At 36.3% G+C, this 65,921-nt stretch overlaps 6 protein-coding genes across 12 annotated transcripts in view; 1 reads left to right on the top strand and 5 right to left on the bottom strand.

Moving 5' to 3' along the window:
• Nucleotides 1–9,779: 9,779 nt before the first annotated feature.
• LOC113724748 (cysteine proteinase inhibitor 6-like) lies at nt 9,780–17,019 on the bottom strand. Its single transcript, XM_027247614.2, has 4 exons — nt 16,639–17,019; nt 13,526–13,745; nt 11,969–12,114; nt 9,780–10,274 (listed from the first exon to the last, which is right to left on the bottom strand). Exons 1-4 carry the CDS (start codon nt 16,921–16,923, stop codon nt 10,137–10,139), a joined length of 789 nt encoding a protein of 262 aa, XP_027103415.1. The 5' UTR covers nt 16,924–17,019; the 3' UTR covers nt 9,780–10,136.
• Nucleotides 17,020–21,211: 4,192 nt separating this feature from the next.
• On the bottom strand, nt 21,212–24,908 carry LOC113724746 (uncharacterized). The gene is made up of 2 exons (XM_027247613.2): nt 24,105–24,908; nt 21,212–22,153 (listed from the first exon to the last, which is right to left on the bottom strand). The coding sequence occupies exons 1-2, from the start codon at nt 24,632–24,634 to the stop codon at nt 21,526–21,528; spliced, it is 1,158 nt and encodes a 385-aa protein (XP_027103414.1). The 5' UTR covers nt 24,635–24,908; the 3' UTR covers nt 21,212–21,525.
• A 767-nt stretch (nt 24,909–25,675) lies between these two features.
• Nucleotides 25,676–31,855, bottom strand: LOC113724744 (RNA polymerase sigma factor sigA). 5 transcript variants are annotated; one of them, XM_072073104.1, is made up of 10 exons: nt 31,536–31,855; nt 30,140–30,996; nt 29,313–29,511; nt 29,081–29,173; nt 27,980–28,135; nt 27,725–27,778; nt 27,561–27,638; nt 27,373–27,435; nt 26,410–26,522; nt 25,676–26,132 (listed from the first exon to the last, which is right to left on the bottom strand). In XM_072073104.1, exons 2-10 carry the CDS (start codon nt 30,811–30,813, stop codon nt 26,024–26,026), a joined length of 1,539 nt encoding a protein of 512 aa, XP_071929205.1. In that variant the 5' UTR covers nt 30,814–30,996; nt 31,536–31,855; the 3' UTR covers nt 25,676–26,023. The 5 variants fall into 5 exon arrangements, with proteins under 5 accessions (XP_071929205.1, XP_071929207.1, XP_071929206.1 ...); XM_072073106.1 differs by having other exon boundaries at nt 30,140–30,985; XM_072073105.1 differs by having other exon boundaries at nt 31,549–31,855.
• A 3,554-nt stretch (nt 31,856–35,409) lies between these two features.
• Nucleotides 35,410–51,763, bottom strand: LOC113724743 (dual specificity protein kinase YAK1 homolog). 2 transcript variants are annotated; one of them, XR_011827875.1, is made up of 18 exons: nt 51,044–51,763; nt 49,770–49,969; nt 46,820–46,973; nt 46,611–46,720; nt 46,426–46,495; nt 46,246–46,328; nt 46,086–46,164; nt 45,965–46,005; nt 44,976–45,098; nt 41,698–41,848; nt 40,706–40,820; nt 40,514–40,596; nt 39,893–39,967; nt 39,378–39,455; nt 38,428–39,268; nt 37,422–37,586; nt 35,868–36,136; nt 35,410–35,654 (listed from the first exon to the last, which is right to left on the bottom strand). XR_011827875.1 is itself a non-coding variant. In XM_027247607.2 (18 exons), exons 1-18 carry the CDS (start codon nt 51,257–51,259, stop codon nt 35,578–35,580), a joined length of 2,889 nt encoding a protein of 962 aa, XP_027103408.1. In that variant the 5' UTR covers nt 51,260–51,763; the 3' UTR covers nt 35,410–35,577. The 2 variants fall into 2 exon arrangements, 1 of the variants encoding a protein (XP_027103408.1); XM_027247607.2 differs by having other exon boundaries at nt 38,469–39,268.
• Nucleotides 51,764–58,222: 6,459 nt separating this feature from the next.
• LOC113724742 (protein BOLA4, chloroplastic/mitochondrial-like) lies at nt 58,223–60,357 on the top strand. Its single transcript, XM_027247606.2, has 3 exons — nt 58,223–58,624; nt 59,782–59,849; nt 60,016–60,357. The coding sequence occupies exons 1-3, from the start codon at nt 58,352–58,354 to the stop codon at nt 60,167–60,169; spliced, it is 495 nt and encodes a 164-aa protein (XP_027103407.1). The 5' UTR covers nt 58,223–58,351; the 3' UTR covers nt 60,170–60,357.
• A 364-nt stretch (nt 60,358–60,721) lies between these two features.
• LOC140003981 (DNA polymerase alpha-associated DNA helicase A-like) overlaps nt 60,722–65,921 on the bottom strand; it is a 9,735-nt gene continuing 4,535 nt past the window's right edge. Inside the window, exons 5-7 of one of the 2 annotated variants that reach the window (XM_072073102.1) lie at nt 65,283–65,451; nt 61,302–61,459; nt 60,722–61,200 (exon numbers count right to left, since the gene is read on the bottom strand). In XM_072073102.1, the coding sequence (XP_071929203.1) occupies nt 60,958–61,200; nt 61,302–61,459; nt 65,283–65,451 (570 nt within the window). In that variant the 3' untranslated portion in view covers nt 60,722–60,957. Of the gene's footprint in view, nt 61,201–61,301; nt 61,460–64,352; nt 64,435–65,282; nt 65,452–65,921 lie in introns of those variants that run through there. The other variant, XM_072073103.1, reaches the window with a different exon arrangement.

Genomic DNA, 65,921 nt, shown 5'->3' with positions numbered 1-65,921 from the left:
ATGGAAGCCTTTTTAACCAAGCAGCAGCAGTAAGGTTCTCTTCATTTTGTGGCTGAGCTATCTCCAAAGTATTCAATATTCTCTTGAAATCATCAACATTAGTTGCCGATACAATAGCCCAAAACAATTCTCTCAATTCACTGTCTTTGAGTTTTGCCTTAAAATTCTCAAACAGATGCTCAAACAGTTTTGCCTGTAAAAAATGAAGGTATAAGGGACTACATTGCCCCTTCCATTATGAGTAATCAGCTCCTTCAAAATCAAGTCTAGCTGTTATAGTTTTCTGCTTCAACAATGGCAATGGTTATGGGAAATATATTATCATTCCCATCCCCTTTAAGTGCTACTAACAGCTGACCTCCAAAGGGACCCTTCAAAAAGCAACCATCTAAGCCAATGATTGGTCTACAACCTGCAAGAAAACCTTTTTTAAGAGCACCTGAGTCATAGAACAGCCTTTGAAATGTTGCATTTTGCTCAATAGACCTCCTGTCTATTTGTATTGCTATATTACTATCTAAATTTGACTGTCTAACCGTGGCAGAATAATCCTACAGCCGTTCATATTGCTCCAAATTACAACTTTTGATTGCCTCCTTGGCTTTCCTCTTAGCCTTATATGTTTTTTTACTGCTTATATTAACCATGAATTTTCTTCTGGCATAATTAATAATGCCATCCAAGTTACAATTAGGGTCATCTCGAATCTTCTTTTGAAACTTTCTACTCGGATAAGTTGAGGTTGCATGCTTGTTAATGTACTATCTACCGCAATGGTGCTCTCCCTTTAGTGTTTTGATCTAAAAAGTATCAGTCTCATTAACTCTACTTGCATGAATCTTTCAAAAACATCCTTTTACACATTTGACAGTTATCCTCCAACTGTCATTGTTGACATATAAAACTTCACATCCCTCTCTAATGTTCCATTCTACGAGTGCTTCTCTAAATTTTATAAAATGAGTGAATTTCTTCCCAACCTTTAATTCAAATTTTGGCTTGTTAAACTCCACTGCGGCATTGAAATATAAGTAGTCAGACCTATTTTCATCACCAGAATATAGGAAGTATTCATCTGCAGTCATAGGTTCATTCCATTGTTCAGTGTCAAGGCCAATAGGTTGGTCTTCTCCATGCTGATACTGTGCTGTGGACTCCTCACCTTCTGATTCCTGATGTTTTTGCTACTACTCATTCAAGTCATCAGTTTGCTGATTTGTTTGATGTACAGTTGAACCAGCAGTTGCAACGATGTCCTCATCTTCTACAAATTCTAAGCCCTCTCTTAACCAATCCGGATCAGATTCTTCGTTTTCATCACTATGGTGCTGTTCTCTATTGACTTGATTTGGTTCTCTGTAAGAATTATCTTGCTGCTCTTCTCTATTGACTGTGGCTGCTTCTCTATCAAAGTTACCGTGCTTTTCACATTCTACTGCACTTTGGTTCATTGAAGAAGCCTCTTGCTGGTTGTCGATAGCATCTATTCTGGTATTATGTTGAAATAATTTCCTTACAGATTTTCTTGCTGTTCTCTTCACTGGTTGCACCACAGTTTGTTTCTTCTTCACGAGAGTTTTACCACCCTTTCTGCTATTTTTCTTAGTTGTTTCGAAGGAATTTTGTGTGCCATCATTAGCTTCTACATCAGTTGTGCCATCTAAGTTATTTTCTTGCCCTCTTGTATCACCAACATATGGTTCAAAATCAGTCAAATCAAAAGAATTTTGTGAAACTCCCGCACGATTTCTAGTCAGATCTGAATTGATTTCTGAAGAACTTTTATTATACGGTAAAGCAAGTGGATCATCTGATACGAAAGTCACTAACCTCGTGAAGAAATTTGTAAGAGATTAGATTCAGAATTGACAAACAGGTACCAAACTTGGAGCAGAAGACCTCAACCCGTTAATCACGTGGTTAACGAATCTTGGTATAAATGTAATAGACACCACAATCTAGTGCGATTCTAGATTGATAAGTCACGAACACTTAAAAAAAACTCTAAGTTGTTCAAGAAGTCTTGGAGAAAACCAAGAAAACTCTTGAATCTGATTATATTATTGAATGAAAAAACATGACCCTAGGTAGGCTATTATAGCCTTACAAGTAAGAAACCTAATGCGAAACGGAAAAGGCTAAAACATGACAAACCTCTCTATATTTTAGGAGAACTAGAATTGGCTCTCAAGGCATGCAAGCTGGCCGAATTATTTCTCAATTTGAAATGACTAAACATGACTCCAAATCAACTAAATAACCACTAAACATTACTATGGATCCGAGAGCAAGTGCTCGTCTAGGTTTTAGGTGTCACTCGTGATTCTCCTTCACTTGAACAACATGAACAACTTTCAAACCTTCATGCTCAAGTCCCTCAATAACTTTGGGGACAATTTTTTGACTTTGCACCTCTTGGACAAGCCCTTAAAGCTCCTCTTACAGTCTCTTAGCTCGAGCTCGTGTAACCGGTCCTATAGGAACTCGAATCTTGTCCGATGGCATATCTTGATTTGTATCACCATCATTCGTCACTTTTTCGAATAAGAGCTTGCTATCTAGTGAGACAATTTTGATAGGGATCTGACCTGCCTCTACATAAATATGCATATAGGGAAGCCCTTCATAACAAGTAGTCAACAATTCTATATCGACGTCATCATTTATTAGGATAACACCTATATCCACATCATGGTCTGAAATGGAATACCAAAATTTTGCACATGCCACTTGTTTTTCAATTTTAGAGTACAGGTTCAACAATGAATATGCTGATAATTCATCAGGGTCGAATTTGTGAAACACTCTCACTAAATCACTTGTATACCTAATAATCACTTGTATACTAAATCACTTGTATCACTTGTATAAATCGTCCACCATAGTGCATGTGGATATCCATTGTCTTAAAATAATCTGACATGGTCCACAACCTAAATTATTTAATCAACACTTCAGAATTCAAATATAGATTAATAAACTATATTAAACTACATCACACTTTCAAATTATAACAACAATTAGTTAGACCCAACACATATTATTTAATTAACACTTTAGATTATATAGTGAAATCTAATTTAGTAGTTAAATCCAGACCTGACACATATTATTTCCTCCTGACATCAACCACATATTCCAAAAAAGACCCACATACTCCAAAAAAGCTAAAAAAGTTAAGAACTTTACATTTTTAAACCCCATTTTTCTCTGATAAATCACCTACATATGGACCACCAATTATAAAAATGACAGAAATCGTATATTTAAATCCCAATATATAATGGAAAAGGAATAAACAAATTGAAAAAAGAATACAAATCCTAAACATCAAATGGACTGAATATTGAATAATAAGTTCTGATTCTTACATAGAAATGTCAAACAAGCTTCACGATCAAATACAGCCACCAATTAAACATTCCGTTCTTCGCAATCGGATGCAGCCACGCCGTTTTCAACTCAGATCCACGATATTTCAGCAACAATTTATTAGTCAAATCTCTTGTTTAGGATTTCTTCTTACACAGGATGAACGAGAGAGAGTCAGTTCTTGATTCTCTCTCCTTCTCTATTATAAATGAGGGTATTTTGGGTATTAGACCTGCTGCCGGTAAATTAGCCGGTTCAGAAGATAATTTTCATTTTTATTATGAAATTTATGGTATTTATGTGGAGGTTTGTAAATGATAGGGGGTAAGGTGTTTTTTTCACGAAATCATAAGAGGGTTCCTTATATTTTACCCTTTTGAAAATAATTTGCTTCATTTTTAGAATGTGAGGAATTAACTTACTTCGTTTTAAAAGTGATTGATAGAAAAAGTTTTTTTTGTTTCCAAATGTAAAGGACAAAACCGGTTATTTTTTTCAAAAAACTATGGCAGTGAATTTAAAATAAATAAAAAATAAAGGTAATAAACTAAAAAAAACCATGTGTAATTTACTTTTAGGGTAAGTTATATTTCTCTCCTATAGTTTTTGCTAAAGTTAAGGACCTCCCCACTTGATTTCAAAATTACATAGACCTCCCTTATCAATGTTTTATATCCACCAACATTTATAGTAGTTTTTATTTTACATTTTTACTCATTACGTTTCTTGTTCATGTCATTTATATTAGACAAGTCAAAACAAAATTAGTTTCCTTGGAAAAGGAAGAAGTAGTAGAATCAGAGAGTTTATTCATGAAAGTTGGAGACCATGCATATTAGTAACTTTATTTTAAAGTTTTTACTCTTACTTATCAAAATAACCAAATATGAACACTTGTTTACTTATAAAATAAATCGGCTGTGTACATTCTAAAATAAATTGGATTAAATAAAATGAGGTGTAGTGACAATACATTTATCAAAGCAACTCTTTTATTTTCCGTTGTTTTTCTTTTATAATTTTTTTTCAGTAGGGAGATGTAAGACTTAAAAAATGGGGCAACTCTTTATTATTATTATTTTTTAACAATATGAAAAGGGTAGGACTTAATAAGAGAAGAGGTGGAAAGTGAATTTGATCCGACGACTTCTAATTTCTGGAGTCTAATATTCCCTCAGCCTAGAGGTGTCAAATAAAATCATTTAATTAATTTTACCCATACCCGCCCATTAATAACTGGATATGGGTACATTAAATTTTTATATATGGATATAAATGAGTTACCCAATTATACCTATTTATTAAATGGGTTTAATTGGGTAACCCATCTAACCCATTTAACCCATTTAACTTACATTCCCAAACCCTTTGTATTTCCCATTTTCACCGTCAATCTTCTTCTCCTCCTCCCCACCAGCAAGCCCACTGCTTCCCTCCCCCCTCCTTCCTCCAGTGTTTGTTTCCCCCATCTCTTCTCCCCGTCTTTGTATTTTGCCCCTTCCATGTCCGATTTCTGAGCTCATATGGGCATTGTTCGAAAAGTAGTTCTGCTGTCTCGTGAGGTGTGAGTGGTGTAATAGGATGACAGACACTAGTGGGACTGACAGAGACATTCCAATGGTTATTATCCTGCAGACGGAATGAATGGTGACACACAAGCGATGCAGCCAACTATTTTGCCTTGATTAACGGCCAAAAAAAGGTTCGCTTGTGTTATCTCTTTCGTTCGGATCTCCAGAATTAGAATTCAAAATAGTGCCTAATTAGAATTCTTGGTTGCATTGCATGTCTGCTAAATATAGCGCTGCCTTGTGGTCCAAAATGATGGCAGTCAAGAATTTGAAGTAGTTAAGCTTAACTTTGGAAGGCTAATAATGGTATAATTAATTTTAGGATTATCTAATTAAGTTCAGTTTTGCAGATTGCTGAATCTAATTAAATATTGCACCGTAGTATGTTACCATTCTTAAGTTTTTGGACATCTTGGACTGGTTAAATGATTGTTTTGCTTACCTTTGTTTGCAGATTGCATGAGATCTTATTTAGTAGAAAGCTCTGTAGATTTATGGCTGGACCAAATTGACAATACTTGGTAAAAAAAAGAAGGCAATAATTGTTAAGTGTGCTTGTCTAGTACAAACAATCACTGTATTGGTTCTACCACTATCGTGATTGTGATCAATATATAGGTGCATTTGCCTGTTATTTTCATCTGTGTCTGCAATGCATACGTGATATAATATATAAGTCCTAGCTCTGTTATTTTTGCTCATCATGTTGGCGGGGCCATATGATAAAAAGTTTTTCCACAGCTACACTTAATACTTCCAATCTCAGTTGAAGACTAGTGAAAACATGTAGTTCTTGGGATCAATGTTGCAGAAATATTAGATGAGGTGTACAAAATTGGAAGGTTGGGAGTCTTAGACAGAAAAATATCAGATAAGGTGTACAAAGTTGGTAGTATAGCTAACAGAAATGCTATCCCATCATGATCCAATAGATGAGTTGTCAGAGCACATTCAGGAACAATGTTCTTATACAAGCCATGAACCTACCAATACAGATGAGTTGATCCAAGGTTCTTCTAAGCGTTCGAGACAGCTCACGTCATTGATTTGGAAGGAATTTGAAATATTATGTGTTGAGCCAGATGGCTCACAAAGAGCACAATGTAAATGGTGCAAGCGTGATTATGCATGCGGTGGAACAACCGGAACAAGCAACTTATGGCGTCATCTTTCAAATTGTAATAAGCGTGAACAATCTGATTTTGAAGAACGGTCTCCAATTGACCAAGGAATTTATCGGGAAAAGATGGGAATTGCTATTGTGAAGCATAACCATCCTTATAGACTGGTGGAGCAAGAAGGAATTCGAGACTTGTGTATATACTTAAATTCAGATGCTTTACCCATTTCGAGAAACACGATAAAGGCTGATATTGAAAAGATGTACAAAAGAGAAAAAGAGAGAGTAAAGACAGAATTAAATTCAATTTCAAGTCGAATTTGCCTTACTGCAGACTTGTGGACATCTATTGCAACAGATGGGTATTTGGCATTGACGGCTCATTTCGTAGATGAAGATTGGATTTTACAAAAGAGGGTTCTAAATTTTCACCACATGCCACCACCACATGGTGGTCCAATATTAGCTGAAAAAGTCATAGATTTATTGAGAGATTGGGCTGTTGAAAAAAAAGTTTTTACTATCACATTGGATAACGCATCTTACAATGATGGTATGGTGAATCTGTTGAAGCAGCATTTGAGGCTAAGAAATACACTATTTTGTGAGGGTGAATTTTTTCATGTAAGATGCAGTGCACATGTGCTAAATTTGATTGTCCAAGATGGTGTCAAAGTTATTTCCAAACCAGTCTCAAAGATCCGAGAGTGTGTAAAATATATCAGAGCTAGTGAATCAAGAAAGTTGAAATTTGCAGAGTGTATTGTTCAAGTTTCTCTGCCATACAATAAGAGGGTGCATCAAGATGTCCCAACCAGATGGAACTCTACATTTGTGATGCTGGATAGTGCACTTGAATTTAAGCTTGCCTTTCATCAGTTGCACGTGGTTGATCGCAACTTCAGCAGATTTTACCCAACTGAAGAAGAATGGCTTAAGGTGCAGAAATTTACAACACTGTTGAGGCCTTTTTATGACCTGACCACCCTTTTTTCGGGGACTAATTATCCAACTGCAAATTTGTATTTTCATGGTGTCTGGAAAATTCAAAAAGTTATCACGGAAGAGGTCAATAATTTAGACATTGAAGTGAGTGAAATGGCCAAGCAAATGAAACGAAAATTTGAGAAGTATTGGGAATGTTATAGCTTGATTTTGAGTTTTGCCATCATTTTGGATCCGCGTTTTAAAATGGATTATGTGGTGTATGCTTTTAAGAAGCTAGATCCTTTTGATTATGAAGAACGTGCTAATGAAGTTCGGGATAAATTTTATTTACTATTTGAGGAGTACGAGAATACTTTTGATGGTGATTTGCTAGATGGATCAATAGCAGGCTGCTCTGGTGGTGATTTGGGCAATGACAATGATGATTTTGCTGAATTTGAGAGTCAACAACATGCAAACAAGAGGAATAAGTCACAAGTAGACTCTTATTTGGATGATACTCGACTCCTTTCAACTCAAGAATTGGATGTTCTCAATTTTTGGAAAGAAAACAAAAATCGATACCCTATTCTTTCTTTGATGGCACGGGATATTTTAAGTATTCCTATCACTACAGTGGCCTCGGAATCAGCTTTCAGTATTGGTGGTAGAATTGTGGGTAAATATCGTACTTCGCTCCTATCAGAAAATGTGGAGGCCTTGTTATGTACTAGGGACTGGTTATATGGAGTAACAGGTTTGTTATACTTAACCTTTCAGTGCACATGATCTTGTATTTTACTTTTTTGGTCACTTATTGAATTTACTTTTGATTTCAGCTTCTGAAGATAATGAAGATAAAGAAAGACTGAGTATTGACTTTGCACCTTTAGTTGCTAAACTTACTAACCTTCATATTTAGGTAAGCTGTATTCTCATGATCATGGAGATTGTTAGTAATGTGGTGAAAAGAATTTTATCTTTCTGTCTAGATGAAATTTAAGTAGCAAAAAACAGAACTTTGAATTTGGTTTTGGTTTTGGTTGCCAGGAATCTTCTCTATTTTGTGTTGAGCCAGCAGCAAACTTTTAGGTTGCTATCTTTTTACTGTCAAGTGGATATTTGTATTGTCACTGGCACTCCTTCAAGCTGCTTACTTCATCCCGTCTTCTAATCAGAATCCTAGTCATATTGAGCTGGCTGCGCAAAGGTTTGAAGAATAATACTGAGTTCAGTTTATCAAGAGAACACATGAGCAGGCATGGTATAGAAACTTATGGCAAATAATTTGCTCTAATAGTACCACCGTCTGCATTTGGATTTTGCAGAGACCAGGCCCTGAGAGTCAACTTCTCTCGTGCATCTCGCTGTCCTGTGGCAATGAAAACCATTCTGGCTGCAGTTTTTTCTTAAAGAGTTTCTTTTGACTTTATCATATTTACATTTTCAGTTTCTTGTATATCTTGTATAATCTAACCTACCTGTGATTACTCATAGTACTGTTGAGTAATTTACATATATTGACTTCAGGTTGATATTTGTATGCTAAATGAAGTGATTGCTAGTCTTCATAAGGATTTTTAACTATTTTTTATGTTAAGTATTTTTGTTTTATTTATTATATTTATTTGTTGGTTTTATCTTATCGCTTTATTTCCTTGTAATTTATTAATTTGATCATTTTTTAGCATCATCAATTTATGACAAATTTTAGCTTCCTTTCGTACCTTTTCAAATGAAATTTTAAAATGCTAGGGGTTCAAAGTTTTGGATTAAATTTTTTTGTTAACTTTCATATTATTTAGTCCAAATTTTTAGATTCTCATTGTTCAATTATTAAATAATATGTAATTTTGCAACATGGCACGCGGAAGGAAAAAAATTGATAATTAGACTTATTTGGCATAATAAGTAAATATTTAAAATTAATGATGGGTGTAAAATGATATAAATTGATAATTTAGTTTACAAAATGAATTTATATGAGCTTGTAAAAAATTAGAATAAATGGGTTATAAATGGATAATTGGGTTACCCAATTCATTTTTTGACTTACCCATTTATACCCATCTAATTAAATGGATATAAATGGGTTGACTCATTTATACCCATTACCCATTTTACCCAACCCAAACCCGCCCAAATCACCCATTTTGCCACCTCTACCTCAGCCAAAGCAACACATATGTCCCATATAACGGAATCAAGATATCAATATTTAGTAGTAAAGTTTAACCAAAAAAAAAAAAAAAGTTTTGTGGACCTGCATATGAAAATTCATACATTTAATTAAAAATAAAAGATAAAATTGATGAAAGCCCTACTTTTATGGCTATACGTATAATTAGGTGCTAATTAACTTTTTACAATTATAACGTTTGAAGAAAAGAAAGAACTAGCACCAAAAACCTCATCTCTTTTTTTTTTTTGGAAAATAAGCACTTATACCATTGCAAGGGTAGTTTGGGAACATTGAATAGAGTTTAAAATAAGAATAGTTAATTTATCTGAATGATAGGCGAAGTTTTTGTTGCTATCTAACAAACAAGAGCGGAGGTCCCTATTATTCTGAAATCAAAGATGAGTCAGTTAATATGATTTACCCTCAATTTCATATCATAAAGATACACTTAATTTATAACATAGGCATTCGCACCAGGAGTACAACCTACAATATAATGCGGATGGTTCCTCTCAGGACTTTGACTAGAGAGTTGGACATTTCCGCAAGTATTTGAAATAATTATTATAACACGTGATCTAAAAAGATGATTAGCAAGATAAGCAGGTAATTGAAGAAGCATGTTAGCATTACAATTACAAATACTTTTCCAAAATAATCACAGATCCAAACATACCTAAATCAATGAAGAGGAGCTCTGATTTGGTTACAGTGAAACATTCCGCAGATTGGTAACCCACCGTTTGCAGGACACAAAAACATAAGCCCTCTAGATCAAATCCAGAAGAAGCATTCTTATTAAACATAGGCACTTTATATGACAAGCAAGCAAGCGAAGGCAAAAGCATCCTCACTTAGAATTGCTTAATACAGTTAAGAAAAACATATCGGCCACTTCAGACGTCTGACAACAACCATGCAGCGATCCTAAAAGTACCAAGGTCATGCCTAACCTAGATACGAATCAAGACTGTAGCGGTTCCATGTGATTCAAGTGGAAATAACCTTCACTATTCCTGTTAACCTCAACCTTGAATTTCTCCTCTCTCCCCCCCCTTCTGACCTTAAGATGCAGATCAAACCTAGCAGATTCTTCAGCAACCTGTTGAGGGAAACGGCATGCATTAAAAACTTAACTAATCAGAAATGAAACACAATCACGAATGAACCTTAAGCAGTAAGGAGGCTAAACGGCCAGCAAATGAACCTGCATTAGCAAGAGCATAGTTGACAAACTTGATTAAAAGACAGAAAGATCAACACCTTCATGAAGAAATGCAGATGAGATATTTTTTGAACCACAATTTGAAATTGTAAATTACTAAGGTTGAGGCACCGGGACCTTGAGGTCTTGGGTTCAAATTCCCCCTTCCTCTTCCCCACTTCTCAAGTCCCACCCCACCCAACCCCCCCCCCCCTTCCTATGAAAAAATTAAAAAAAAAAAACTGAATCGAGACATATTTTCAATGTCACTATCCATGCATTTACGAGACACTAGTCATTTTAACATTACCTTACCAGAAGTGCTTTAAAAAGTACTGTTCCTAAAAAAAAAAGCAATTTTTCTTGACTTTTTATTACAATTAAAAAGGCTAACTTAGAGAGACATGATTACCAATCAAATGCCATGAGTGACAGACTAATGATAATTAGTCACCACATGTTACAGAAAAGATTGACCGCACGACTGCTAGGGTTCATTACTGAAACATCTTTAAGGGGGGCAAAGATGTTTTTGCAGCCAAAAAGATCCAAAACAAAATATAGGAAAACAAATAATCAGATGAATATCCATCATTTTCCTCTCTTACAGCAAAGCAAAGACAACAAACAGAAAGGAAGAAACTGCAACATGAACAGAAATGCCAATTTAGGGGACCCATTGTAAATTCGTTATCAATCACCAGCAGCTAGCACAGCTTAGATACCACAACTTGCTCCATCAAGATAACCAACATGCAAAGCCAGCACCCTATAAAGACAATCCATTTAATGCATCCCGCCCTACATAATTTATAGGACCTCCTAACAAGAATGCCAACAACAATTTTTATCTTCAGGATAACTCAAACCATAGCCAGCCAGACAAGCAATCTGACTGATGAAGGCTGTGATACTGGTCATACCAGTACTTAACAGTCTGCTTCCAATAGTAAAGTTAACCCCCCGCTGCAGGGTAAGCAGGTAAAAAAATCAGCAAGATATATTACATTAATTGGTTGTCCCAAAGAAGAGCAGGGTGAAGAATTAACATCTAAACAAAGGAAATGTAATTCACTAGAAAATTCAATAGCAGATATCTGCAGACAATACCTGAGAAAAGGGAAATGAAAAGAGATAAATAAAGAACACTTTCCAAAACCAGGCATTCCTAAATGCTACAGCACACTCAAAGAAAAGAATGCCAAAGAGTGCTCTCTTCAATACTCATAAGAGGAAAGATGCTGCAGAGTCCAAGCAACTCGCAGTATCAAGTCATCCTGATATCCCATGTATAAATCACTAAATACAAGAAAAAGGGTACTATAAAATATCACAATTCCATATCAAAAGACTTCCAGAAATAACCTACTAGCAAAAGCAATGTCGGACATGATGTTGCACAAATCCTATTAGAGAGGTATTTAAATATCTGCAAGCACCTTTGAATAAACCAGATTCATATTAATCATCTCACTTCTTTGGGAGGAAATTGGACAGCATACAACAAATTCAGCAAACCAATGTTCGAAAGAAAAAGACTCACTGTGATAAAAAAATTAAAAATAATCATCCACCAGATGTCAGGAAGATACCTCAGCATTTGCATGAAGTATCTCAAGAAGCTCATAAGCAAAAAGCGAGTTAGATCTCTGCTGGATGGTTGCAAGCGCATGGTTTGCAGCATCTTGGACAATCGGATCATGTGCTGGCACTGATTGCCATCCCAAGCCATGGCCATCTGAGTTATAGACCAAGTCATATAAAGTCAGATAACAAGCACTTCCATATAGGTTTAAAACCTAGAATATGAACGTCTCCCATGAACATAAATACATCTTCAATCTACACCTTTTTAAGCAATGGGGCAAAATTGCCAAAGCCAAACCTCTGAACAGGAGAAAACCCTAATGTAACACAAGGCCAACAATCAAAAGGAAGGAAGCTTAATACACTTCAATTACCATAATTCATCCAGAATATGCACCAAAAACAAAGAATCAATTACTGGCATGGCGCTAGAAGGACACCTAGATCTTTAATTTCTTACTCCTATTCACTGTAATCATCACTCCGTACCTGACTTCTCCCAAATTAGTTATGGCAGCCTAGTGTGAAAGGCATGAACTCATCCAGCCAAAATGCTTTGCCATGTCAAGTAAGCAAATAATACGAAAGTGATTGCAGTGCTGTGCTTAACAGCAACAAGTTGAAATAGGTTTTCTCAACTTGCTGGTTAACTTGACTACAAACCAAAAACGCAGGTTTACCTCCGTTAGGTCCATGGAATCTAGCTTAGTAAGGTTGTTTCTAGGAAAATTGAGTTTTCAACAGGGCTAAAAATGCTAATAACTAATTATGCCTCGCAAAATAGACTTTTTGCACTGCTCTTTCGAACTTGAGTTGCCTAGAGATTTCATGTTTCTTTTCACACCACTTCCTCACTGTTTCACATGATGGATCATCCTCCTCCTTTTTTTCCCATTTGTTTTTTTGTTTTTTATTTGCATAACTTTCTCCCAAACATGGCCACACTCCACGCAATGTAAGTAGTTCCTCCTGAGTTCATTACATTCCTCAAGTTTATCTCAGCCCACCGATACGATGTAATTCAAACAAAAAGAGGATTTAAAAGCTTTAGGATTGCACATTAAAATAGTCTGAGGTAGTGTTTTAGCACTGAAAGAAATGAACTAAAACCTCTCTCTCTCTTCCCTATCCCTTCCTAACTCCCCAAAAAATACTTCATTGGCAACATGTGCATGTGTCTCAAATCTGTAATTTGTTATTGTTTCTATTATTCTTCTGTTTCCGCATTTCCCTAATCTGTAACCAGAGCATTTGTATCTCATCCATCTTCTTTTGTTGGTTTTCCTTTTTATACCATATCAGAGGAGCTTACTACTTTTGAAGCCCATTTACAAGTCCAACCCTCAACAGGCTACAGTTATTTCCACATAACTGTCTATTTGACGAGCCAACAAACAAACACCCCAAAACACAGCACTGAGTAAAGGAACAGCTCGAGTAAAAGTGTGTTAAAGTCTAAATGACAAACATACCCCAGGCCATGAACACTCTTAATCAACTTACCTCTAGAAAGGTTTTAAGATCATAAAGAAGTGAACAAACAACGAAAAAAGAACTCAAACCTTTCTTGATGCCAAGATCAGAGGGAGTAAAAGAGGGAATGTCCTCAACATGCTTGAATTCTTGCAGTTCTTTAAAGTTTAACCAAGGTTTCACCCACACCTTAGCTTCATACAGCTTTTTCTTTCCAGCATCAATGACCTCAAGAGTAAGATGGTGCAGTGTCCCAGCAACAACTTGTTCTCGTGCTTCAACCACCCTCACCAACTCAAACAATGCATTCTGTCAAACAATTTAAAGGAGTCATAGGCATGTGCAAAGATTCTATGCATGAGCAATAAAAACCTGGTTATTAATCTGCCTTCACACTCGTTAAACACCCATGCTAAAAATAACATAAAGATTTTGAAAATATCACAGAAAAACTGAAAAAAGAAAGTCAGCATTCACTTTTAACTACAAATATTGCTAAACCCATCTTATATGCTAGACCTCTTAAAGTATGACTTGCACCTAGAATAATGGTACAAAAAAAAATAATCAACCTGCTACTACTAAAACAATCTTAGCAAGTAGCATACACAACCAAAAGTAGTGTACCCTGTGTCCTTGAATAATAAAATTTCGCACATCTTGGGAGATCTTACATATGAAGCTTTTCTTCACCAGCCATTTAGCTAAGTAAAAAGTAAATAGAGAACTGACAAGTTGGACATGAAATTGGATTTAACATCCAAAGCTAAAAGTGACAACAGGACACATAAAGAATGTCCCAATAATATTTAAAAAATGCAAAACAAAAGAGTGGATAAAAAATCATGCAGCAACCCAAAAAGAAAGGTTAAAGAATACTCTGTTGCAAGCCATTTTTTGTCTTCCTGTTGAGGCAAAGGAGGGCTCGGCACCATTAAATTCCCAGCAAGAATGAAAAGACAGTTCACTTGTATAGACTGTGTGGTGTTACTGATTACTGATTGACAACCCCAGCTAGAACTCCTGACATGAAATTTTGACTAGTTTTTCATCTTCTTCAAGTGAACCCAAAACAGCTCATGCAGAGATGTTGTGGCTAAATTAGAAGACAATTGGTATGCCACTCACAGCACCAAGTCATTAAAAAGTTCCCCCTCCAACAACCACACGAGTTATGGTTACCCATTGAACAGTTTAAGCAAGATATGGGCAATAAGATGCATATGCAGAAAGGCAATTGGGTATTGGACGGGTTGCAAGTAACTTACAACAATACTACAATGACGAAACAGCGAAAATGAGCAACCAATTAAAGGAATAGAACTCTTATGGCTCAATGTTAAAACTATAGCAAATACAATTAGGAAACAGGGTAGAAATAAACGGAATTGCCCAAAGACTAAGTATGTATGGAGATGTTTTCTGCCTTATTTGAATGGAATATCAGAGAGTTAGGCTTTGATTTCCATCCCAAATGCAAGGAGCTACATTTGTCCCACCTTGTGTTTGCTGATGATTTGTTCCTTATCCCTGCTGCTACACCTAAATCTTTTGAGGTAACGAAGAGGACTGTGCAGGAGTTTGGAATTATGTCTGGTCTTTTACCTAACATGCAGAAATGTCAGATCTTTATAGGTGGTTTAGATGTGCTGGCAGCTAATTCTCTGTGTAATGTGATGCAAATGCCAGGGGGTGTGCTGCCTGTAGTCGGCCTCAGTGACCCAACAGTGCCGAGTGGAAGGGCCATTGCTCAACGGATAAAAGATACCTTTAATTAGTTCCAGATTATCTTATAAAAACTGCCAAACAATCTTTATAAAATTGGAGCAAAAAATTAAGAGCTGGGCAAACAAAATATTGATCTATGGTGATTGTTTACAATCGATCCAATCTGTTCTGTCTGGAATATATCTGCACTGGTGTAGCGTGTTTTATCTTGCCAAAATTAGTGATCCGTAAAATTAACAGTATTTTGGCTTCTTTTTTATGGGCTGATGAAGTGAAACAAATGTATGGGGCTCGAGTTTGCTGAAATGAAGTTTGTACTCCAAAGAAAGGAGGAGGTTTGGGTTTATACAATATCGAACTGTGGAACAAAAGCCTGATAATGAAGCTGATCTGGAATATTAGCAACAAGAAGGATGCATTATGGGTTAGATGAGCGCAAAGAATTCTTTTGAAGAACCAATCCTTGGGTAGTAAATATTCTGAATGATGCATCATGGGTTTAGAGGAAAATTTTTAAGATCTGGAATCTAGCTCAACGTTTTATTCCTCATATTGTTGGCAATGGTACCAGGACTAGTTTCTGGTATGATGCTTTGGAACCCTCTTGGGCTTTCGTACAAATGTTTCACTGAAATCTCTCACACAGCTTCTGTTGTAGACCCTCTACTTTGGTGTCTGAGATCATAGTAGCCTATAGGTATAAAGGAAACAGCAGAGGTAAGGAAATTAAAGGATGCTAGTCCTCAAGGTTTGGTCCCCTTAACTGAGTTTAAAGATCAGGTTGTGTGGGGCTTTCAATGTCAAGTCTGCCACGAAAACCCTATGTGAATCAAGGGACAAAGTGGTGTGAACAAACTTGGGATGGGGAAAAGGGTATGTTCAAAGATATGCATTTATACTGTGGCTTCTTTGCAAGAGGAAACTATCTACTATGGACAGGCTTCGAAATTGGGGTATAGTTATGCCATCTAGCCTATGTGTGTTCAGTGGAGGAGAGGAGGAAAATATGGAGCACTTGTTTTTTAACTGTTGCAGACTTGCAGGATTAGACGAGTGCGGACTAAGGTCGAATATGTGTGACTTTTAGAGGATCATACTAGGGGGATGAGGATCATACTCGGGGTCGAATATGTCTGGGCCATTGGTGTCAAACGTTTTTTCATCTTTTGCAAAGCAGTTGAAGAGATTGTGTTTAGCTGCTACGGTGTATCACATATATACGGAGATTAAGAAATGCCGTCATTTTTTTGGTCTCGTGGATGTGTTTCGATTTCTGGTCTCATGGAGCCAATTTTTGGTCAGGCTTTCCGAACTGGGCTCTGGTTCTTGAGTCGGGGTTAGATTGGGAATGTCTTGGATAATAGAATAGGAGAATAGTGGTGTGTTGTGTGGGTGCTGCCCTTGTGTACAATCCCAATTGCTCTGAAAACTCACTACGTATGGTATGTAACTATGTAAAGACAGTAAAGTTTACCTCTTTCTTGTTGTGTTCCTGGATAGCAAATCGAGCAAGGGCGTCAATCTCAGAGTTATTCTGCTGCGATGATGGAGAAGTAGAATCGTGTAATCCTCCGACAGTTGCCATCCGAATCAGTTGATCTGCGAATTCTTCCTCTTCTTCACCGCAAAACCCTAAGTTGTGCTGTTGTTCTTGTTGACGACAATGAACCTCGGATAGGGAAAGCAGACGCTCACCCAAAGCAAGCAGAGTGCTGCAGAGGACAATTATGGCAATGCTGGCGAGTTGTCTCCTCTTCATTAAAATTAAAATTTTGAAATTTCACACCACCGCAATAAGTTCATCTGTCCTCCTGTTTTTTCTCTTACTTCCTGGTAGCGATACCCATGACCCATCCGCCGCACCGCCCCAAATTTTGCCATTACAACAAGGATAATTTCAGAAACCTCCTTGAGGTTTTCAACAATTTCACTGACCTCCCTTGAGTCTGTAAAATTAAACTAAACTCTCCTAAGGTTAAGTTTTCGGTAACAAAATCGGTCCAAATCATAAAATGTACCATTACATTTAGCAGAGAGATAAACTTTTTATTTCAAAAATGCCCTCTATGCTTGTGTACAAGTTGTATTGTAAGGAAATGAAAAACGTATTAATAAAAGTGAGGAGGGTAAACACATATAAAGGCAACAAGAAGCATTATAATGGATCTCATTTTCACTTAAATAAGCAAATTTTGAGAGGGGGGGGTGGAATAGTGATTTTGTATAGATTTCTTAAGTTGAAGGTGAAGTATAGGTGTAGAAACTATGATCTTGCCGAGCTATAAGGAAAAATCATAAAATTTACCCACATCCTTTAGCACCAATAGCAAATATTGCAAGTGCAATCGCAAGGTAATTGTGAAAAAAAAATCCAGACAAATTGTTGTTTGGCGTATTAGTTTCTAAGGGTGAATAAATATTTGGTGTATCAATTGGTACCATTTTGTAATTGCAGGTCACTGTTCACATTAAAAAAATTCCAGCAGATATTTTCATTAATTAATTATTAAGTGATAATTAGTACTCTAATTATCAATTGTCGGATATTAAATTTCAATAAGACACAATATCTTAGGGTATACGAGTAATTTTTCCCTATGCGATGCAACCAATTGGACTCACAATGCTGCCAAGGGATGTTAGTGTTATTTTATAAACCTCAACGTTAATTTTTTTTAAAAAAATTTTTATCAATGATTCAACCCATTATCAATTTGATGAAATTGGTACAGACTAAGGAGATTATTAAAATTAAAAAAAAAAACCTGAAAGGTATCCAATATGGTCCGTGAAAGCATAAATTTCCCTCCTCTATTCTCAACAGCTATGGAAGAAAATTACATTTTTTTTATTTGCAAGCTTGTCACTAATGATTGGGCAACCAAAACACTTGAAAAGTTAGAAAATTAGTGATTTGGCAAATTATTTGTCCCAATCTACATCAAGGGGCCAAATAGTGAAACAAAAACTTTGAAAGTGTAATTTAAGGAAAAATCGTTCAAAACGTCCATCACATTTTGTAAAATGATTTTTTTCGTCCCTCACTTTTAAAAGTGTAATTTTACATCATTTACAAATTTATATTGGTCAAATTTGGTCCCTACCTAGGTTTCCGACTATTTTTTTGTCGAAATTCATCACGTGACTTGCATGTGATTATTTTTTAGGGGTAAAATTGTCAAATCAAAATTTACATAATCCATCTATAATCCCTTACATTTCACAAAATAAATTTTTCATCCCTCGCATTTCACAAAATAAATTTTTTCATCTCTCATTGACCATGTACACAAATATATATTTTTTTTAAATTTATGTATATATCTATTTGATTTCACCTAAACAATATGAATAGTATGTAATATATCTCTATTTTATTTCACTTAAACAGACTAATTATAGTTGTACACATGCTATTCAACAGATATATACATGAGTTTAAATCTAATAATTTTTTTTAAACCCATATATTTATATTTGATTTCACCATGTAAATTTATTTAATATTTGCAACCTTTTCTATTTTTGTAATAATTCATTTATTAAGTTGCATAATAAGACCATCTAATTAATCAATGTTAATTCGAATTTTATAGTCATGCTAACAAATTGCAATTTAAATCTGAAATTTTTACTTGCTACCTTTAAGATTAATAGTTGAATTTCTTACCTTATGATTATCTTAAAATTTAAAAGTGCCAATCACTTACTTCATTTGGTCATACTTTTCCTTTGTTTATTTTTTCTGTCCAAATTTAATTCGATATAAATGCTTGATAATGTTTAGAATTAAATATTTTCTTTGTTTTCAATTTTTGAGTAAAAGGAATGAACATGAGTAAAAAACTAATAAATTTTTTTAAACCCCTATATATATCTATTTTAATTTCACTTGAACAGTGTTCAGGTGAAATGTTCAAGTGAAATTAAATAGAGAATACTATTCATATTGTTCAGGTGAAATCAAATAGATATATATTAATTTTAAAAAAAAGTTATTCGTACACATGATCAATGAGGAATGAAAAGTTTTATTTTTTAAAATATGAGGGACGAAGTAATTCATTTTGTGAAATGTGAGTAACTATGGATCGGATTATGTAAACTTTGATTTGACAATTTTGCCCTTAAAAAATGATTACAAGCAAGGCACATGGTGGATTTCGATTAAAAACTAGTCAAAAACCTAGATAGGGACCAAATTTAACCAATGTGAATTTGTAATGGATGTAAAAATATACTTTTAAAAGTGAGGGACGCAAAAAGTCATTTTGTAAAATGTGAAGGATGTTTTGAACGATTTTCCCTGTTGTGTAAGCCTTTTATTGAACAAACTGTACATTAGTAAATTTAGCGAGGATACAGCTAAATTTGCATGTTGTTTGAGTTTAAGTCAAAGGGTTAAGGAAGTAGGTTTTCCATCAAGAAGCTAGAAAACAATCATCTTATAAATGAAGGAAATAGATGTGGAAAAAAAAAGAGAATAAATTACCTTTTACCCCCTATAATTTAACATTTTACCACACAATCCCTATGGTTTTAAAAACCTACATGTAATCTACTCATAATTTGGGTTAAAGTGGCACGATTTATTTTTTCATTAAAACTAACGGTCAATTGTAAAAAGTCAAAGTCACCCTAATAATTTGTCAAATTCACCATACCGCTACTTTTTCTTTTCTTTTCTTTTCTTTCTCTCAATTTTTTTTTGGAAGAGAAGAGAAAATTTTTAAAACCTATACTTTGACCTACAAAATTTTAATTTTTTTTTCAAATACAAAAGAGTCAGAAGATAAATAAAAAAATAAATAAGAAACAAAAAAAAATATCATTATAGGTTTTTAAATCAAAATTTTTAATGATCTTTTCTAGTTCTTATTTATCTATTTTTGTTTCAATTTCTTCTCTTTTATGTTTGGAGGAAAAATAAGAACTAATGAAACAGTAAATTTGTTAATTTAGTATTTTGATTTTGATTTTGATTTTGTCCAATTCACCATTAGTTTTAATAAAAAAAATTAACGATAATACATGAACTCAAATTATAAAGGGGTTATATATAGATTTTTAAACCATAAGAGGATTATGTGGTAAAGTACCAAAAAGGTAAGGAGATAAAAAGTAATTTATCCAAAAAAGAGAGAGCAACTTCAGATAACATTTGATTGGTGAATTCAGCATCCACTACTCATAAAGCTTTTGGATTGCCATTTTTCTAAAAAAAATGAAAATAAAAAAGTATTTTGTGAACAGATTTTTATTTTACATTTATCAAATCGTTACATTCTATTTTTCTTAAAAAACTTTAGAAAAATGACAATTCAAACAGATAATTATCATAGATTCTTTATTCAAATCTCTTCTATGTTATCCAAGAGCATTGCTTCGGGATTTAAGTCAAGATGTTCTTGGTTTTTTGGTTCAAAAGAATTAAGTCAAGGCCAACCCCTTTATCTCCATCAATCCCACTCTCACCATTTAATCCCGTTTTCGCCACCTCTATCCCCTTTACCCTATTCCTAATCTTTCTCCTCCCTTCTAACTTAACCAGCCACAAGCGTCCCACTAACCCTTCCCAGCCAACCGTTAGCTCTCCATATTCCCTCCTTCCCTTTCTCTTATCGCTGATCTCCACTCTCTACAATAGCAGATCTACCACATTTTTTTACTGTTAGCTCCCTCCTTCCCTCCCTCTTATCGCTGATCCCACCCTTCACCATAGCAAATTTAGATCTACCACACTTTTTTTTAACCTTGAAACCTACTTTAGGTACACTAGTCATTACCTTTGTACAAAATCCGTACTAATCCGTACTAATCCGTACTAATCACTTGATGCCGTCCTAAGGGGGAAGGGGCTCTAAAATTGCAGTGCAAACACTTTAAGAGCGAATGATTATGCCAGCACAATTTTCGAGCATTTATTATTTTTAGTGTTTTTAATCTGCTTTTGTTAGCGTCAATACTGCACTACGCAATTATCAGTGATATTTGTATAAATAATTGATCCGTTCTAAAGCAATGGTTACCAGCTGTGACTCTGCCCCTTGACATCACTAATTCGATATCCTACTTATCTTGCAAACCAGCGCTTTCTACAAGCGGAGAAAGCCGCGGCCATGCTGATCACATCACAGTTCCTTTCAACTTCAAATGAAAAAGGAAAAAAAACAATCAAAGCGATACAATATTAAACTACCATTTAATACAACTTTTCTATCGTCCTACAGCACTCCATCGGAATCAAATACCTAAAACCGGTTCAATATATTCCGAGCAATGGTCATCAGCAAGCGCTTCTCTAGATGCGATGACCCTTTTACCAGCATAACTCCTCTTCATTAAGGACCGGGTGGCCAGTTCATCTCGTATTTAAATCTAACTCTCCCCCACCATGCCACTCACTCTGCATGGCTGCATCTCCGTTCTCTGTTTCCTCGTCATTCAGGAAGTCATCCGATGGCTCCTTTTCATCTTTCTGTCCATTGTTACCCCATCCATTAATCAACTCCTCCGTATTAGCAGCCTGGTCCTGCTCGGTCATACTGGTACTTTGAGATACAAGAGCACTCGCCCGTATAGGAGCTCGAACCATCATGTCAGCATGAGCCTGTGATTCTGCCCGAGCTTGCTCAGCTTGCACCATGGCTGCTATTCGCAAGTTCGACTCGTGTGTTTCTCGACCTGCCTTTTGCCTCAAGTCCATTTCTGCTCTTAGTTCGAGGAAAGCCCGTCTCTCTTCCTGTAGGAGTAATTGCTCAATCATCAGCTTCTCCTCCGTCCGGAATTCCCCTAGATCTCGCTTGCGAGAAATTATGTTGAAAGCCAGGACTTGCTTCTCGAATGTGGCAGTGAACTCTGCAACTTTGGCAGCGATGTTGTGATCCCATTGCTGTGACCGAGACAGCATCTGGCCACTAGGATCAGAATCAAGAATCTTGTCATCCTCCTCCGCTTCATAGTCTGCCACTACATGGTAAGGCAGTAGCCTACAAAATTTTTAGAAATTGAAAATTGTAAGGTTCAAATATGAACTGTCGAAAAACTAGACTCCTTAGGAAAATTAGTTCCGAAAAATAAATAAATGAAACACAATTTGATTAAATACTATCATCGAAGCAGCCGCCTCCCATTAATATTTTACAACTACATGGTAAGGCAGTAGCCTAGAATACTTATACAGAATGAAGCACAGTATGCTATCAATATCAATGAAAAAACACCAAAAAGGAATAACATGGTACAAAAACTGTACTTGAGGTGGTAAAACATATCTGTACTTGAGATGAGTTACAGATCAGTAGAGGAAATAAACAAGGTGCAACTGGCAAGGCCTAATAAACAGCAAATTGATCAAGCATGTTTAAGTATGGTAACAAGAGTCTCTAGAAAGAATGACAATCAGTATTTCCAGTAATCAGTAACGAAGTCCATTTCATACAACGGCTAAAAAGATGCTTAAAACATTGATTGATAGAGTAGGCATTTTATGAGAACTAATCAGATTAAAAACAAAGTCATAATCGAGGGAAAAAAGATTGAAACATGATATAGTTGCACCAAATGTGCATCCAAACATACACCGTTAGGTGTCGCTAATCAGATAATATAATCATCCAGGTTTGCTGGAATGGAACCAATTGCAGAATGTAAACAAAGTGGTCGAATAAAATCTCCTGGATATAAGTTGTTGATAGATGCAGGGATAAAATCTCCTCCTCCATCTTGAACCCATCTCATATTGCAAGCAATAATAAGACTTATAATTAGAGAACGATGACCAGAAAAAAAAAACTAATAAAAGATTTAATGCTTTATAATGCATAGATGGCGAAAAAGAGTGAAAGAATTCAATCGAACCCAATCCTGATATGGCTCTAATCACATGTTTGCCAGCAATTCTTTGTGAGGCAAAGTGCAGTTGTTAACTGTTAAGAATGGTTTCTTTGCAAGTGGTGCTGGAACATTCAAGGTTACTGTTGCAGGTGAGCGAAGGGGTTTGTGACAGGAATAGTGGTGTTCGGCTCACAGATTCATGGTCTAGTCAGCTCCATATCAAGCCACTTAAAAATTTCGAAAAAGGAAGAACAGAGAAAGTAGCCAATACACAATCATAGCGAAGAGATGATAATCAAGATTCATGTGAGAGCGTGAAGTAAAACACTAGGAAAGAAGAGAAACTATGATTGTTGCAAGGTAATGATGACTTGGAAGAAATTAGAAGACACTACTGAACTCAATAGATCCTCCCAGCCTCCCAACCACTCCAGGCTTCTGTCTCATCGCTCATTGGTTGAATGGGATAGATAAAACTAATAGAAAAGACATTTTATTATGAAGCGAATGAACTAAGATATCATCAACACAGTATCTAGCACCTTGTCACACAATCCACAGCCCACCAAGGTGGAAGGGAAAGACCAAGAGATTAAGGCGACTAATGTACATATACACAAAACGATTGTGATGAAACTATAGGTTTTTCCATTTTCTAGAAAGGCCTCCCTTTTTTTATAACAATAAAGGCAACACAGAATTCCAAACTAGAAGGTTAACATGATTAATGAATCTTCAGATCCACCAAGACACGGGGAAAGCCGTACTGTTGCCTAAAAGAAAACCACTTGATAGAATATATGGAAGTATTCATGGAACTATGTGCTGTTAAAAAAAGCATCACAACAAGCCCAGAAGACTTGAAACTGTTAATCTTGAACGCCTATGGTCAGGCAATAGTCTCCAAAATTTTTTTTATTTCAGAAAATTTCCGCTAGATCTGTATTGAAAGCAAAAATAAAAAAGTGCATGAAAAAAAACCAAGAAATTAGCAATTTCACGGCTAAATTATACAGTACACTTATGCCGGGAGATAAAAAGGAAGAAAAAGGGGAAGGACCGAGAGTGGAGAACAAGAGCTGAGAGACAGGAGTAATACGATACCTCTCGCAAGCATCTTCGAGGGAAGAGAAAGGACGCTTGAAGTCAGGATGGCAAACCCGCCAAGCGTCCTGGTAGGCCATCTGCAGTTCTGCGGGATTAGCTCGACTGACCTTGTGCTGCTGCTGCTGCTGTGGGTTCGAGGAGGAACTATTATTATTATTACTCATACTATTATTGCTATTACTGTTGTTATGGTTAGCAACAGCAGCAGTAGGGGCAGGAGCAGAAGTGGCTGTAGCGGTGGTGGTAGGAACGGCGGAGTTCAGTGTTGGGTGATTTGAGGTGGCGGATATCTGATGGTTCGGATTGGGGTTAGGGTTAGGGTTAGGGTTAGAGTTAGCGGTCTGAGAACGATGAAGAAGGTGCTGCTGGGGACGTAAATGAGCGTCAATGTTGGAAGGAAAACGAGACATGATGGCATCCTGCTGCTTCTGCCGCTGAAGTTGTTGCAAGAGAAGGATCTGCTGTTGCTGCTGCTGGTTTATCATCTGTTGCTGAGCAGCCGCCGCCGCCGCCTTCGCCTCTTCCATTTGGTCGCTCTTCCTCCTTCCCTCCCCCGTCCTCTCCTCTCTCGAACGTACAGTACAATTAATTAGTCAGTGGGGGAGTTTCTTTTTTCAATTGATTGAATTGATCGACCGATTGGTTATTGTCCAGTGAATTCCTCCTACCTCCTCCACCGCTCAAGTTTGATTCATCCCATCCATTCATTGTGCTTGTGCGATCAAATCCGCTCCTACTCCTATTCGCGTTAGCCCTAAAACCATACGATGCAGTTCTCTAAGCAGCATGCTCGATAATGGATAAATATATATTATTAAGCATTGATTGCTTAAATATATTATGGGCAATATGGTCCCTAAACTATTACAAATTTTAATTCTTAGCCCTTTAACTATTAAATAGAAATTTTTAGCCCCCAACTAATAAAAACATGTAAATGTAGCCCTTCCGTCTATTTTAGTCATTAAATCAAGCAAAAACAGCAGCACGTGCGTCCACTTAGGTGAAAAAATTGGTGGAAAAACAATATGAAATTGCTTATTATTAATAACAAAAAAAAAAAAAAACTCAAAAGTTAACCAAACAAATTGTAGAATATGCACCCATGAGGTGTTTACTTGACATCATATGAGAGTATTCAGCTCAAAAATTGCTATAAGTACAACTGAATAGCGTTTTACTATATACTACTTTTATGTCCTAGCTCCCGTGCAATCACAAATTCTAAAGATCAATTTAAACCTTGGGATAAATTTTTAAAATTATTAATATAGAAAGTCATCTAAATCCTTACAACTAAATATAATTTCACTGAAATCTATACTTTAGTACAAATGTGTAAATATTAATTTTTTATTCGCATTGTGAACTGTGTAAGGAATTTGTCTCACAAATTATGCAGATTCTATTGAACTTTGTCGATAAATGTAGACAAAAATAATTTGTCGTACGAGTGTTGTTTGTAGATAATAATCTCGTGCTATGCTAAAATTCTTTAAAGAGAAAGATGCATACAACACATGGAGCCGGGGCTGGTTTACCTGCCTATTGTTTTGCCATCGTCACAATACAAAAAATGTTCATCTTTCATTTAATATGGAAATTAGAAGAAGTACAGCACCAATAATTCGTAACCTATGACCGGCTCGGATTTACAGAGTGGTACTACACATCACCTACATTATTGGCAAATGTCCTCAGGGAAGTATGATGGCATGGATGATCAGTTACACATTCTCACATACATGACACAGTTACTCGGAAAAGGTTGAGCCATACACAGTTCTATGAATTAAAATACGGGTGATGGTATTTGTACAACATGCTCATCTTCAAATAAATAAGCAACTTTTCTTTCTTTCTGTCTCCGTATATACACCTGAACTGCTCTGGAACCAAAAAAAAGGAGAGGAGGTCTAGTCTCTCGCAATCATCGCCTCTAGTCTTCTCTTCCTGGCAGCATATTTCAGTTTCTCGAGAGCAACGAGTCCAACCTGCCTTACTCTCTCTCTTGACAAACCTATCCTGAAAACTCAAAAAAGAGCAACCATCGTTTCATACAACAGATTTACAGATTGGATTGTATCATTTGTGATGCATCTAATTTCTCACAATACCTGACAATCAATCCTAACAGAATAAATACAGCAAGATGAACGCTTCTAAGAACAATCAATCCTATGCAGCAGAATTGTCTGGAACTTATCAGTACAAAGTAAGCTACCATCGACAAGCGTCTATGAGCAGACATAAAAATTAGTCCATCGACAAGCAAATTATGCAGCAGAATGGCAGTCCTCACCGTTTACTAATGTCCTCCCATGTGAGACATTCATTTTCTAATCCATAGTAGAGACGGATAATATCTCTTTCTCGTTCCCTTAAAGTTGAAGTAATGAGCTTATTCACTTCATCCTGCAGCAGCAATTTTGAACTGAAGTCAGCAGTTCTTCAAAATGACATGAAGGTTTGTCAAAGTAAACGAGAAACTGAAGTTTATATCTATAATCAGAGCTTTCAGAAATGGTTATGAAACAGGGAAGTCCGAAAAGAGTTGTTCACAAAGAAGTATTGAAGACGCTGGTGGTTTAATGTCTTATGAATTGGTCCCACAAAACTTAAATCACCAACCTTGGCTGTTATATTAACAGTTTGTGAAGCAAGCTTTAAGTCTACGTAACACTAATATCTGTTATGAACAATACGTTCATGTGCCCCAGCCCAATTCATCCATCAAAATCTGACCAATCTGTTCCACGACGATCATGGGATCTTTGAAAGAGAACTTAATGAACGCGATTACTTTATAGGACTACTTCCAATTTTCCTCTCAACTTTTACACTGATTGACACTTTGCCCTTCCATCTACTGTCTGTATGCTGTATGATTTTGCCAATCGATGCCACGTCAACACGATTTGCATATCATCCATGTTTTAGAATTATATGTTTAGATAAGAGTAAAATTTTGAGCAACAGGCTAAATAAACTGACAAAATGGTCAGAACTTAAACAAGAAATTTGCTTTCTTTTCAGCAGTAGGTCCTTGCATCCAAAGCATAAACAGAAGGTGCCAAGGCAGCCAAATCCTTTTCTTAAATGCGTGAAGTTCAAAGTTTTCAGTGAACTTATCTATCTGGGGAAAGATTTCACAAGAAAACTAACATTAAATACGACAAGGACAAGATTTTGTGAGCTCTCAAGTTAAAAATTTTAAGTCACAAAATTTGAGGGATTTTTTAAAACCAAAACACTAAAACAATACCTTGAGGGCCCATTGATCAACTCCATGCCACGGATTATTCTCTAGCCGATTATCTGCAATGTACTGTACAGAAAATATAAATAAGTGAAAAAAGTGCAGTAAAATCAGATGAAAAGATCAATTGATTAGAAATCAGGAAGAATCTCAATATATAAATCTGACAGTAGTAGGTTTTATTCATATCTTACACTGTGTAGAGTCTCTCCTGGAAGACCATTCAATGAGGGAAATGCTTCCCTGTCAAGTGAGATCACCTTGCAGACAGCCTATAAGAAGCACTGCTTGATTAGCATCAAAACAATTCATGAATAATGTACTGGACCAAATGAAAGTCTCTCAAAATATTAAGTACCTCAGTGGCGTTTCTGACTTTCTTCTGGGACATGTTCAGAGATTCAGCAATTTTCTGACACAAAGCCAAACATAAATCAGCAAGGAGAAAGAGGTTCTAAAAGCAAAACAACTTTACCAACCAACAGTTCGTAAAAGATAATTAATTTAAAAATAGCTTTTTCAGTTGAACCACAGAGTAGTTGATTGTCCATCCAAAACAGTTGGACAGTATAAGCGGCTTGAGGTACATTACAACCAAAACAATCAGACTTACATCAACAGATGGAGTTATTCCTTTCTCTTCCAGCCTGATCTTAGCATTACGGATCAAACTTAGTCTTTCATGGAGGTGGGTAGGCAATCTCAATGTCCTCGAGTTCTCAACTAAAGCTCTTGACACACCCTGATCATGGAGTAGAGGCAGAATAAACTGAATTTTCATATTAGAAGAGCACTTAATCACCACAAAAAGGAGCAAACCGGTCATAAAAGGCCTTCCAGCGTGCAACCTAGGAAAGGGATAGATGAACACTGAACAAAAGGCATTAAAAGGAAAAAAAAAAAAACTGGAAATGTCCATGTCTCTACTTAAGATGAGGAGGAAACATTTGCTATATATACTTTCAGCAAAACTTTGATATAGAGTTGTGCTTCAGCTTTGGAATATTATACTACAGGTATTGTCAAAGAAAGCAAGATACAGCATAGTCTGCACAGATGCACAATATGGGTTTAGTTTTGCCTTTTACTTTTGCATCTCTTTATTCAAATGGTTTGGGTTTATCTTGCATTTCCAGTTTTAGTCAAATACTCTTAGTTCCACTAGTCTCCAGGTAACGCTAGAAAACGTTTTTATAAGTAGACTATCTGAGCAAATAACCGAGCATTTTCCCCATACGTGGCATCATTAACCGAACAAAGGTGAGTTAGTTCAATTTGAAGTGGAAAATTGGGCACTTTATGCTGAAGAAGATGAGCTTCAACAGAATCATCCGAAAGCTTTATGCCAATATGCAATAATAGCAGCAATAAAGGTGATAATAAGAATGGTAGATGCAGTGATTAAGGAAGAAATCACTAAAACAACAAAACATACATTTTTGAAAGTCAAGCATCCAATATCCACTTCCTATTTAAGATCTCAACTTTTTTATATGAGTGCATCTAAATTTTCAGCAAACACATTGCAAAAGAACCCTGCCTACATAGATGAATTAGTTACTAAGTTTTGAGTCGTCTTCTGATATCACAGTAAATTAAAATTGCAAAATTATAACCTCCAGTAGAGATGAAACATATCATAGACAGAGCCTTCAATAAATGATATATAATCTTGCTAAATGTTCAAACAATCTACATGTAAAATCAACCTCACCTGGCGAATCCACCAGTAAACATAAGTAGAAATTTTGAACCCCTTTGATGAGTCATACTTTTCAATTCCTCGAAGTAATCCAATAAGGCCACCCTAGGGGAGCATCAAACAAATTTCAAGCAAATGAAAATTAAATCTTTCACAGGTACTTAGCCCAAAAAGAAGAAGAGAAGAAGAAGAAGATTGTAGCAGCCTTTCAACTTAAATATGGTGTAAATGCAGATCAAGTCACCTGAATAAGGTCGGCCATTTCAGCACCCATGTTATCATATCTCTGTGCAATGGACATGACAAGCCGGACATTGCTCATTGCCAGCCTTTCCCTTGCCAAAGAGCACTCAATGAACTTTGACTGCAGATCCGCTCGAGTAATCTTTAAAGAAGTCGCAAGTTGCTCCTCTGAGGGCTCACAACCCAGTCTTTTCCTCAGTCTGCAATTTTCATGTTGATACTTGGTAAAGATGTACAATCTAAAGCTAATAGGAGCACTCTAAAATAAGATGACTTGAGTAATTATATCCAAAATGAGAAATCAAACTACTAGCTCCAGTATGGAATTTGTGACTAAGTGCATGTCTAGCAATGTTGAATTACGAAGTAATCCAAAATTCTAAGCTGGTAGGGAGGAAAGCAACCAATTTTGTTAAGCACTTTAGCAAGCACCCAAACATGCAAGCAGGATAATGCACCAAACAACCATGGCACAGAGGAAATAGAATCTAACAGAATTGGCTGCTCGAATACCAACGCCGAATTCCTATCTGAGCAAACAATCCTGGAAGTTATTTGTGAGAGAAATGATCAATTTAAGCACTTGAATAAGTAGTTAGCTAGCAAGGAGTTTCTTTTCTTTATTGAAAAGACGATGCACTATGTTCGCTTTTCATTATCTGTATTAGAGGCAAATTACTCCATCTTTGAGGGGACAAATAGTAATTTGTCCTGATACATTATCCCCTTGCGATGGTGGGTTTCAGCCCCGGTGAGCTTGGTTAGAATTGTAGAATACACTATGAGGTGTCTATGAACTAAAGAGGAAAGTGTTGAATGAACAGGTACCTTGCCTTCTGCTCTTCGAAGCAGAGACCCTGTTTTATTTTTTCTGAAAGCTGTACCACTTCGGCATGCGTGAGTAACTCTTCACTTACTACGCCTTTTACATAGCCGTTTAAACGATTCTGAAGGAGCTCAGGACTGATAATGGATCTCAGATGCCTGCTCAGACGAAGCTGCCTAACAGAACTCTTTCTGCTGCTAAGAGGATGTCTCCGACTGTCTATTCTACGGCGTCGAGCAGATGAACCAGAAGAAGTAACCTGCACACAAGTTTTTCCTGTTGGAGGTGTCCCGGTGACTAAATAATCATTTTCAGCTGAAAGATTCCACTGTTTTTCGAGCATAGACTTCTGCAGCAGGAGGAGAGCTTGCATGGAAAATTCAGGATCAAGGAATTCCTCGTCCGCATTGACATGGAGCCAGGGCTGGATGTTAGAGAGGTCAGGGGCAGTTTCAGCATGTTCCTTGAGAGCATAAGTTGGTTGGGCTTTGTGTCGGGAGAGAAATTTGGGGCTAAAATTGGAAGACCTCTTAGCAGCTAATACGCTGTTGGAGGAGACAGGAAGAAAGTGATCGCAGGTGCAAGATAGCTTATCGGAGAAGAGATCAGAATAATAGGAGGCGGAGCTGAGGAGCCTTTTTCCGGGACTAAGTCCAATAACTGCAGCAGTGGCCATGACTGGGCTTCTTCCTCTTTGCTCTCAAGTAAAATACCATCAGACGTTCTCGGTGAACCCAAACATGCCACAGGACAGCAAATGTAGCGTCCTTAATAAACTATGTCTTCGAGTCCTCGATATTGACGATCAATCCGTCAATCGGAGAAGTAGTAGAGTAAGAAAAGGATACCTGATGGAGAGCTAAAAAGAAGAAGAATAGCTAAGTAAGTAGCAATCATTTTGCAGCCAATGGAACCCAAAAGGAAAGGTGAAGGTGTCAAAGAGTGCAGTTTCTTCCACTACCACATGACATGATGATAACCGAGTCCTGGTATCAATTACTCCTACTTTACCAGTGAACTATTTGAGCAGATGAAGCCTCCAGCAAAATCATGAAAGAAACTTTACTAGTGCGTAGTGATCCTCCCCAATCAACAATCAGACTCCGGAGTCGAGTTTATTATAGATTTGATTAACAATCCTGAGTTGAGTGAGTTTGTTTTGGATTTGTGTTTATGCAGATTGGATTCAGATTCCACACCATACGACACGCCAACAGAAAGAACATTAAACATACTAACAACATGCAGTTATATATATATAAGAGAAGCGAAAGTGGAAATGTAGCAGCAACTAGTACTAATAATAACGGCCCGGCCTATTACTGAGCGGGAGGGGAGGAGAAGGAAATCATCGAGTTGGCGGGATGTAAAACAGACGAAGAAGCGGAGCAGACTAACTTAATCTATGCACCTGGCTGGCAGGTATATTTTTAAGCCGATCGAGGAAGATAGACGCAAGTCCCCCGCAAAGAAGAAGGAGAAAAAGGAGCCGACGGTGGATGACCTGCAGCTCGAAACCAGTCGATGATGATTCAGATTCAGATTTAGATTCAGGTCCGGAAGGCGGTTGTGGTAAGTGGTACTCCAGGGGCCGCCACCACCACTTGTTCTTGTAGTTATGACCGGCTGATAATACTACAAAGCCACTAGAACAGGTGGTTAAGGTCGGTTGCAACTGAATGAATCTCGTCCTTTTTTTTTTTTTGGGGTCTTTTTCTGATTCTTGGTTTCTTTTAAGTATTATTTATAATTTTATTCCACATCGATCCTTCCTGTTTTTTGTTTTACCCCTGTTTCGTCTTCTTGACTCTCTTCCATTTATTTAATTTAAATTAAATTAATTTGGATATATCGATGAGATAGAGGCGTCGTCCCAGTCCCGAACAGCTATTGGCTGGCGCAGATATTGGGCTCGCCTTCGAGTGGTTCAGAGACCCTCTCCGAGTTTTGCTGTTTTTTGGACTCACCTGGTATGCTCAAAATATTATATAGTCAATATCATTAATGTAGTATTAATGTATCTTTTCTTAAAAGGCTAACCATTCTTTTAGATTCGCCAAAATATCAAAATAACATTTAATAAAAACAAAAAAAAAAGCGTAATATTGACGCGTTGCCCTGATGATTCATTAAATTTTTTTTTTTTTGATAAAACATAAGTCAATATCATTAATCATCTAACTAGAAATCGTCCAGCACGATTTGTTTGACAAAAATAGTTTGCACTCTGCTACATTGAACATGTCAAAAATATATTTGATCGAAAAAATCATAAAATTTAACAGAATTACAAAATATAAAAAATTACACTGTGAATCACAAATCATCAAATCTGACCAATTGAACGAACCGCTCCATAGATATCTATGCATGTTTATTCCCTCATATTTGCTATCTAACTGGTTCAAGTTCAAAACTGATGTTGAGATTTGACAAGAAGATCCAAGAAATTTTAGATCTAATAGATAGATCTGAGAAAATAAATAGCCAAAAAATAAAAACTAAACAAAACTCTCACCAAGATAGTACGGGAGAGAAGAAAACTCTCACTATGATAGCTTGAAAGAAAAGAAAACTCTCGTTAGATTACTCTATAAGAGACTTTATTAAATAAAAGTAAGAACAAAAAAATAGAAAGGGAGAACAAAGTAAGAAAAATGGAGACCCCCCTCCTATGGAGGAAAAAGAGTAGAGAGAAGATTGGAGATAGAGAGAGGGGAGACAGAGAGTTTAGGGGTGAGAGCGACGATACTTGGGAGTTAAATCTGATAATCATTACATCGTCATAAGTAGGATTAATTTTCTTTGCAACTATGATGATTTAAGATATGAAGTATTATTATTAACCAGTTGTAGTAGAAGTTTTTGGTAGTATGAAGTATTAGCTGGTCATAAACTACTGTTATCCTAAGTCTAATATAGTAAAGGTAGAACGAAAAGCATGGGAGGTTATAAAATATAATAATTATGAGTAAATCTTATATATACTGACAGTGTGTACACTATCACAATTGGATGCACGATATATATGTAAAAATTGGATTTTAAATTCAAATTTGGATTATGTGCCATTCATATAATGGTGAAAATATATACACTGTCAGTGTATAGAGTATTAATCCAATAATTATATGGATTGATCTTAGAATAAATTTTATATACACTGTCAATGTATACACTATCATGGTTGGATGGATGACACACGAGCAAATTTTGCATTTTTAATACAAATTTTGCACATGTGTCATATATATAATCTAATGGTGATAGTGTATACACTGACAGTATATATAAGATTAAGAATTAATCTTATATACACTCATATAATATTAATACACTGGCTCATATAATATACACTCATAGTGTATATAATATTAATTATTAATCTTATATATACTGTCAGTGTATACACTATCACCATTAGATATATATGTAAAGAGTAATTATGGCGTCAAAGTTTCATCTCTCTATTTAAAATACTTTTTTAATACTACTTTTTCTAATTAGACTAATTTTGTTATAAAAACCTTAATCTCAAGGGAGGCTTGTGTACTTTTATAAATTTCAAGAGAGGCTAGTGAAATTGTTAGAAATCTCAAAGGAGGTTTCTGAAATTATCCCTTGTTTAAAGCCAATTACGAAGTAAAATGCCGAATTGATGGCTCCAAAATCATGACTGACGAGACAATTACTTTTTTTCTTTGTTTCTCTTCTTCTTGTCTTTCAAATGTTACGTTCAAATTGATGGCTCTAAACTCGTGATTTAGACAAACGTGTGAAGAGTTGGACGTTACCTTCGAATGCCAATTTCTGTTACCTTTTTTTTTTTTTTTGGGTCGGTGATGCTTTTCTGAAAAAACTTCCTATCGACTAATTTTGTGCAATCTCTGAGGCAGTTTGCAAATTAAGGAGATTCATCGAAGTCATCTCATTTATTTTATCCATTTGTAGCCGCACCTCGTTATCAATGGTACTTCTATTTCCCCCAAGGGAAAGAGAATTCAACCATTTCTTCGTTACCCCTATTTTCCTCAGGGCAAAAGAGTTCAACCACTGATCTCACGGTCAAAGTAGCTAATATTCCTATCAATTTTGCCAAGTCTTGCCACACTTTGTTACTAGTATTTTCTTGGGATAATTTCAGAAGCCTCCCTAAGGTTTCTGATAATTTTACTGAGCTCCCTTAAAATTTTAAAAATTATATATACCTTCTTTATCATTTAAAATGATCATACTCCCCTTAAATATTTTAATGAAATTCCCTTGTTTGGTATGCTTATATTTAGAATGACTTTAAAATTATTTTTTCCTTCTTTTTCCTTCTTATTCCTTTTTATTTTAATTTTTTGTCAATAAAATTGTAAAATTACCACTATTATTTTTAGTTTCTATTGTAACCAAATGTCGAACTAATGATTTTTTTGATGAGTTAATTTTAATACGTAATTTGTTGTTTTTTGCTAATTTTTGTTTTCTGTTTTTTAGTATTCAAATTAACAATAAATCAAAAAGAAATTGCCCAAAATCACTAATAAATTATGATAATCCCACTATTCAAAAATTTCATAAATTCTGAATCAATTACTTCAATATTTTTTTTCTATCTTATAAATCTAAATCTATAATAAAATACCATCAAAAGTATCCTATCATAGTGATAAATTTATTATTAAAATTATTTATCAAATAGTAAGTATGGACATAAAAAATTCGACACCTTTTCCTTATAATTACATTAGATAATTTTATAATTTTATAAGAAAGTAAATTAAAACTTATTACACATGAATATTTTTGGGCATTCATTTAAAAATTTGATCAAGTTAATATTATTTTAAGATTTTATTACTAAAACTATTAAATTAAGAAAAATACGTGTAATTTTCTAAATCTCAGGGAAGCTCAATAAAATTGTCAGGAACCTCCCTGAAATTATCCCTCTTTTCTTTTTCCTCAGGGTAAAGCGTTCAACCATTGATCTCACGGTCAAGCGGCCATCATTCCTATCAATTCAGCCAAGCCTTGGTGCATATTATCAGTGTTCATGTGATCATTTCCCAATCTCCCAGCAAATAGCCAGTGGCCCAAAGAAAGGAAAGATTTGGTTATATTTTCCGTAGTACAAACTTTTGACATCTAGAGAAGAACCCCCTTTTTTTTTTTTTTTTTCAAAAATGCATAGGGACAGCGTAGTGAACTTTTGGATTTCAATACACACACACACACACTTCATCAAAATAGAAGGCTTTAAAACGATCTCCAGGCAAATCACTTGCAAAGCCAGCAGAAATTGGAATTATAAGATTAAATCATATTTCTGTGCAGTGAAATAAATGGAAATTGTCCACAGATGAGATTACAGCAACATAAGCCTGCAACTCGCAAGGAAGGTGCACGCACTTAGATGCACCCACCCATTGCAGTTGGGCACAAGCAACTGTTAAGCGATTCTTCCATAGTCTTTTCTTCCACGGTAAGCAGGGGGGATACTGTTGATCGGATGGCTGCTCCTCCGGCCTACAACAGAAAAGAAGATCCAAATTTAGGGGCAAAATATTTATCTACCCCTCTCTTGAATTGATTCAATCCATTTGAAAGGATAACAGACAGCCTATTTCGTTCTATTATCGATGAGTAGGAAAATAACGACCAGGACTCTCTTTAAGTCTGAAAAGGAGAAACAGAATGAAAAATGATTAACATGATTTTTAAGGTGGACTTGGTGATTACCCCAGTGCATGCCAATGCTTCCAGGAGAACGAGGGCCACCAGAAGAAAAGCTCGACAAAGGGGGTTGGACCTTTGCATGATTCCACTCCATGCCATGATTCCCATGGTTAATTCGTTGAATTGGCTGTTGCCCCAAACGGCTTGGGGAACTTGGGGAAAAGTGAGGCATTAAATACGATGTCTTGGTTACTGGGTGGATATACCCACCGCGTGCATCATGAGCTGAAGTAGGGCTACCCACTTCTCCAAGTGTAACTCCGCCTTGATGACTGAAAAGATAAATAAAGCATGGTTAAAAAGAATGACAAAATAATTGAGAACAAAAACTGAAAGATAAGTGACTTTGGCAAAAAACCCACACGGTTGGTATTGAAATCAACTCATCCACATGGTACAAATACTGCATTAGACTAAGGAATAACTTGGTTTTGTTGAAGTGCTAACCACTTTCAAAATGAAGATTTTCCAGAAAAAGTATTTAAAGTTGTCCAATAAAACCAGGTCCCAAGGATGTGTTCTTATCACAAGGCAAAATGTGGAAAACAGATACTTAAGAATTTCAAATTTGACTTATTCTGTCTCCAAACAAGATTCTATCAAAACACTCCAGAATTTTTGCAAGACGAGCAGGACTTCATCGAATTCAGAAAGGACTCTACAATGTAAGCTTTGACGATCAATATTTCTAGTTGCACTAAGACAGGCACGATACAAATGACACCCTCAAATGAAAGGATTTGAGAATTCATAAAAGTTTCAAATCATTACATATTGCAGAAAGAACATCTGGAGTTCAAGGACCATAGAACTCTACAGCGCACACAATTCTGTCCTAAGGGAAACGATATACTTTATTAAGAGGAAATGAAAAGCACCATATATTGTCAACCTCATCATATTTATATCACACATTTCTTCCTCTAACTTCACCTTTTGTTCATGCACTCAGTCCACATTCAAATTCAAACTCACATCAGATAAAATTCAATTAACCGTAAAGCATATTCAGTTGTGGAGATATATCTGAAGATCACTAGAAAGAAGATATCCATTTTCAAAACAACTACATCGTCCAACTTAGAAGAAGAATTTAATTAGATTAGATTTTGCATAATCCAAATCGATATGAAATGTACATTCAAAGTTAAATACAAATTTCACAGACAAATCCTAATGGTCAACAGATTTGCATGTTAAGGATGGAAAAATCACTCATTTTCACTTCTATACTGTCATTAACTTTTCCTTCTTGAGGAATATATTTTTTCAACATAACTTGTTGCAAATTTGAAAATCATCAAAATATGCACTTACAAATGCAAAATTGCAACTTATATTCAGTCCAAGTTCACATAACTGTAAAACCACAAAAAGTCTAAACATTTCCTAGTCTCATTGCAAAGCAACACTTTCATGATAGTTGTCTTTAGGATTATTGCTCCTCCTAAGAGAGCTAGAACCTTAAATGCAATGAGCAACACGTGGACTCGTGTAACTGATAAAATGAAGGGAAGGACACTTTTTGGAAAGAAAATCTAAAGAAGCACAAAGCACCTTTGCGCTGACATGTTTGCACTTGAATTTGTCACACGATTGAATCTGCTAGCCCCAACTACTGGATCGGTAGAAGCCACACTATTCCCAAGATGCAATCCCTTGGTGAATTCAACTGTCATGACACCAGCATCTGAGCTATCCTCTTGTAGAAGTAACTCCTCGCTGAAGCAATGCCACAGGAGATCAAACAAGTAGGATTATTATTTGTAAAATGAAAACCAACCAAATGCATCACCACCAAAGTATCAAATATTATTTAAGGAAATATAATTTGTAAAATGAAAAACTTCTAGCATAGAACACCATTAGTCAAGATGGCTATTGACGAGCTGAATGTGTTACATTTGTAGTTTAAGACCCTATAAAAGCTTCTGAGAGGATCACTGTAATACTAAAACAATGCGAAGTTCTTGCTGAAAACGCAAGTTCCCCTCTTTAAAATCCATTATGAGTTCTCACTGAAAATGCACTCTTTAGAAATTTGATGCTGAATCCATTATAAACACCTTTCAAGTCCTCCATAATATTCAAAAATTCCTGCAACTGGCCCTACCATTCCCAGGCCCCAAAGAAGCAAAAATATTTAAAGTGAAGAAAAACTGGATAAGTGCAATAAAATCAAACTGTCTCTCCGCTAAGAATTTTCTTTTACCCAGCAGGGAAGATGTTGTAATTGTTAAAAAGTTGCACAATAATAGTCAGTCAAATAAAAAGAAGTTCACTAAAACCCGGTCACTTTTTCCAGGCTAGGAGGGTATATGGAGGTAGGGGACATAGTTGACTACCTATGCTAAACATATTACCATGCAATATCAAAAGCAGTCAAAAGATGACCACCTAAATAGACTTCTACTAGCCACATGTTGCACCTTTCTCAGCCACAAACCCACCAAAAAAATAAAGGTAAAAGACCCCTACATGAACAGAGATCACTATCATAATTAAAATTAACCATTGCTCAAAGCAGCACATAATGATAACAAGAAAACAATTTTGAAATCACCTCAATGCTCATAAGTCAAACTACGAGCCTACATGTACTACCTATAGTTGGGATCCCAATCTCCTGGATCAGGCAATGAGGTACTAGCCTCAGGATTGTCGTGCCCAACAATTTTAGGATGAGGACCAAGTGTTGCAGCTGAACTTGCCATGTTATGGGAAGTGGACTGACAAGCATGTGCATTGCTGCCCCCTTGTTGGTGCCTCCAATTTGTGACACTTGAGGTAGGATGCAGATGCAACAGTGAACCACCAAACACGCTAGAGTTTCCTTCAGCTTGGATGATACCATCAGTTACTTGGCCTTGCCACTGAGCGGATGATGCCAATTCTTGAGATTGTAAACTTCCAGAATAACCCCAGCTTTTTCTTCTGTGGTACTGGCCAACAGCTGCAACTTTTCCCAAAGGTGACCCATGACAATTGCCTCTTGCCGGAGAAGAAGGACCATAATGCCCAGGAGAACCAGATAAAATCTGACCATACGAGCCAGGAGGAGTAAATTGTGAAGGACTACTGCCAAGGGACATTGGTGCAAAATTACCTGGACTAAAACCAAGTCCATTCCCGTGTGGTAGAGGCATAACACGCCTTGCATCTGGACTGTTACCAATAATGGAGGACCCACTATGAGGGTAAATATTCATTGCCGATGGACCAACAGGAGAGTAAAATGCAAGCCGACTGTTGGCATCACCATAGCTTCCATGGCTGCTTCCAAGTACAAGACCATCACTATAGCTGCCAAGGCTTCCCAAACTACCATAACTGCCGGCATGTGCAAATGGTAGAACCTGGAAATGTGAGCTGTTCTGAAGTGCAACTCGATTTCTGCCCGGGATCTACACAATCCAGCAATGAAATAAAGGTAACGTTTCAGCACAAGGTCCACCACATGCTACATTGCATCATGTTTAAAAACCTGGATATAAATACAGCCAACTAGCTCACATTAGGAGAGAGACCCGCAGCAAACCAATGACCTCCAGCTGGATGATGGTCCACCTTCACATTCTGATGCGAGACAGGCTGCAAAAGAATTGGATAAAGTTCTAACAAGATCAGCATGAAAAATAGTGCTCTTTTTTTTTGGGGGGGGGGGGTGGGGGTGGGGGAGGAGGTAGTTTTGAGGCAAGGAAAGGAAAATGACAATCAAATTATAATTCCACTAAAAACAATTTCAAAAGTTACAGTCCTTTTGAAAACAGTCTAGCGCTAAAGCATCCATCTTTTACGCATGTCTAATGCCTAGGAGTGAAGAATGCACAGGCAATTCTTGGTTATCAGGAAAGGCAATGTATCAGATGCCACTAGCAACTTTGACATACATACATAACTAACCAGTGGCCTTAAACAAGATTGTCATCTTGTTTTAAAGCATATTGATGTGGAAGCAAAGAATGGAAGAGAGATCTAACAAAGCTAATCATGTAATCACAATTAACTCATGTACCAGAAGATCTTACCATGCGAGGTGTCTCTGGGGCCGGTTTATAGGGACACATGAAAGGCTCCCCTGTGACAAAAGGATGCTTTGAAGCCTGCACACCATGTTTCAAACTTTATGAAATCTTAGCAAGTGTTGTATCATCTTTCTAAATAAGCTTCACAGTGATGCTAAGGAGGGGGTTCTGCTTCTGCCAAAGTACATTACATTCTCTTCAAAATAAGGTTTTCTTATTTGGAGATTCCAAAGAATGACATATTCAAGGTTCAGTGTACAAAAGTCTAGAATGCTTTCTGTAGGGAAATACTTCTTATAAAACGTCTTTCACACGGAAAGCTAGCCATAATAATAATAATGGTCATAAGTTATCAGTTTCATGTTTGACAACTACTGCCACTACAACAGCCATAGATACTGCCACTATAATTTAACCATCTTCAGTAACATGTCACCTTACTGTCTTTTAACCATCTAAACAAAAAAGGGCCGTAGATGCCTTATGCACTCATTTTTCAAGGACCGCAAAAGAGGTACGTCTTCTCCTTGTTACTATGAAAGTCACACAACAATCTAGTTTTAAAAATTTCAGTAGAAGAGACTAACAATTATATCTTTACAAATAAGTGGGGTATCCAATTACCTGTGAAGGTGACCATCTCTTTGCCGGATCAAACTCAACAAGTCCTCTCAAGAAATCAATCAGTGCCAATCGTATTTTACTTTCTGCCATATTTTCACCATTAAATAGGATCTTATCAGTGTTTCTTAAACATTAGATGATAAATTTCAGAAGCTAGAGTTTCACCTTTATAAGAACACTGTGAAAGCTAACCTTTAGCAATATCTTCCTCTGGCAAATTCTTCCGGTAAGGGTATTTAGCAACTATAGCTTCAAGGTTCATATGGTTGAAGTACTCCTTCCCAACGACTGGTTTTTTTGATTCTCTCTGAAAAATGCAATAAAAGAACTTACACAAGTACAAACAAGATGCAGAAAAGTAAAAGTTGATACAATAACAATCTGCCACAAATAGCAGTCATCATTGCCTTTATTCCAAAATATGTCAAGTGCAAATGTAAAATGTTGCACAAAGACATCCACTACAAAAATAAATGGCAAGTTCAGATGCTCCCTCTATTTCACACCATAACTACTTCCAGACACATGTAATTATGTTTCTTCACAACATGTGCACTCTGACTTGCTGCTTTCCCAATATAAGGAGCAGAGAAAAGGTTACATACATCGAACAAAATGTCGAATAAAAACCTACAACAATGTGCACAAAACAAGCCCCCATCAATGTATATTGACACTTGATCATTGAGAAAATTGCCTCGTGTTAGTGTTATAAAGGTCTCTCCAATATCATGTCCTTTTAAGTAGCCTGAGGGACATTTCTACCCCAGCATTTCTTTCCAATGAATCACAGGACATTTCTCAAAGGCATGAGTCTCAATGCCACCAAAACGAATACAATCTAACTCAAACTTCGACTGATGTTTTCTTCGATTCAAACTGTTTGTTGAAAAGTTATTGATTTAACTTGATGGATGCCCCATTTTCAACCATTATAACTCTAATAATGAAATTTGACATTCTAAAACCCCTACGTTCAAATTGCTTACACATTCCTATCCACTGTAATGCTCAGGCCAGGAAAAAGTAAACTTCAGCAACACAAGAATCTTGACAACACTATAAAAGCAACACAAGAAAAGGCAACAAATATGTTATCCTTTGAGCATGGATGGGATTCAAAAAGGGTCAGCTTTAATACCAAAACTCACAATATATTCTGAAGATTTAAGAAGAACACTTACAGTTTCATATTCTTCTTCTGTTAATGCCTGATATGCACTACATCTACTAGTTGCATCTAGACCACTTGCTCCTTGGTTGATGCTTCCTACAAATTTGAAGAATTTGCTGGTGTTTTTGGCTTCATTTAGTATATAATCTGGAGGTTGTCCCCTACAAAGATTTTGATGTTTATGCCAAAAATGACCATGTTGCAGCTCAACAAAATAGTCTAAATCAACTTACAGTGCTGATCAAAAATGGGAAGGAAAAAAAATTGGAGACAAAAAGACAAGTCTACAAATAATAAGATACTGATAAAGGAACTAAGTGCTTATTCCCAACTCCATGAGCTTAAAGAGGAGAGGGGATTAGCAAATGCAGATCCAACCTCAATCAGCGTAGAGGTAAAAATAGAGCACAAAAGAAGAATTCAACTTCCAAGGTGCAAACCAAAATAAAGTCAAAAGGCTCAGTACTGCAAAGGACATGCATGTTGATTCACCTTCCTCACGAGTAACTGTAAAAAGAGCAGTCTCTCTAAGAACATGTGTAGCAGAGAAATTTTCTCTAAAAAGAGAAAGTTGCATATGGAAAATCTAGCATGAGGCTCTAGAATTGCTAAGTGGTGGGAAGATTATCTGACATAAATTCCATGATCAAATATATCAAATTAGTCTCTTCTCAGTGATGCACCACAGGTCATGCATTTGATGTATCAAGGTCACAAACATGAAATGGTAATACCTCGGAATTTTATCATTGTGGTGTAACTCATAAGATCATTAAACACACCATACCATGTCTTTTATAACAACCATCATCAAAGCAGGCAACTGGAAAGCCGAATGCACAATGGTCATACTTTTAGATGCTATTCCAGCTCAACACCATATATCATCTACAGCATAAGTTGAGTTACAAGCCAAGTAAAGCATCACACATTGATCCAAAGGCACAAGAATTCTTTTCCACTTCAAAAACATCATACATGCATGAATCTGATGTTCAAACCACCTCTCATTGAGCCAAAATTCCACCTAGCATGCCCCTGTACATTTCCTCCTGTTGACAAGTCTGACCAACCTCCCTCCTCCTCAAATGTCATCATCAGCTACCACAGTCCAGTGGGGGTGGTGAGGACCGGGTGAGTGGTATCATGAATCAATGTTCACTTGGTAGACAATTGTTTAATATAATCTAGGGCTCAAAATAACAGCTTTCAACTATCTTAGTTGTATTTATTGGCCTAAAATTAAGAACCTTTAAGTTTAGCTTTGTATTGGACTATTTCCAAAGCCAGGAAATATCAGAGAATGTTAAAGGCCAAATGTGATGAGCTAAACAGGTAAAATGACCTAAGTGGACAAGCAAGAATTTTGGGAAGGTTGAAACCAGTTAGCTACCTGAAATTAATAACCAGCCATAATCAACCCTAGAGAACTATCATTAGAAGGAAGCATTATAACACAGCTGCAATTTATAATCATGTCCAACCTAGCGAACCCTCTAAGGTTGTTATATCAGGCTGTAGATAATATGGCTCTTAGATGCTAAACACTTTACATGCTTTCTTCAAACCTTATGCGTTTATAATCAAAATACAAATGATTTTGCTGTTGAAGAGGCAAGACTACTGTATATTTTACCAGATGAAAAGGCAATCAATTTTTTATCATGAGATTTAGCAAAACAATAAATTATCATTTTAATCAGTAAAAGTTCATAATGTTGCAATCTCAACCACAAACAAAAGAAAGTAGCCAACATTGAAGTTCCTCTGTCCATCTTTTCGCATCATCAAGTTTCTCATTTATATGTTTGCCACAAGGGGAATGGCAGTTTTAAATTTCCAGAAACTGCAGAATTGCATAGCTAACGGGAATGGGCAGAATTGCCTAGCAAACAGGAATGGCCTAGCTTGGCTGCTATTTTCTAGGTAAGCTCAAGCTGAGTCTACTTTGCTATACTCGACTCTGAATAAACTCAGCACAAATAACCAGACATACCAACTCCAAAAAGAAGCTTGAGAGTCAATTGGATTGAAAAACCTTACACAGCATGGCAGAACAAAACCGACAAATTTTAATCAAGCTCTTAACTAGCCATCCTCTAGCTTTTAGTACAGGAACATAAGTGCAGTATAGTAATAAAAATCTATACAAATTATGATCTGATTTCTATTCTTGATCAGTGCATAGGTACCTAGAGAAAACAATGACAAAGAATTGAATATGTAACAAATAAAGGCAGAAAAAATGCAGCTAGTATGTTGTAATGCATCAAAATGTCCTATGGCTATAAAAGTACTCAAGTCTTCACTATGGCTTGTAATGAGTTATAGGGGGTAGTAGTTTTGCTGGTACAGTGGTCAGGCAGTGTCTCTAAACCGTTAACTGGAAAGAAGAAAGTAAGTATCAAGCTTTGAGAATGCAAAAATTACTCAATAAAAGCTTGGGAATGCAATACAGAACAACAGAAAGAGGTTGATCATGCAATGAAGACAGATGGAAAGATAAATTAGTCCAATTTATCTAGCTTTGAACTCGAAGGAAACCTTCACATAGAAAAAGAAGTTGCTCGAGCAGCATCATTATGTTTTGGAAATACAACAGTACAAAGATAAACCTAAATACCTGTGAAACAACTTCAAATGTTCTTGATACATTAAGAAAAAAGGGAAAGAAAAACCGTCAGATCTATTTTTCAGAAAATAGACCAACATAAGCAATTGCCGTCAAAAGCCACTAAAGAATGACCAACAACAGCATAGCACAAGAAAAACAAGAACGACATTATCACACCTAAAAAAGAAGACGACTCTGGATACAGCAGGAAAGACAGAGGAAAAAAAGGCCTTGTCATCGTCTGGAATTCTTCAAAGTTACAATCTTTTGCTTGGTTCTGTATATTCTGAGAGTTAAGCATAATTTTCAATTTTTATTTATTTGAGGTGACGATCTTATTTCTCTGTTAACAGAAGTCCTCCATTCCTACCAAGACCCAGAGAAAAAAAATTACAAGGATGCAATGCCAATATTAACATGGTACACCAAAAAGAACCACACATATTTCTGAAACAAAAATGAAATGGTCAAAAATCCAACCACGCACATTCCTTATCTCCACTACCACGCACATTTATTTATTACAAACACGAGCATGTTCCTCTTTATCTTAGTGCCACACACACTCACACATACAGAAATAATTCTCTGACAGAACACCAAAAAGAATGCACTGAATTTTAAGGACATGGTAAAACAACAGAACCAAGTTTGGGAGTAGTGCAACAACATACCCAAGTATCTTGATCATCCTCTTCAAGAGATCAAACTCTGAAGCTCCTGGAAATAATGGAAGACCCAGAAACAACTCAGCAACTATGCATCCAAATGACCACATGTCAATAGCAGTCGTGTACCTGGGCATAGTTAAGGTGTAAACTAGAGAAAATCCTTAACTACTCAGCCTGAGGCCTCAAGTGCATAACAGAGATTAGCCTAGCAGTTAATAGTTGCAAAGGAGTCCTTAGCTAGATAGCTAATCAGGGTTTGAATGTGGAATTGGATTTTTTCAGGAGTTATACTTGCCTATTTATGCAGAGTTATACAAGCATGTTGATTCCATTTCATAACACCCAAAACTTTAACAGTAATGTGACTATCTGCGGGTGCCCACTAATGGAAGACAAATTGCACCGGAGCTCATACATAAATTACCTTTGGTAAGGCTGCACAGAGGAATCATTTCAGACTCAAAGAAGAACCTAATAGTACTCAGGGAAAACATTTAAAAACAGCACTACTTAATGGGCCCCCCAAAGCTAGTGTTGGTTAAGCAAATACAGCTGCACAGATGTTATATAACCAAAACCTTCATGTTGGACAATGCAGATTAATATATATGTAAACCATAACTACGACATATGAAAGATCAAGTATCACTTCCAAAAATACTAAAAAACAATTCCAAGGCTCCAGAATCTTTCGAATATGACACTGATGGTGTAAAAAGAAACCTTTTTTTAACCTGTGTCTAAGTTCATCAAGCAGCAGCACCTTCGTGTAAGAAAACTTTTAAAAAAAGAAACTCCCAGACAACCAAATTCAGCATTTCTACGAACGAAAAAAAACCATAATGCAGAAGATCTAGAATAACTCAATAAAAAAGACATAATGCAGAAGATCAAGAATAACTCACCAAATTGCAGCAGTCAAGGTAAAACCAGTACTCTTTCAGAGAAAAACAGAAGAAAAAAAAAACTTATGTTTATACATAGAAGGATACTGATATCCAAGAAGAACTTCAGGGGACCTATAGTATCGGCTCTGTCAAAGAAACAAAAGATTTGTACACATCAGAACCAGAAAAATTCCTTTTGAAGAAGTGCCAAGGTAGAAAAAGAAACCTGAATGTAAGAGTAAACAGTACGGTCCTCCATGCATGCTGATCCAAAGTCTATAATTTTGATTTCTGCTGGCTTTACACTGCCAATTAAATGTGGGACAGTATAACGAAAAGTAGCATGCAGCACAATAGGAAGAATAATCATAACTGCAGTAGCTCACCTCGTGCACAAAAGAATGTTTTCCGGCTTGAGATCACAATGAATGACACCAGCATCATTCATTAAAGCCAACCCACGCAGTATCTTAGAAGTGAAGGAGACATCATTAGGGCATAACTATAGGGAAAACATTAGCGCCCCAACCATAAACAATTTAGTTTAACAAAAATATGAGCACTACCTGCTTCGAGAACAACTGAACAATGCTCAACGACAATCCCCTAAAATGATTCAACTTTATGAGTTCATACCTAAGACAATAGTCAAACCCACGCAATGTCGTGTTAGCAACAATGCATCTATAATACATGAAGGAAAGTTCTAGAATTATGTTAGGCAAATAGAGCAATATTTTCTGGAACATACAGGTTGGTGTCGAGTAATTCAAAAGCGATGCAGAGATGCCGCTGATACACAAAGTAATCATAGATGCGGACAATATGGTGCTTATCCTCGGGATCAAACTTCTTATTTAACTAGGAAGAGAGAATAATTAACAATAAATAGCAGAAATGCAGATGAATCACTGAAAACCACAAAAACAAGCCAGTCAATAAAGACCAGAAGCACTTTACTGTTGTCAATATAGAAACTTCAACCAACGCCTGTTGATAGTAAGCAGGTTGATTCTTTATGATCTTTAAAGCAATGAAACTCTTTGTTTCTGCAACCCAGCACTTAGCAACCTGCCCAAAAGTCCCATGTCCAAGAATATCTTTGACAATGTACCTGCAGATAACCATATAATACAATATAATATAGCGTCTGCAAAGGAAAGAAAAGATATCTTCAAAAGTCAACATAAAAAAGCATTATAGTTCCCCAATTTCATCCCAAGAACTTCCATGATTTCCAGGGATAGTTAAGAGTATTCTCTATTAAATATCAGCAACATATCATTTAGATCCTCCATACATCATTTGATTCTTAGGCAGCCCAAACCATTGCCATTGATGACAATTCATCATCTTCAGCCTTTTGACCACAGTTTTTAACCAGTCATTATAATTGATGATTTCAAGAAGCTCCTACAAAACCACTACATTGGATGGTGGTGGGCCTGAGTCGAGTAGGGCAGAATTACTAGAAAAGGCCAAAACCAAGACCCTACCAAACCAGGTTTAGTTCCCATAATAAGTACCCATACCCGACCCCATCCAACAACCTGCTAGACCAACCAAACGGGACCTGTAAAAGTTGGGCAGACAACCAGGTAATACAGCAGAACCAGTCAATTTGTTATTTCTTTTCCCCAGAGTAAGGTCGCATGGTAAACTTTTTACCGCACCTTTGCAGAATCCAGTAAAGTTTAAACCCAATCTCACAACCTGCTAAGTTATTCTTTTCAATCTTCACTATAGACAAACTATGATCCAAAAGCACCTTAAAAGACAGACAATTATAATCCAAAATCACCTGAAAAGACAGACAATTAGTATAAAATTCTACTAGTAAGAAAAGGAAATCTTGAAGTACACAAAGTTCAAATACAAATTCAAAATGGTTTTAACTGTAATCAGACTAATTAGAAGCACAAACCCTAAATGCATCATGAGGTGCAGACAAATACAAAGATTAAATTAAATGGGTATAAGTTGACTAGAAAGACTATTAACTATTCCTAACTTCTCCAAGGTTTCACCACTAGACATATGCACCATAGTTTACATTAGAGCTTATGACATAGATAACAAACTGCAGAGAAGGAATTTTAAAAAAAATACACACAGAACATATGCCTGCGTGCATGCACAGACACAGACAAGCTTCATAAGTAAAGCTTAGAGCACACATTACTTAGAGAAGTACACTCATATAGTGCTGTGTAGTAAAATCAAGTTAACGATAAGTGGTGAGTCTTTCAGGATATCGTTAACAGATAAGGTTGTTGTCCTTTAATTACATCAGTGAACTTAGATCACCCTGTCACACTTCGCCACTAACTTCTTTCCTCAAGGATTTAGGTTAGGTAGTATGAGAAGAGGTTTGAACTTTCTTAAGTTTCAATCAGGTTAAAGTGTAGGTCGCAGCACTGGTCCAACCACGTCCTATCTGACCCATTTGTCAAGTCAACAGAGTGAACACTGTACCCTATAGCCGGGAATATAAACCATAATCTAACAGTAACAGGTTCCAAAATTCACTCATATTGTCTCTAGTCAAGACCTTTAAGCCTGTACCTAGCTTGTCACTGTTCAAAGCACAGTCCCTGTTCACCCTATCTTTTTGCTAACCTACAATTGCTATAACATCTTAATCTGGAGGAAATCTCTCGTACACCATTGGCAATTATGTTAGAACTAAAAGGAAAACATGAAAGAAAACTTGTAATGTACACTCAACAAAAGCAAGCTTTCCGAAGCATATTTTCCTTCAAGAGTGACATATTTCACACTGTTCAATCCTGCAAAACTCTTAATTGATCCTTTTCTACCAGTCAATCATGTACTGAAGGAAGCTTCACAAGAAGACCAAAATATGAAGTTCCCAAGTTTCCCATGGGAGTAACCAAGCAACTCAACCTGCATAATAATCTCAGCATACGATCCTTTTTAGAATTGGCTCATACACACACACACAAACAAAAAAAGCTTCAAAAGGAAACCAGAATATAAAGTTGCCAAGCTCCCTGTGGGAGTGACCAAGCAACTGAACCTGCAAGACAATCTCAGCATTGTGAGCCAATGATTAAATACTCGAGGAGATGCCAATGGTAAATATGCCTCACAAGCTTAACTTCTATTCAAGATCCATGAGCACTCTACACATGCCTCTATATTATGCATCTATCTCTCTCATATAATTAATACAAAAACAAAAGAAAGAAACCCATCAACCACCACATACCATGGTAAAGAAAAACTTAGAAGAGATAAGAAAAATATGGGAATAAAATAAGGAAAACATAATAAAGTTGCTTAAAGTATTTTAACTCTTCTTTTCATATAATATAAAGAATGACATAGAATGCCCCTAAACATATACTTAAGAAACTTAAACAAGATAGGCTAGTAGTTCACACAATTAGGAGTTTAATAGGCTATTTGAAACTCTTGATAACTGAGTGATCAATTTAAGATGGAAAAATAGTTTAGCGGCCTGCTAGGTTATTTGCGCTATTAGAATATCTGCCTATAATTACAAATGCACAAAAGTTAATAACAAGACCAATGCAGAATGTAGAAATTCAATTTCCAATTGCTAGTAGTTCACACAATTAGGAGTTTAATAGGCTATTTGAAACTCTTGATAACTGAGTGATCAATTTAAGATGGAAAAATAGTTTAGCGGCCTGCTAGGTTATTTGCGCTATTAGAATATCTGCCTATAATTACAAATGCACAAAAGTTAATAACAAGACCAATGCAGAATGTAGAAATTCAATTTCCAATTTAGTATCTCCTCATCTGTGTCTCACCCCAATTTGTAAGACAGATACGGCAAGTTGCTCTACTTAAAAGAGTCAGAAAATCCCAAGAAAAATGTGAACATGTAATTCAAGAGAAGAAGGTTCCAAGTTCAAACCTTCGTTTGGTGTCCATATTGATCAGTGCATAATTAACAGACAGAATCAAGTCTGAATTTGCATTATCACAGCCATCATTCAAAACTCCAATAGATGGTGTTGTCAGGAACCTCTTTGGGTTCAACGTTTCTGAGTATTGGAAATGAGGGTTGCACAGTTGATATGTTTCAACGATGTCCTTAGTTAACCTTACCACCAACTGCAATGTGAAGGAATGTGTTATCCATGCTCAAGGTCACAATGAATTTAATTCCTCAATAGTATTTGAAATTCACGTAAAAGGTGCAACAAGCCAACATGCACAATAACTAGGCATCTTCCAATATACAAGCAGGCATTCAAAAGAGGCCAAATCGGCAAGGGCCAAAAGGGGGGGGGGAAAGAAGCATCGCATGTAGGCATGCTACAGCACGAAAGCAGATTAACAGTACACAAGTAACCAAGCTGAAGAATGCCATTATCAAATAACTGGTGTTTTCTTTTCTTCGCATTGCACTCTCTATTTTGTGATGTTGGGAGGCAGTATGGGAACATCTCCAATCACCTACCTATTTAGTCAAAATGATTCTACATATAAAATCTCTTGCAATCAGATTATTTTGACATTAACTAAATTTGCACCTTAAATGCAAACACATCGAGATCAAAACTTATTCATTGCATTAAAATGCTTGATGACAGCATCCAACCGAAAAATGGCTATCTAATCACTGTGAAAAACATGAGCAATAATCACCATAAAAGAAGTAGAAACAGATACGGCTATACACATAAACATCTTTAGCCACTTAGTGTCATGGACTGTAAAAGTGGCACCCAGCACCACTGCAAGGAAGAATTCTACTGTGAAATTTTCCAACTTGGCAAGGTGATGAAGTAATTAAGCATGCTTGCTGCTCACCATAAAAAGTGTCTAGAAACAAACTAAAAGTTCCCCAACTAAAGACCGACATCATACTCTGTATTGATCTTAGTGATCCATATAATATTGAAAGACATCTAAGGCCAAAATCAAGGAATTATAGTGATTGCGAGTGGTTAAACAAGGAGCTTCAAGCAAATCCTCCAAAAAAAGATATGCATTTGAGGGCTAAAATGCAATTTGGTAAGAGGATTTCCTCTTTTCTGTTCTCTCAAGCGGAATGCACGACATCCAGACAGGTCTTGATGCGGGGGAAAAAACAGAAAAGGACAACCCTCTAGCTTAATAGGTTAACAAGCACAAATCTAAAACAATCATCACAAGTTTAGAACCGAAGAAAATAACACTTACGGGTCTTCTAACGACAACGCGCAAAGTTTGGGGCTTTGCACCAGCAGCAACAACGGGTGTATAAGGACGGAAGACCAGCTGGCTTGGATGCCATCGCACCGCAACAGACAAAAAAGATGGCGATTGCGATGGCGATGATGAGCCGTCGGGTTGTCCTGCCACTTGAGGGGACCTTTCAGATTCCCCGTCCTTGTAACTATGAGTGACCTCATCCATTTAATCCTCTTCCCCAATAACTCCCGCGGGATTTATTTTTGGTTCGAGGCTATGTTAAGCCGTAAGTGAGGGATTCAACAATTCACGTATCAATCTTCCAGCAAATTCAACCAACTTGCCAGAAGATTGTAAGCCCATCCTCATTCGCCAATTACCCAGCAGTCACGACAATGCGATTTTCAGTAATAGATCCATCCCAAACAAGATTCAAAGCAATCCTCCACCGCGGATCGTTCTTATGTTGACGGCAACGGGGAGAGCTGTACTGTGTGATTCAACCCCTACCCTCCCCCAAATGAAACTAAACACAAACAAGGTGGAAAGGAGAAAAACGGATAGACGACGACAGATAATATTCAAATATCCACGATTGGCAACAAATACACAGAAATAAAAAGCGATCAAAATCAGGAATTGCTCAATAAATACTAGTTACTACAACAGAATCAAAATGGAGTAGTTGTTTCCGTGAGACAGAGAGAAAGAGAGAGAGCCACCGTCGTCGCTTCCTCCAGATGAGATTTTTAGTATTTTAGGCATTTCTTTCCTGGGTTAATTCCAAAAAAAACCCTCTAAACATGCTCTTTTCTCGCCTTGCCCTTCCAGAGATTGAATTGTACCAATCCACCCCAGTAATATTAGAAAATTTCCAATTAGGTGCAATCCTAGTTTAACATTCTTGTCAATACATTGTCTTTATTTTGTTCTAGATTGTAATCTCTAATAAAAAATATAGGCTTATGGGGGCAAAAGCTCTTATCATGATGAATCCTGCCATATATTGATGATAAGTATACAGTGCAGTTTGAGTAGTAACTACTTGTGATATGAATGCATAAGTAGGTGAATAGTACATGTATTAAACTATGGGAAAATTGCACTTTTCATCCTCAAATGTTGGGTTGATGACTAATTTCGTCCTCAAAGTTTCATCAACAATACATTTCATCCTCAATGTTCTTGAATTTTGGCCAATTAGGGACAATTGACAGAACAACACTCAATTTGGATGGAAAGCTGCACGTGAGAAGCATGTTCTGTTAGAACCAACAAAAAAAAGATAAAACCCGTTCAGAAGTGCAGACACTAGTGTTATAACTTCTAAATTCTAATTTTTGTATCTTTACGTTATTTTGTTTATGGTCCATATTCAGTAGGAGCCATGTCAAGGACCACTTCGAATGCATTTTTGACAAGCTTATGCCTCTTCTTTTTTGATGGTTTTAGTTAGTTATATTAATTCGGTTGCAATATCCAGTTTGGTTGCTAATTTGGATTGTTAAAATTTAAGGCAAAACTCTACCAAAATTTTCCTTCTTACCTTATTGAGATGTAAATCAGCATGAAGATAAAAACAGTTGGTGATTTTTTTTATATAATGCCTATTTTAACTTGGAACTGAAATCATACTCATAAATAACTGGTAGTTTTTTCAAATAATGGACGAAAGCAACGAACGGCTGATAGTTTATGGGAAATAAAAGAAGTCCACAAAGAATCCTATGCATAGCTAGCATTTTTTTCATTTCTAGAGAAGGTAAAAAAAGAAGTTATAAAGAGGTGATAATTTTTGGATAAGATAAAAGAAAGGAATAATTTCAGAAACCTCCCCTGAGGTTTTTGACAATTTCACTCACCTTCCCTTAGTTTTGAATAATTACATTAACCTCCATTCATGCAGTAAAATTACTATAATATCCTTCACTTATAGATAATTTCTTAAAAAGCCTACAACTAAAACTAATCTTTCATTTTAAAACAACGGTTACCACACAAAACAAATTCTTATTCTCTCTCTTCGATGCTCTATCTTACTTTGTCTCTCCTGTATTTCATAGTCCACTTTTTTTTCCATAGTTGCCATCTACACAACCATCTAATACATCCCGAATCCTCATTATTATGGAAATAAATCCTCTCTCTTTTTTTTGTTTTCCTTTTTTGTAACTATTATTGAATTGACATTGCTAAATGATAGGTTGTCAAAGCATATTTGTTATCAAACTAAATGAAGATGAAAAGAATGGCGGTGATACAAATTATAAACAAGAAAATAAAAATGATGGCTAAAAAAGAAACATAGATTGAGGAAGATTACACTATTATACCAATTGTGTAAAAAAAAAAAGAATTTTGGGATATAAGAATTATAATCAAATTTACCTAAAGACATAGAATGTGGTCTCTAATGTTGCTTTTGGTTGCTTATAATTGGTATTCTTGGTGGGTTAGATTATTTTAACATCAACAAGCTTGCATCCATTTTGATTGAATTTGAATAATGACATTGGTCAATTTAGATGCCAAATTTGGGTAAAAAAATTGAGGAAAAAGATTAGGTTGAATGGAATGGTTAATTGTCATAATTAATTTGCACAGGAAGCTTTAGAGCTGCAAAGTTGGGCTTTCAAAATTATGAGAATACGAGGATTAAGTTAAGGTGGCTTATTGACTTCGTTAGGGTGGTAGTTATGCCGATTGCAATAGTTGCAATGTGGAAGAAATTCATGAGCAAGTTTTCCCCCCTTCTAACTAATAAAGAGGTATTTTAGGGTTTTTAGGACAAATTTAGCATAGTGAATTTATATTGTTACTAAAATGCTAATAGTAGAGAAGGTAAGTGTAATCTTTTAAATTAGAGAGAACCTACCTGCAATAGTCAAAAACCTGGCCTGAGGTTTCTAAAATTATCCCTAAAATTAAAGTTATAAACAACTTGTAGTTTCTATACAAGATAAGGAAACAACAACCTACCAATTTTTTTATGGATTTCCTCTATTATATTTTTTTTAATAGGTAAAAAATAAAAATAAATTTAAACTAAATGGACTGGGTTAATTTAATGTGTTTCGATAGATACTCAAATCCAAGTCATCTATAACCCATGAATAAGTGGATGTCGACCATTTATGTCAACCTTTTTGCTAGCAAATGACTGGATTTAGAATGGTGAGGGTGGTTAGAAATTTTTTTAGAACTACAACAAGAAGAGGAGCGGAGAGGACATAAATGAAGCAAGAACAGGTTTTATCCGTTTTTGTTGAATGCAAAGTTGGTTCTAACGGGGTATGCTTCTTACATGCTGCATTCCGTCCAAATTGAGTGTTATTCTGTTAATCGTCCCTCATTGGCCAAAATTCAGAAACTTTGAGGATGAAATGTATTCTTAGTGAAACTTTGAGGACGAAATTGGTCATCAACCCAACCTTTGAGGATGAAAAGTGCATTTTTTCCTTAAACTATTAATGAAGTAATAACACCTAAAGAAGTTAGAATAAGGCCTAATTAAAAATGAAGTGAATTAATAATTATATCATAAAGATCCTTATGTTCAATCCCAATCGTCCCGTAGGAATATGTAACAATGTTTATTGTAATTGATGATTCTCTAATGCGCACCTCGCATGATTTTGTAAAGTGACCAAGTTATCCTGACAAAACTCATTAGTTAACATGGCCAACTAACAAAATAAATGAAGTGACTAAGTGAGTGAGATTGAAGGGTCACGATTACAGCTGTAAACGAGTTAAGTCGAATCAAATTTTGATCTAATTGAATCGAGTCTTTATTTAGTTTTATCAAATTCGAACTCGAACTCGAGTTTGGCGAGTTGCAAAAAATAAAGCTCGAGTTCGAATTCGAACTTGAGTTCGAAAAAATAAAAAAATTTATTTTATTTTTTTAAAAAATAAATAAAATAATTTTCTTAATAAATAATAAAATATTAAAAATATATATGTAATTTTATTATTAAAATAATATATATATATATATATACACACACTCGAACTCGCGAGCTAACGAATTTAATATTTTTCATTTCGAATTCGATTTTGCCAACTCGAACTCGATTTTTACCTTACAAAAATTTCTACAAAATATTTTCAAAAATTTCTACAGTGCACTACAGTAAAGTTTTAGACAAACTCCCAAAAAACTTAGGGGCCTGTTTGGAACATAAGTTTTTTGGGAGTTTGTCTAAAATTTTACTGTAGTGCACTGTAGAAGTTTTTGAAAAAATTTTGTAGAAGTTTTTGTAAGTAGAAAAATTTTGTAGAAGTTATTATAAGGTGAAATTTTTTTTTCATTTCTTTTTTTCTTTCCTTTTCTCTTTCTCTTTCTTTTTCTTTTTCTTTTTCTTTCTTTCCTTTTTCTTTTCTTTCTCTTTCTTCTTCTTCTTCCTCCCCCCTTCCCCTTCCCCATTACCTCCGCCACCCCTCTCCTCCTCCCTCCCCCCTTCCCCCTCTGCCCCGCCACCCCCCTCCCCCAGCATTCTCCCTCAGCCCCGCCATCCCTGCAAAAGCTCCCCATCCCTCTCCCTCTGCCCGCAACCCCCCTCCCCCACCCCTGCGCTGTGGTGGAGGGAGCTGAGAGGAACGGCGGCGAGGTGGGAGTTGCGTAGAGGAGAGAGAACGCGCGAGGGCTTTGGGTCGCGGCCAAGGAGGAACAGCGGCGCACGGTGGAGCTAGGGGGCTTGGCGCGAGCGAGAGGCGGAGGTTGGGCTGGAGTCGCGCGAGGTGGTGGTGGCTTCGTCGGCGTTGCGAGGGAGAGAGAAGGGCTGTGGTGTCGCTGGAGTCACGCGGACGTGGGCAGCGGTGTCCTGCCACGGAGACCGAGAAACGCGCGAGAGAAAAGAGACGTACGGCGAGGTGGCGGCGTGCGCTGGTGATGAGGGGAGGAGATGGCGGCAAACAAAGGGGGAAGGTGGCGGGGAAAGGCAGATGGAATGAGGGGAGAGGGGAGGGAGAAAGAAAAAAAAAAGAAAAAAGAGATTTTGGAAACCAACGTATCGGTCAAAAAGGGAGGGGAGGGAGAGAAAAAAAAAAAAAGGAGGAAGGGCGGCAAAAGTTGGCCGGAATAGTTACCGGCTCCGGAAGCGGTGGTGGAGGTGATGGCCGGTTGGGTGGGGGAGGAAAAAGAATAAGAAAAGTTGAAGGGAAAGTTTTTTGTGTATTATTTTGAAGTGTGTAGGTAAAAAACTTTGATAAGTTTTTTGGGGTTCCTGTAGCAAAAGTTATTAAAAAACTAGTAGCTAAAAAACTAGGCCAAAAACTTCACTTCCAAACAAGCCCTAGATTCCGAACAAGCCCGATATCAAGTTTGAGTCAAACTTTGACTCAGACCAGACCCTCAATTCGATTGCAACTTGAGTCACAACCATATCTAGTCATACGAGTTTGACTATTTGTGGATATTTTTAAAAGGTATGTAAAATTCACGCATACAAATATACATGTATATGTATATGTGTGTTAATATATATATATATATATATATATGTGTGTGTGTGTGTGTGTGTGTGTATGTATGCATGCAATGTTTGTAGTTTCAATCAACTTTTCATATTATGGTCTATTTGGATATGTGTTTTATAAAACTCGAACATAGATGAGTGTTAATGTATTATCAAAACATTTGCTCCGGTATTTTAAAAGTATTTTTAATGCATTTTTTGAATATTTGTAAATATATTAGTGAAATTCCTTCCTCCTGCTCTACCTTCCCCTCCCCTCCCCCTTATCCCTAACAAGCCACTTTTCCTTCTTATTCTTTTTTTCTCTTATTCATCTTTTCCTTCCCTCTTCATTTTTCTCCCATTAACTCTTATTCTCTATATATATAGCTCTTGTATTCCTTGCATATGTAATCTATATGTGTATTGGGAGTGCAACGAGGATGCTGAATGTAATTTATGGGTTTGAAGTTTTAGTAGTCGTTTGGATTTAAATTCATATTATTTTAGTAAATAGAGATGGAAGATAATTGAAACTCACGAACTTAGCTCAATAAAAGCTTGTTTTAACTTGATTTGTCAACTAATCAAGCTAAAACCCAATGATATCAATGTTTATTGAAGTGTCAATTCATTGAGGATTTAGCTTGGTTGGAAATGTTTAAATAAGAATATTTATATCTCATATAGACTTGTAAAGTCACAGAGATATGTAAATATAATTTTATTAAAAGGAAAAACATAATAGAATGTCCTTATTTTCATTGTTAAATTTAATTAGATAAGCAGTTCTTCTATTTCAAATGCTGTTCGAATATAAAGCAAAATTACTTGAACTACATATAAGTAATTGTAAAATGTACAATAATTGTAATCACTAAAGTAAAATAATTTTGAATAGTCTATATGATAGGGGTGAAGTGCAAATAAATTAAATTAACAGCAAAATAATATAGTAGTTTTGGGAAAAAATGGCACCATTGTGAAGGGTGAAATTCACAAATTAAATCCAAAATAACATTTTTTAAGGTATTTGAATTTTAAAAGACAATCTTGAGAATTTTTAAAATGCGACGGGAATTTTTGTACTAGTTTGCGGGTTATCACCATTAATTAACTCTATCATGGTTTGAGTTAAAGTGTCACAATTAGTTTTTTTCTATTAATTATTTTTTCCATTCAAACATAAAAAAGAAAAAATTGAAATAAGAAATAGATAAATAAGAACTATAAAATAATACTAAAGATTTGGTTTAAAAACTTATAATGATATTTGTAGTCAACCAAAAAAGACTTGGTAACTTTTGTTTCTTCTTTATTTGTTTTATATTTTCCTTTTATCTTTTTGGTTTCTTACTTATTTTTTATTTTCCTTCTATCTCTTTTGTATTTGGAGAAAATTAAGATTTTGCAGGCCAAAGTATATGTTTTCAAAATCATCTATTCTCTTCAAAAAAAAAAAAAAAAAGAAAGAAAAGGAAAAAGAAAACAAGTAATGAAAGGATTAAATTATCAATTTATTAATTTGACTTTGATTTTTTTGCTATTCATTGTTAGTTTTAATCAAAAAACTAACGGTGACACTTTAATTTAAATTATGAGAGATTATATATAGATTTTTAAACTATAAGGGAATTATGTGGCAAAATATCAAATTAAAGAATGTAAAAGGTAATTTACAATTTTACCCTTTTAACAAAGAAAACGATCGTAGATGAACATCCGAAAATACTTGTGAACGGACCCAACTGGAGAATTTATCCAAGGAGAAGGGACCGGAGAAGAATTCACGAATAGTAGGGAAACACCCGCAGCATCGGACGAACGAAAGGGGAGCCTGTTATACTCACTTTCTTCTATGGCCATGGCGCTGTTGGCGCGGCCGAACGCGGCGGCTCTGTGGGTGGGCAGGTGTCGTCTCTTTTGCTGTCGTACTCTCGTTTCTCTGCCAGCAAGACGGGAAGGACGTCATTTCAGTGCTCTTATATTCTCGAATGTGAAGCTTTCCTCTCGCATCGGATTGACGGCTGTTCCTGCTGTATCTCGTCGGGAATTCTGCGTCCGTGCGGCAACTGGGGTCAATGATTCGGGCTCAGTGGACTCTACTTTGATCCAGTCCATGGGGAGGAAGGTTCGATCCACTGAACGCATCTCTTTTTTGCCCTTCTTGTATGATACATTCTGTCAAAACGAGCTCCTCTTATCATTTTCTTCACTTAGTCGGAGCAATCTTTGGCTCCAGAGAGTTGCTTTATTTGCGTAAAAATGGTTGATCCTTTGTACCTGCGGCAAAAGAGACCAGAAATCTTTAAGGTAGGAAAATTTCTTCGGCGAATTATGAATGTTATATGGCGAGACTAGGATGAAGCCTTTGGGAAAATCCGCAGTTGACAAATTTCAGTTACGCCGGCCAACTTGATTATCTCGGGGTAAAATATCAGTATACAATTAACTAGATCTTGGGGCTGGTTCCTTGGTGTCAAAAAGGAGAGTTCCTCTAAAGTAATACTGCATCAAATTCTGGATGCAGATGAAATTAGAAATGTTATAACTTTGCAACTCATTCTCATTCATGATGAATTTCTTCGATTCTACATTTTTTTCGTTCAGCAAGAAAGTATTCTCTTTTGATCATATTGATGGCTTTTGCTCTTAAGATTGGTCTCCATGTCGGTGGTTAGTATTATTGATGAGGTTAGAATGGAGATTGGTTTCAAGGATTTTTAGGTGATGCCAGCCTCTTGATCATTCACTCATCCCTTAGGATTCAATTGGTGCTTTTGTCAGCTAAATGCTTAATCTGAAGTTCATTGATGGTTGTTGATGTTCTATAATTGCAAAAAATTGGTCATCTACGACTTCATAGTTGGTTGCTTGAAATTTTGGTATGACAATTGAATCATAGTCCTCTCAGCACTCATGTACAGACCACCAGCGATCAGTGATCCGATTGCTGATGAAGAAAGAGAATTCTTGGTTCAGTTCTTCACCTTATCGACTACTTGTGTAATTTCCATTACTGGTTGACAAATCTTTTATATCCTCCAATCGTATTCCCTTTTGGTATAACTAGTCTTTTTAGTGAATTTTTTAAGTCAAAATTGTGACATGGGGCATCCTTTATTTATTAGATAGCTCAGGAATATATGGTTTGACAAATGTTGGATCATCATGTATTATACTTTTGTAGGGGACTTAGTTATCTATTCACATATATATATATATATATATATATGTCGGTGTTAACTTTTAGATTCTCAATGCTTCTGCTATTCTGTGTTTCAACAGATCAAGGAACAGCTTAATGCGGAATCCGTCATAGTGAAGGATTCTTATGGTGATGGTCGCCATGTAAGGTGAATTTGCCGTTGTCGTTTATTTAATACATTTAAGGACATCTGATGCCTTCTGTTAATCATTGGCTGTAATGTGAACATTAATTGCAGTGAAGGATCTTATATGAAGCAATCATCTTTAACACAGTGCTATGAATATTCTCATTGGCTGTATTGTGTTTTGCAGCATTGATGTAATCTCTACAGCTTTTGAGGGTCAATCTGCTGTGGGTAGGCAGAGGATGGTATACAAAGCTATATGGGAAGAACTTCAAAACACAGTACATGCAGTTGATCAGATGACCACAAGGACTCCTGCAGAAGCAGCAGCAGAGGGATAAATTACTGCACACATTGGCATATTGTGTTCCCGTTTTGTCTACAATCCAACTTTACCGGACTAATATCCTCATCACAGGAAATAACTAATAAGTTGGTTAAAGAAAGTTGTTTAGTCTCTAGACGCATATTTGAACAATGGTATCTGCTTCATGTTTTCACTCTATTCATTGATTTAGCCTTCATGTTAGTCCTGCTGTTCTTCCCTTTCCCACGTCTACCTGGATTGGTGGGAGCATCAAGGATGCCTGAGGGGCTGCGGCACTAATGTTAAGTTCGGTTTGAAAAGTATGGTTTAGATATTGGTAAATGCTTTAAATCAGATTTTTTGGAGGCTGCTGTTAGACTGCTTAGGAAACTAAGCAATGTCCTACCAAAGCTTGCGATTCGTTTTATGCATTTGACGTCTTAACACGCGGGGAATGCAAATCCACCAGGTTTGATAGCACTAGCTGGGAAATCTTAGTACTTCAATTTTTCTCTTACCATCCTCAGTAGTTGTTAATTACGCAGACACTGAGCTATTATATCCATAGCCTTGAAGTCTGTTCAAATGTAGAATGATCCAATTTTGGATAGATGCACGTGTAAACAGCTTTAAATTACAAAGCGAAGAAGTACCTGTCGTCAACAATAAATCATCTACGACAATCTACTTGGTTATCATATATACACGCATCAACAATTGGCGCACCTTCATATACAAGAATAAGCAACCTTGCTGCAAAGGGATTGTAATCTTTTGTCAAATAGGTCGAATGTATTGCATACGCTGATCAGCCCCGAACATTCAACCAAATGAAGGTAATATGGGATTCATGGCAATGCCAGATCCACCAAAACTCCCAGGCTCGGTGTGCTTCACTCTACCAAAATATCTGATATGCCGTAGCAATCTGGCCAAGAAAGGGTTATGACATATTGTTGAGCTATCACAAATGACGGCAACATGTTTGCGCGCTCTTGTTATAGCAACATTCATTCGCCGGCTATCCCCTAAAAAGCCAACAGCGCCCAAGTTGTTTGAGCGCACCTAAAGCATGTAAAGTATAACAACATTTCAATAGTCTGGACCATTTAAAACTCAACAAAAGGTCAATAAAGAAATATTTAAATGACTTTTTAAGTGGATACCATGGATATTATGACGGCATCTGATTCCCGGCCTTGGAAGCTATCAATGGTTGCAACATCAACACCCGCTGCCTCAGGAACCTCATCAAGCCTGTCCCTTAGTAGCTGCACTTGGGCAACATATGGGGACTGCACAGCAATGGCTGTTGGACTAACACCTGCATAACAACATTGAAAATGAGATGTGCTCGAAATTTGGTATACAGTAGATTTTTTTCACCAGTAAATAAGAGATGAAACTGATGTTTACAGATTCTTACGACAGTTCTTAGTTTTCCAATAGATGAGTCTTGTCTTTATTCTTCCAAGATCTAATATAAAGGAGTAGAATTCTAAATAACGTGTAACTTTTCTTATCCTGACACTGTAAGGATTAATTTACATGTGTGACAGATAGGCTCTGTTCAACATGAAATCCGCTTTTCGTGTGTATCACACATCTAGCGAGATCTGAAAGGACAATTTTTAGGGAGTTCATAAAATATTCTCTGCTAAAAAAAAGCACTTATTAAATCAGGTATTTTTTCTTTGGGCTACTATACAGATGTTCAATCATGAATTAGCTGGCTTCATTTGCTATACAGAGGGTCCTTTTTTTTTTCCCCTTTTTTGTTGGTGGAAGGAGCTCTCTATCTTCTAAATTCTTTGTTATTCTGAGGAAAAAGGATTCTGTGCAAGTTTGTCTAGCTATTGAATTAGTGACCCAAATAAAGTCACAAACAGAAAAGATCACACAAGTGAGGAAGCTGAGAACCACGTCATATAATTCAAGACCAAAAATCTGAAAGAGCAGAATGTTGGGCTTTCCTGGATGAAAAAACTAGCTACATGAACTCGATTAGAACTAGCATTGTACAGATTTTCAAGCACCATATATTGTTTCAAGTGAAGAAAACTGCAGATTCACAGCAATATCTTCCATCATAGTTAATTAATTGAAGGGCTTTTTTTGGTTTTGGAATCATCTAAACTACTTCCAAATGTTGTGTATCACTAATGTAACCCAAAACAGGAAGGATGTCTAAAATGTTTAGCCCCAAACCTTGATCAAGCCTCGATATTGTTTGTCTAATCAACCACTTTAAGCGCATCCAACTCCAAAAGGTAGGGATTCATTTGACCCATTCCTTGTACCATTTTCACCTAGTACGCATCAACCTAAACCAAAATGCATGATTTCTCTAATAATAGTTCAAAACTTCTGCAGCCAGATTGCTGTACAATGTTATCACCATGGAGGCAAGAGATGAAAACACAATAAGGTTTTAGTTGTCCAAATTTGTCAATGCTACTTTCCTCCTCTTCTTGCTAGTTTCCGGTTTCTTCTATTGTCTGACTTCTTCTTCTTCTTCTTCTTCTTCTTCTTTTTTGCCTAAGTTTTTTAATCTCAAGAAAACCACTCCAATTTGGGAAATATTAACAAGAATTAGTAGTCCAATCACAGTTACTAAGTTGTGATCCTGAACAATTTGACAACAACCATGTTCTAGTCATGTAGTTACTACTCCTTACTTGTTTCTGCCATTTCTTATTCAGATTACACACAATATGAACAGAGATTTAAACTTTGTCCGGTGCTGCCCTTATGTGCTACTGCTACTCCAAGAAAAAATACTCAACATATCAGACTTGAATAATGATAAAATTTATTAGGATTGACTCCATCTAGACTCTCTAAAAATTTCTCTATATTATAGAAAAGGCCCCTCAGGGTGACATGACTTTTAACAATATATGTGAATCATTTAATCAATTCATCAAAATACTCGAGCGACAAACCCACCATCATAATGCTTGAAATGATAAGAAGGCAACTGATGCAATTCTTTAGGTTGCCAAGCAATTTAATGGCGGGTTAGTCTCTCGCTAACAAAAAGCGACAAATTGGTCACTTCATTTATATAATTTTCTGACCATGTCAGCTACTGATAATTGTGGGCATGGTTCAGCCACTTGACAGCATCCTGTGAAGTACACACGACCCAATCAGCCATTAAGTGGACTGTCCAACAGGATTGCACATAATTGGAAATATTGTAATATTATACGGGTGGACTGATGCAATTCAACGTTCAGGAGATCAATGTAAGAAAATGGTAATTTTAAAGGGGGTTTATTGGAATTAACCCTAAAGTTTATGTAGGTTAAGCATCTTTGATTAGATTAAACAGTGATAGTGTGTCTCCAACAAAGACCAGCCACAACTTAAAGAGCAACCGAGACACTATAGTGAGTGTGTACAGGTCAAAATTGAGACCTCCAGTTACAGCATGGCATGGTCAATGAAAGGCTAGGCGTAGGCATCATTATCTAAAAAATGCAAAGTTTTATCTGCATGCAGCCAACATTTATGATCTCTGTTAACTGATTGTCCATAAAGTGTCAGCCCTAGCATTGATATCTTTAGAGAAGGAAAGTGCTCCAAAGCTTTTGGTATAAATGGGCACCCAGCCAAGTAGGGGCAAGCATATTCAGTGCACACCAGATTACCGATTTCCCACCGCACACCACATTTGTTGAATTTGCAGTAGGTACAGAATTGGTAAGGGATTTTCCCAATCTGGTGCGCCTAATTTCGAACTCAAACGTGGTATATCAAAGTAGGGTAACGCATTACTGTTACCAATTCAGCTACCTTCATGCTACATATGCATTTCTAAATGTCTAAGTTAGACTAGTTAGTAACGTATTATTTGTTATGTATCCTGATATCCATCACCATATACTATAATTGTGTTTTTGTCTATCATATCCAGTTATCCATCATAATATGATTGTATGTCTATGAATTACAAATCATGTTATCTATAAAGTTTTCATGCATAACCTAGGCTAGTAACATTGAAATTTGATTGTATTTGTAATTGCAATTACACATGGTATATGTGATTCTTGGTCATATGTATGTTTTAGTGTCTTCTGTACATATACATAGATTACAACCATAAAGCATAACAAATTATGAGTAAATGAAGTTATATTGTAGATTACAATCAAACTATTGAGAAATATAAGTGATGCATATGAATGTAGGATAAGATTTTTACTTACATGTATATTTTCTTGTGGTGAAAACAATTCGTGCTGCTTTCATATTGGAATTGGATTGGAATCAAAATGAAACTAGATCTGGCTGAATTAGGAAAGCAAATTACGTACAAGATTTTGGAGCTCAAACAACTGATAGCACCAATTTAATTGTACTGATGCACACCCTTATGACCAAGCATTCAATTCAACATACAAACAACATGCTAATAATACATCTACATCCAATATTCAAGCCAGTCAAATTCAGCATGGCAAGTAATCCAACAAGGTTTAGTTGTTTTCCTCTTTCACAATTCTTTTAAGCAAAATAAAAAGCCAGAATTGCCTAATTAGTTTATTTGAGGTAATAGACATAATTATAAAAAAATTCAGGTTGAACTTTGAAAGCAAGATGACAGTTTAAAGGCAGAATCCTTTTCTGTTTTTGGTTATGCTGATATACATGATATCTGCCATAGCCACTTATGCACTTGGGGTGTAGGGAGTCACTGGTTGGACTCTCACAGATTTGTCACTTTTTCAAACCAGGATCACACAAACTCCATTTTTTTTTAAAGATATTTCAGGAATATATTCCTGCAACTATTTCTCCAAGTTCCAAACAGCTAAAAACAGCTTACCATCTGCAAAATGTTTTTGCCAGGATACCAATAATATATAGGACCAAGAATCCAATACTTTTTGCTCACTCTGTCCTCGACAGATGGAAGTAAACATTCAGTGGCTAAACAAAAATCAGGTAGGAAGTTCGTTGTTTCGCTGGACTTGTACTGAACTCAAGTTTTTCCAAATTAATGAAAGTCATGTAACTGATGTAGGCAAGTTGAACATTTTGAGATAATCAGTTTCCTTCTGAAGTGGTTCCAAGAAAAATAACAAATATAAAAGAACTGCACAAGTAGATAGAGTAAAAAGACTGGAGGCAAGTACCAGCGTTAATCAAAGAATAGACATGTTGCACAACGATGTCTGCTTCCCCCTCATTAAAAAAAGAGCCTGTGCCAGCAGGATCCAAGTGCTCTTCACAACCAATTGATAAACTTCCATGAGGCATTCTTGTGTCAAGCAAAAGCAAAGGGCACTGTGTTATCCATGTGGGCTGCATTTCAGCATAAGGAATGTTAACATAATTTCTAGGCTTCGAGTGGAACAGCCAATAGGCATGAAACTGTGCAGGAACTATATTTGTTTAACTGTAAATTGATAATATCATTTGAACCCTTTAACAAGGAGAACCTATATTTTTGTAATTTATACTGCAGCACATTAGCTTTGGTCTTGGAAAGAAGACTGAAGAAAACGTCCAGGCATTTGGCAATTAGCATAGAAGAATAAAATGGGTACTTTTTCGTTCAGATGAATATACCAAAATATTGTCATTATCACTGAACAAAATTGACTATTTCCAAGCTTTTGCAAGTACTACATAGAAACATGCACATCTGTGAGCCTTGCATGTCCAAGTTTATGATACGTATGTGTACGCATCACATCATCTTATATGTAGCTCATTAGAGATTAGTAAGCCTGTGAAGCACCCATTTAAGCACTCCTTTTGCATTACCAGCA

This window comes from Coffea arabica, chromosome 2c, assembly GCF_036785885.1.
Source record: "Coffea arabica cultivar ET-39 chromosome 2c, Coffea Arabica ET-39 HiFi, whole genome shotgun sequence".
NCBI lineage: Eukaryota > Viridiplantae > Streptophyta > Magnoliopsida > Gentianales > Rubiaceae > Coffea > Coffea arabica.
This window is presented reverse-complemented; position numbering and strand designations above follow the sequence as displayed.

What these genes read in the sequence shown, in the direction of transcription:
- LOC113724748 (XM_027247614.2), bottom strand. Translation starts at nt 16,923, where the DNA reads ATGAAGAGGAGACAACTCGCCAGCATTGCCATAATTGTCCTCTGCAGC. An exon ending in TGATCTTGGCATCAAGAAAG is followed by an intron (nt 12,115 to 13,525) that starts GTTTGAGTTCTT and finishes TCTATAACTCAG; the next exon opens with ATGGCCATGGCTTGGGATGG. An exon ending in TACTTCATGCAAATGCTGAG is followed by an intron (nt 10,275 to 11,968) that starts GTATCTTCCTGA and finishes TTCCCTCAACAG; the next exon opens with GTTGCTGAAGAATCTGCTAG.
- LOC113724742 (XM_027247606.2), top strand. Translation starts at nt 58,352, where the DNA reads ATGGCCATGGCGCTGTTGGCGCGGCCGAACGCGGCGGCTCTGTGGGTG. An exon ending in TCCAGTCCATGGGGAGGAAG is followed by an intron (nt 58,625 to 59,781) that starts GTTCGATCCACT and finishes GTGTTTCAACAG; the next exon opens with ATCAAGGAACAGCTTAATGC. An exon ending in GGTGATGGTCGCCATGTAAG is followed by an intron (nt 59,850 to 60,015) that starts GTGAATTTGCCG and finishes TGTGTTTTGCAG; the next exon opens with CATTGATGTAATCTCTACAG.
- LOC113724746 (XM_027247613.2), bottom strand. Translation starts at nt 24,634, where the DNA reads ATGGAAGAGGCGAAGGCGGCGGCGGCGGCTGCTCAGCAACAGATGATA. An exon ending in CTCGAAGATGCTTGCGAGAG is followed by an intron (nt 22,154 to 24,104) that starts GTATCGTATTAC and finishes AAAATTTTGTAG; the next exon opens with GCTACTGCCTTACCATGTAG.
- LOC113724744 (XM_072073104.1), bottom strand. Translation starts at nt 30,813, where the DNA reads ATGGCCACTGCTGCAGTTATTGGACTTAGTCCCGGAAAAAGGCTCCTC. An exon ending in AAGTCAGAAACGCCACTGAG is followed by an intron (nt 27,639 to 27,724) that starts GTACTTAATATT and finishes TGCTTCTTATAG; the next exon opens with GCTGTCTGCAAGGTGATCTC. An exon ending in TGGGAGGACATTAGTAAACG is followed by an intron (nt 26,133 to 26,409) that starts GTGAGGACTGCC and finishes TTGAGTTTTCAG; the next exon opens with GATAGGTTTGTCAAGAGAGA.
- LOC113724743 (XM_027247607.2), bottom strand. Translation starts at nt 51,259, where the DNA reads ATGGATGAGGTCACTCATAGTTACAAGGACGGGGAATCTGAAAGGTCC. An exon ending in AACATTCTTTTGTGCACGAG is followed by an intron (nt 46,165 to 46,245) that starts GTGAGCTACTGC and finishes TTTAATTGGCAG; the next exon opens with TGTAAAGCCAGCAGAAATCA. An exon ending in AAGCATTGGCATGCACTGGG is followed by an intron (nt 35,655 to 35,867) that starts GTAATCACCAAG and finishes TTTCTGTTGTAG; the next exon opens with GCCGGAGGAGCAGCCATCCG.